Consider the following 72,089-nt stretch of genomic DNA (forward strand, 5'->3'; position numbering starts at 1 on the left):
ATGGTCGACCTGTTCAAGTGGTTTTCTCCATAATTATCCTCCTGTGCTTGCTTGGTGAGCCTCCTGATTAGTATTTTTCATTATAAATGCAGGTCATTCTACAAAATGTCTCACAGCGATCATTATGCATATACTTTAGTTAAGCCATGTATGGAGTCTGATAGTGATTGTTATGGTTTTACCATTTACTTGTTTTGAGTTGGATCATCAAACTTTCTTCTCTAGTCTATAATTGTTTTGCCAGGTTTCAGACAATTTTTCCTCCTCTTCTCTCTAGAAATTTTAGTGTAGTTTTTCCATGGCCGGACTTCTTAGTTCTTCGTCGAACAGTCAATCAAAACCTTTGAATCAGGTCCATGACTAACTGAAGAGTTTGAAACAGATTTGTTGATATTATTTTTTATATTCCTGTGGAACTAACCCAAGTTAGTACGATTCGAACCCATGAACTGGAATTTGGTTTGCTTCCTAAAAGCTGGTCTTGAAACCGTTTCTGGCTGTGGCTCGGTTCCTATTAGGGGTGTAAATGACCCGAATCGAGCCGAATATGCTGAAAACTTTAAGGCTCGAATAGCTGTATTCGAGCGCTCGATTAGAAACTCAAAAAATTTCAACTTGTTTTGTTCGAGTTCGGTCGATATAGGGCTAGTGTTTGAATTCGGCTCGAAATATTCGAACATGTTCGCGAACTATTCAAATTATTTCTCGAAAATAAATACTTGAAATATTCGAAATCTATTTGTTTAATATATATTTATATTATATTAATAAAATATCAAGGCTCACTAACTCTCGAATAATATAATTTGGGTTCGAGTTCGCTTCGAAAAAAAAGTTCTACTATGTTCGAGTTTGGTTCAGGTTCAAACACGAATCAAATATTTTTCGAGTCGGCACGCAAAGTTCGCGAATCGGCTCGGTTTGTTTACACCACTAGTTTGTATTGCACCTTTTATTTAAACCAGAGCTATTAATTCTTGAGCCTGACCTGTCAGTTTTAGAAATGAAAGTGTCGGATTAAGAACGATGGTCAGGCATATGCGGAACTATCGTAAATAATAAATATGTTTACACATATGTGCTGCACTGAGTAATAGTAGTGCAAAACTTTTACTCTACTAATACATATACACTGCACGGAGTAACACTAATGCAAAAGCTTTTACTCTACTATTGTAATTGGTGGTTCTCTCATTGCTTCTTTTTACCATAAAAACAACTTATCCAAATGTTTTATGTAATATGCCATATTGCTTTGTTGTTTTATTCACGTGCTTTATATTCTGTTACATTGGGAAAATATTGGGTGCTGTTTTTTCATTGTGAAGATGGAAGTGGAAAAAAAACTAGCATGATTTACAAGCAGTGTTTTCTTGCTTTTGAATTTAGTGAACGTGCTTAGAGAGTAAACGTGTAATTTAGATCTGATCTGAGCTGTGGGTTTGCCGTTTGCATATTGCAGCCAGCAATTTTTGCCTCTCAAGTTGTTTCGAGAAGAAAGTGAACAGAATTCTTTGGACTAGCTTCAATCAGGAAATGTATAAATCATTACAATTAGTTGTTTGAAATGCTAAGTATTTATTTTATTCCAATTCGGTGCCTGCTTAATTCCATTATAAGAAACCGGCTAAACATCTATCAATATACCAATTGGCAGTTGGCTACAAGGATGTCGTGGCAATTGTCATGTACTGGATAAGGACCAAAATCTAAAATCCATTATGTGAAGAAATGAAGTTATTGTATTTAATTATTTGCTTTGGCGTGAAATTTAGCAGAGATGTGCCCTTTCATATGATATTATGCCATGCTGTTGTTGCTTCTTTGTTTCCGATACATCCATTCATTGGGATTTAACTTCAAAACTTGGCCTTTGGCGCTTATTATGTCTTTTCTCCTGCAGTTTTATTGGCTTTGCGTGCACTCTGAGGAGCTAATTCCTCTGTTAACTCTGATTCTGGAATTCTCCTGAGGTGAAATTATTATAGAGGTGGCAAATTTTCTTGAGTGTCACTTGACCTAGATAGTTATTATGTCAACTTCTAGCTTGATTTCACTCGCAACTATAATTAAGCACTCAGGATTATGTAGTACAACCAGCAATCCCCTCCCTGTCCTGTATATAATTCGCTGTGGTTATTGTATTGTATGATGCTATAGTAGGTTTTACGATTCAGTTTGGAGCACATCTTGTATGAATTTTATAATCTTGAGTCAGTATTTTGAATCTTAGGATAAGATACATCTCCTTTGATGGCTCATTTACATAGCGTGCAAACTTTTCGACTTAAAACCAAGGTAAATTGGATATGGATACATATACGTTTGCTTTATCCATTGTTATATGCAATACGTTGATGGTTAGCTCTTTAAGTATGATGTTTCGGAGATATGGTTCCTATTAGAAGAGTTAAAATTCTAAACTAAAGTTTGCTTTATTGCAATAAAAGAAATTGGTGTGGTATAATCTGATGTTGCTTGTGCAGAGTGGTCTTATATCCAGCCTCCACCAAAGAAAGGTGGAATATCACATTTTTATGTTTTTGCTACTTTTATTGGACCTCTTACCAAATTTTCTTCTTCTTATTCTTTTTTTCGGTTACAGAAATGGCTGGTTAGTTGTAATATTACTTAGGTTGCGATTTGATTGGAGGATTTGATTTGAGGAGTAAAATGAGTCTATATTGGTATGATTGAAATCCACCGGAATAACTCAAGAAATAACTAGTTGAGATTCGAAATGCATTGTCAAGTAGACTTACCTAAACAAACAATGGATTTATTATTATGGATTTGAAATCCTTAACTTCAAATCTGTAAATTCAAATGCAACCTTATAGATTTAATTGGTCATGCCATTTTGGACTGGGTTGGTTTATAGAAAGAAATAGATGCTGATTTAGATTGAAAATGTTAGATTTTAACCAAATTGGTGTGTGTTGGTGTCAATCTTTTGGTTGAATGGCTATTTATGTAACATTTGAATTTTATGAATTTTTTGGACTTTGTAAAAGTAAATTTTAATAAAAAAATTTGATGTAACATAATTTATCTATTAAAAAAATAGGATAAGCCTGCTTAAAACCGTTGATAATATATTCATATCTTAAAAATCTTAATAATTAAAATTCTTTTCAACTCTGTTGTAGTGTTAGGATTCTAGAATCCATCTGGCCTGGGTGCACACGAACTGTAATTAGCAGTCATGGCACATTCAACGTCAGAGAACTTCAATGTGTTGAATCCTTCTCCTTATCTCTTTTTCTTCTGTTGTGTTTTTTTTTTTCTCCGACTAATTTTGAGAGAGAAACGACCTTCAAATGTAGGCAAAAACTTGTGTGAGATGGTCTCATAGGTCGTATTTTGTGAGATAGATATCTTATTTGGGTCATTCATGAAAAAATATTATTTTTTATGCTAAGAGTATTACTTTTTTATTGTAATATCGGTAGTGTTGACCAATCTCACAAATAAAGATTCGTAAGATCCGTATCACAATAGACTTGCTCTCAAATGTAAATCAATTGCCAGGCTCTTGTTTTACACATCATATTTTTACATAATACATTGTATTTATGAAATATTAGAAAAATTTGCATGTCTTCTATGTATGAATTATTTTTAATATCATCAATGTTAAAAGTAAATTAGTGAATTAATATTGTTTAACTATTAAATCAAGTATACACGAATAAATAAAACTGATTGATATCGTAAAGATTTTTAATTTAATTTTTTTGAAGGGATAAAAGTTTTAAATTTTATTAGATGAATAAATAGATTATTGAATTTTCAGTTGGCTGTATTTGTTTATATTATTTCTGTTTTTACAATCATGATAATATTCTACCATAAGATAAGACTCACCAAATGCGATTTTAATCTACAATTCCACCCATAGACGATAGACAATTCATACAAGAATCAAGAGGCATTTTAATTTTTTTTTTTCCTTTTTGAGTATTGAGAAACATTTTCTTAGGGATATTTAGGAAAATAAATCTGTTCAATCATATCTTTTTTAAAAAAGTATATTTGAAATATATCGCATAAATTCATTTTTAAAAAAATAATGATCGATCAGTATTAAATAACAAAATATCCTCGTTTTCTTACTAGATGAGATCATAATTATAACGGCCCGAAAATTCGTACTTCAAAATTTGCGGGAAATTTTAAAATTTTCTTTTAAAATTAATGGAGTGCCTCATTCATACCAAAAACTGATAAAATGTTTAACGTTCAAAATAGCAGCGGAAGAAATTATTACTTGCCAAAATAACAAGTTAAAGTATTCAACAACTGATAAAATATTTGAGCATAAAAAAAATGGCAAGTGCTGAAACTGAGGTCCTCGGGTGCCACTAATGCCGACCCAAGCTAGCTCACTGGTCCCCGCCCTCGATCCCGACATCATCAGTACCTACAACAATCAAGTCTAGTGAGTCTAAAGACTCAACATGCATATATCGTAAATAGCAAGTAAATAAATAAATAATAAGCTTGCATGCAAGTGAAAATATCATGTCATGAGGCATATCGTAAAAATGTCGTATCATGATTAATTATAATACGTGCATAACTGAACTGAAAATTATAGTGAAAATGTTTGCTCCTTGGAGCCCTGTACTGAAATAGCATGTAATAATTTTCTGGTGAGATTATGGTCTACGCATGTGGTCCCTGAACTGAACTGAACTGACCGGTAACTGGCGACTGGGCCTGTAACTGGCGACATGACTTAGTAATGTATGTCTGATCAGACCACTGCCACAGTACTGGGTGAAACAACTGAACTGACCGGTAACTGATGACCGGGTTTAATCATGATAGTAAAGTGACCACAAGCCATATCGCATAAATCTCAAAATTTGTATTTTTGCACGTAATATAATTAAATAACTGAATTAAATATCATGTAATCATTTTTACTGAATGGATTGGATCGCTCCCAGGGTCGCTGCAACCTAAATATGACATGAAAAATATGCAATAGTTTTTACTTGACCAAACCATGCAATTAAAAACCAAAAACTGAGACAAATGCTACTAATGACTTCGTATTTAATCATGACTCCGAACCAACCCGAACCAACACTGAAACATCATATAGTCATGATTAAAATACGCTTAAAATGATTAATTAATGCTCCTCAAATGATGCATGTCGAATCTTAGGTGAATGGAGGCCAAAACATGAAACGCTCTTTCGAGAGTCAATTTGGCACATCGCACCGTAAATTCTCGTACGACCTCAAAAGTGATTCGAATGACAAACGGTCAAAAACATGACCTTCCTAACTCGATGAGGCACTGTCCAGTCCAAGGCCATAGGATAAAAGCCAACCGAGAACTCGAACGAGCCACTGAACCGTCACAGCAAGTTGCTGTCCAAAATACAGCAACTGTGCTTCGGTTTCTTTGCGTCGTTTTCGAGACTACCGGCCATTGGGGCTTGAAACACCGACCAGAGACTCTTATCAACATCCCAAGGAATGATTTGAACCATGGCTAAGGGCCCTAGACCAGTCACAATTCGCATCACACCAACAACAATCGAAAAGTTCCTACCCGAGAACACATTCTGCACGTCAGGCTCTTGTTCTTGTTTTGCTATAATGGATCGTTCCAGTGGTCATTTGATTGACCATGACACGATCTAGACATCTAGTGGCATGGTATGAACCGTGGCTAAGGGCCATAGGCCAAACAAGATCCACACCATTCCACCAATTCGAAACACACATGCTGGAAAAAGGGGAGGGCCGAAAGGATGCTGTGCTGTTCTTGAGTTTTAATTTAAAAACCGATTCACCATGGACCAAGCCACCAAAAGAGCGGCTTAGTCACGTCTTAGACATGCTAAGGAAGTGATATAACCATGGCTATAGGCCTTGGGGCAGCCATGATCAGTTTCATTTCCCTTTTTGACAGCAACTGAATTTCCGAAACACATTTCTGCACCTATGGGGAGGTTGCTGTCATTTCGACTTCCAGCAAGCGTTGGGCTGAACTAATGGATCAACATGGTCCTAAACCCTTCTAGTACATGTATAGGATTCGCCTTGGGAGCCTGGAGTCGAACCATAACCTGTAGCAACTGAAACAGCAGCAAACGTGAGAGCACAAGGGAAAAATCCGAAAATCTGCATCATGGTTTCAAAATGTTTTGTCATGTATTTCGGTTTTCCCTTTCAAATCTATGTACATGTGATGTTTTGAAATGATACTATGACTTGATTGAAGAGCAATGAAATATATATACATGCCTTGGTTTCGTTTCGAAAGAAAATGAAAGAATGAAACGATTCGGCGCGGAGGAGTGGAGCGCTTTGCTACCTAGCTTGCTACTGAATTTTTTCTCTTGTGTCTAGCTATGCAACCCACGGTTTTCTACTCTAAAATGGCTCTGATTTTCGAGATTCGGGAGATGGGGAAATGGTTAGGGGAGTGAGGGAGATGAGTGCAAAATATAAGGGACAAATCAAGACCAAGTCTCCCTCATTTTGAAATTTGAATTTTTGTTGCTATCAAATATTGGTGGGAGGGATTAAGGATGAGGTGTGGCCGATTCTACCATGCACAACAAGGCTAGGATAAGGTTGATTGTTAATTAAATGGTGGTCTAAAAATCGAAGAATTATCCTACTAATTAAATACAATGAAAGGGTCAAAGGTGATGTGTTGGCAAGGAATGTTCTAGCAACTAAGGGTGGCCGAATTTTATCATTTAAATGGAGGAGAAAATGTTGCTTATTTACTAAATTTATAACCCTTAAAAGCCTCACATATCTTTTAATTAATTTAGTGAACTAACCCCTTAATTAAGGAACTTAAATAAATTTATTTTCTACTCACCTCAAGTAATTAAATTAAATCCTCAAACCTCTTTTTTAACTTAAATGAACTTACTTGCTAGCTAAAATAAATTCTGAAAATATTTTCTGAATCTTAAATTCTATCTCAAAACTCTAATTCTAGTCCGGCCTCACTGAATTAACTGAAATGATAAAAATCAAACTACTGCATAAAATAATCAACTTAAGGAAAAACATTTAAATATTCATGAAATAAAATCATTTTAATTTAAATACTAGAATTATACATGACTTATATGTAGTCTGATTTACGGGTTTTACAATAATATCTTAAAATTATATATCATATAGTAATAAAATAAGCTAGCGAATATGTTTTTTTCCCCAAAAAACGCTTTTGGTGACTCTTATATTATATGATTTCATAGCTTCAATGGGCCACTACAAACACTTATATGTATACTAGTGCATTGACGTATATGTTATATATTTGTATAAATTTTTTATAATTAATTTGATTTATATTCAAACAAATTTAATATCATAATTGCAAAAAATAACGAAAAATCATACAACAATTTGAATTGATTTTATTTAATTTTCTTCTCAAGTGGGCGAGGAAGAAGCACGCGGATCCTTCCAGGTGCGATAGCGATGATGGGTCTTGCGTAGAGGCCTCTGTTGAAAATTTATTTATTATTTTTTAAATAAAAAATTTGATATAATTGTCAGATTAATCATTAAAAAAATCGTAAATTTGGAAAAATATGGAATTTTTTTTAAAAAAAATCGAAAATCAAACGATTATATTTTATAAAATTCAAACATTTTTCTAGAAATAAACCTCCATTTTAATTTCATTTTCGTACAGTCTTCAAATTCTTTCATTTTCAGTATTTGCCATGAGAAGCACAAACTCTTCATCATTCTTTCATTTTCAGTATTTGTAATCACAAACTCTTCATCATCTGACGATGATAATGTATCATATTCTGTGATGAACCAAATGCTACTGAAGCGGCATGTAAGCACTCAGGACCGAGAATTGCATCACATGTTTCAAATAAACTTGATCAAACAGGACATTTATCTTATCTAATTAATATCATCATTATCTTGTGTTTTCTTAAGTTAGTGAACGTTGATATTGCTATTATTCATTGTTCTCTTCTATATAAACAATTCGGTGTTTAACATATTATATATACTAAATATGGCTCATATAAAATGTGTCGGGATGTGGTTGTACTCCGCGATGTCGCATGAATTTTCGAATCACTTGTCGCAAAAGTGAGAGCTATGCGATTCTCGAATATTTAGAGCATCATCTAGTTGTTCGAAGTTTTTTTTATAGTATCTCAAGCGACGTTGGGCTTGTACAAGATCCAATTAGTGTTATTAGTGTTATGACACACAATAATATTACTAATATAAAAGAGCCAATATTGATCATTGTAAATTTTCATTTATGTCCTTTGGTTTGTGTGTTTGTTATGAGTTAATGTGGATAATGTGTGGACAATGACTTAATATTATGGGTTTTTGGTCAAATCAAAATTTCATGATTAATTATTAATAATAATTATTATTAATAGCCAAAAGCGTGTGTGTATATACTGGTTTTTGGTCAAAGCGCGTGTGTTTGTCAAGTTAAAATTTCATGATTTAATTATTAATTATTATTATTACTATTAATAGCCAAAATTGTGTGTGTATATATTGGGTTTTGGTCAAAGCGTGTATATATATTTTGAGAATATGATTCATCATTAAATTTAACGCAGATAAAAAATTATGATATTCTCGTGTAAAATTAATATGCAATCCATCTCAAAATTTTAATTTAATTAATTCATGTTCATTTCTTATTCTTATGAACACAAACCAAGAGATATTCATCTTATCTAATTAATATCATCATTATTTTGTGTTTTCCCAAGTTAGTGACTGATGATATTGCTATCATTCATTGTTCTCTTCTATATAAACAATTCGGAGTTTGACATATTATCCATACTAAATATGGCCCATATAAAATGTGTCGGGATGTGGTTGTACTCTGCGATGTTGCATGCATTTCCGAATCACTCGTTGCAAAAGTGAGGGCTATGTGATTCTCGAATATTAAGAGCATCATGTAGTTGTCCGAAGTTTTTTTTTACAGTATGTGAGGCGACGTTGGGCTTGTCCAAGATCCAATTTGTGTTATTACTGTTACGACACACAATAATATTACCTATATAAGAGAGACAATATTGATAATTGTGAATTGTCATTTATTTCCTTTGTTTGTGTGTTTTGTATGAGTTAATGTGGATAATGTGTGGCTAAGACTTAAGATTAGGGGTTTTTGGTCAAATCAGAATTTCATAATTAATTATTAATTATTATTATTAATAGCCAAAAGCGTGTGTGTATATACTGGTTTTTGGTCAAAGCACGTGTGTTGGTCAAGTTAAAATTTCATGATTTAATTATTAATTATTATTATTATTAATAGCCAAAAGCGTGTGTGTATATATTGGGTTTTGGTCAAAGTGTGTATATATATTTTGAGAATGTGAATCATCATTAAATTTAACGCGGATAAAAAATTATGAGATTCTCGAGTATAATTCCTGCGCAATCCCTCTAAAAAATTTAATTTAATTAATTCATGTTGATTTCTTATTCTTATGAACACAAACCAAGGGAAATTTATCTTTTCTAATTAATATCATCATTATTTTATGTTTTCCCAAGTTAACGACCTTTGATATTTCTATTATTCATTTTTCTCTTCTATATAAACAGTTCGGAGTTTAACATATTATGTATACTAACTATGGCCCATATAAAATGTGGGATGTTGTTGTACTCCACGATGTCTTATGCATTTTCAAATCACTTGTCACAAAAGTGAGCTATGCGATTCTCAAATATTTTGAGCATCATCCAGTTGTCCGAAGTTTTTTTTTTTCAGTATCTCAGGCGACATTGGGCTTGTCCAAGATCCAATTTGTGTTATTATTATTACGACACACAATAATATTACCAATATAAAAGAGCCAATATTGATCATTGTGAATTGTCATTTATGTCTTTTGGTGTGTGTGTTTTTGTATGAGTTAATGTGGATAATGTGTGGACTATGACTTAATATTAGGGGTTTTTGGTCAAATCAAAATTTCACGATTAATTATTAATTATTAATTATTATTATTAATAGCCAAAAGCGTGTATGTATATACTAGTTTTGGTCAAAGCGTGTGTGTTGGTCAAGTTGAAATTTCATGATTTAATTCTTAATTATTAATATTATTAATAGCCAAAAGTGTGTATGTATATATTGGGTTTTGGTCAAAGCGTGTATATATATTTTGAGAATGTGAATCATCATTAAATTTAACGTGGATAAAAAATTATGAGATTCTCGAGTATAATTCAAATGCAATCCATCCCAAAAATTTAATTTAAGTAATTCATGTTCATTTCTTATTCTTATGCACAAAAACCAAGGGACATTTATCTTATCTAATTAATATCATCATTATTTTGTGTTTTCCTAAGTTAATGACTGTTGATATTGCTATTATTCATTGTTCTCTTCTATATAAACAATTTGGAGTTCAACATATTTTGTATACTAAATATGTCCCATATAAAATGTGTCAGGATGTGGTTGTACTCTGCGATGTCACATGAATTTCCGAATCACTTGTCGCAAAAGTGAGAGCTATGCGATTCTCAAATATTTAGTGCATCATGTAGTTGTCCGAAGTTTTTTTTTTTTTTTACAGTATCTGAGGCGATGTTGGGCTTGTCCAAGATCCAATTTGTGTTATTACTGTTACAAAAAACACAGTAATAATTAAATAATAGCATGTAGTATGATGTTTATGCAATATGATCAGTACGAGGAAATATGATTGCTTCTTATTGTGTTTGATCCCACATGTTCTCATATTTTTGGAAAGATACAATAACTCAGATTATTTAGATTTTGTCATCGAAATTCCAGAAAACTGCCGAGTTTTGTTTAATTGGCATCAAATGTCACCTATTTGGCATATGATAACTGTGATGTGGTATAAAATGGTTCCACATAACCAAAATTTGTGTTTTATTATTTTTTAAAAAAACAAACAAACAATGATAAACCTGAACAATTTATGAGGAAAAAGTTCTTTCACACCAATTCCATCTCCTTCCTTTGACCATATAACACACCCCATTCTTCATCTAATCATCTTCACTTATCCTCCAACTTTGTACTAAATCTACTCATCCTCCAACCTTTTCTCCATGAAAAACAAAGCTCAAACAAGATGTCATCAATCTCCGGATCTAGAATTTAAATTATGTAATTGCGGGAAAGATGCATCTATGAGGACTTCTTGGACAAGTGGTAGCCCAGGTAGAAGGATCTTGTTTGCTAATATTATTTGTTTTGGACTGTTTTCAGGTGACACAAAAATAGTAACAAGATGATTTCTTGCCGAGAGTACTATTGTTATAAATTTCAGATGAGAGAAAATATTTCGTCATTACTTTTATGTGGAGGCAGATTGCTACAACGGTATGATGTTGATATGTATATCAAACTCGAGACAACACATTTGAACTACTATAGAAGAAATCAATCTGAGATGAAATCAGAATTTTATCAAGCTACCATGGAGAGTGTTAACGGAGGAGAAACAAGAGGAAGTATAATTTGCATAAGAATCGTGCTTCTTGCAACATTTATAGGTGGGACAAGGGATATGCGCAGACGATAGTTAGATACTATCACATTAGTTAAGGCATTTGGAAAACCAGATTTTTTAATTACAATGATGTGCAATCCAGAGTGGAAAGAAATCAAAGATAATTTGATGAGTGGTCAACGACCCCAGGATCGTCCAGATCTAACCGCGAGAGTTTTTAGAGCAAAAGTCTTAGATTTGAAAAAAAGAAATTGTTCAACGTGCTGTTTTTGGGCAAGTCAGTGCTTATGCCTATGTTGTTGAATTTCAGAAAGAGGTCTGCCATATATCCATATGATGATAACATTAAAGCAGGAGTTTAAAATAAACAGCCCAAATTTTTTTGATCAATATATGTCAGCTGAACTACCAGACAAACAAGAGAATCCTAAACTATTTAGTTTTGTTGTAAAGCACATGATGCATGGACCATGCGGGATTTTAAATAGAGGAAACTCATGCATGGTTAGTTGTCAATGTAAAAATCACTATACCCGAAGTTTTTGCCAGAGAACAATTCAAGGAGAAAATGGTTACCCATTTACCGAGAAGAAAGGATGTGAAAATCAAATTAAACAACCAATGGTTTTACCGTATAACTTTTATCTTCTTCAGAGGTATAAATATCGTATAAATGTGGATGTGTGTTAGGGGTTGGCAGCAGTTAAATATTTGTACAAGTATATTTACAAATGATATGACAAAGTTGGAGTACAAGGTTGGTTCATCCAATGAAGATGGAGTTGATGAAATAAAAAAATTCCAAGATGCAAGGAGGGTTTCAACATAAGAAGCCATGTGGAGGATTTTTGAATTTGATTTGAATGAAAGTTATCGTGCTGTAATTAATTTTCCTCTTCACTTACCAAACAAACAGTGTATAAAGTTTTGGAACAATCAAAATCATCTAAATTTTCTGCAGCAACAGAATAGTTCGAAGACCATGCTGATCGAATTTTTCCATATGTGTTCACATAAACTCTAAAGCAAAAACATTGTTGTATTCTGAATTTCAAGAATTCTATGTTTGGGACAAGAAGACAAAATTTTGGTCTGACGGGAAAAAGAAAAGTGAGATGACGAATCAATGGTGCTAATCCTATCGATGGGGAAAGATATTACTTGAGAATTATTCTCAATCATGTTAGAGAGCCATGTTCTTATGATGATATATTAACTGTAAATGGCCACATACATTATTTATTCAAAGAAGCAGCACATAAAAAGAGATTACTTGAATCAGATCAAAGAAACTTTGAATGCTTGAATGAAGCTGTTAGCTATCAGATGTCTCACTCAATTAGAAGATTACTTGCAACAATTTTAGTAAATTGTGAACCAACCAATGTTAGATTACTTGGGGACGCCTATGTTGAGGCAATTTCGAACAATTTACAAAAAACAATATTCTACAAATAGGGAACTTGTTGTTTCCAAAACATTGCAGCTTATCGGAGATATTTTATGGAGTATGGGAAAAAACCTTGAAGAATTTGATCTACCACGAATTTCTCTGTGAATGAATGCTTGTATCGATAATATTCCAAGAGAAATGCAGGAAGAAATGTATCTGCCCATTTCCCTGGATGATTTAGAAGCAAAGAAGTATTTGAATGCTGAGAAAAAAAGCATTTTCAGCAATTATTGAATGCTTAAATCATGGTACATGTGGTGTATTTTTTGTAAATGGTCCAGGTGGAACTGAGAAGACTTTTTTGTATAGAACACGTCTTGGAAAGGTACAAAGCAAAAGGTTGATTTCACTTGCAACGACAACTTCCGGAATGGCAGCTTCAATTTTACCTGGAGGTCGAACTGCCATTCAAGGTTCAAGATTCCAATTAGTTTACATGAGGAGAGTTACTGTACGATCTCAAACCATAGTGGTATTGCAGATTTATTAAGGCATGCAACATTAATTCTATGAGATAAAGCACCAATGTAAAAAAGAACCACAATTGAAGCCGTTGACAGAACGCTTCAAGACTTGACAACAATCCAAAAGCCGTTTGGTGGCAAAAATAGTTGAGCTTGGAGGGGATTTTATGCAAGTATTACCAATGATCCCGAGAGCAACAGTGCAAGAAACAATAAATGGAAGTTTGGTGAAATCGTATTTGTATCCTCACATGCAGCAACTATCATTGACTGAAAACATGAGGGTGAACCACGTAAATTCTTGTGTTCTTACTGTTTATTTTATTCCATATTTTATCATCATGATCGTTATCGCTTCGGTGTAATTACCCAACAAATGGTATCAGAGCCTTGTTGTAATAATTCTTAGAATTCTGAGTATGGTCTGTGGTTGCAGCTTTGTCTGATCTTCCACATCAGAAAAGATTTTTTTATATTTTTTGCTAAAGCTAGAGAAGCAATGACCGGAGATGATGGATTGGGACTGAGAATCAACATGTTCGATGGAACGTATTTTTTCATTGTGGCGGTTACATATTAGAGATTATCTGTACAATAAGAATCTGCATCCACCTCTACCGGGAAAGAAACCGGAAAAGATAGAGGATGATAACTGAGAACTTCTTGACCGACAACTGTTAGGTGTTATACGATTGATCCTAACGAAGAATGTGGCACATAACGTGGCAGAGGCACAAACCACAGAAGAGATGATGTCCATTTTATCGGATATGTAAGAGAAGCCATCAACAAACAATAAAGTACATCTCATGAAAAATTTATTCAACTTGAAAATGGGAGAAGATGCTTCGGTGGCTGAACACATCAATGAGTTCAACACGATTGTTTCTCAATTAACATCGGTTGAAATTAATTTGATGATGAAATTCATTCACTTATTCTTTTGGCATCTTTACCAAATTTTTGAGAACCAATGCGGGCAGCGGTTAGCAACTCTGTTGGGAAAAAAACTACAATTCAATGATGTCAGAGATCAAATTCTTGCTGAAGAAGTTCACAAGATGGATTCTGGTGAAAGGACATCATCAAGATCTGCTCTAAATCTTGAGAACAGAGGAAAGGGAAGGAGTGGCGAAAAAAGTTCCAACCGATGGCGTGGTAGGTCCAAGTCAAGAAATGGAAAAGACAAAAACAACTTTGAAAAGAATTTGAAGTGTTGGAGTTGTGGTGATATTGGTCACTTGAAAAAGAACTGCAAATCAACAAAGAATAATGCAAATGTTGTTACTAAGGAGGTATTGAAAGGGGATCGGTTACGGTGACCGGAAGCGCAACGGAAGTTAAAATTTTTAAATTTTTCATACAAATTTCGGCCACCTCAAGATTTTGTGCAACAAATACAATAAACACCAAAATGACATTCATAGTGTGTTTTAGAAATTGTTACCTATCAACCTCTTGAGGTTGATGATGGCTCCAACTAAGGTGTAAACACCTTAGCTCTTGAATGACATGAAGAAATCTACAAGCTCTCCTCCAAGTTCTTGAATCTTTCCTTCAAATTAGGCCCACCACCAACTAGGTAGATCCCCTCATATTTTGCACTAGAAAAATATGAGGATTTTTCAAAGAGAATTGAAGTGTTCCTCAACAAATTGAAGAACAAAATTTTGGAGAAAAATGGGAGAGAAATCCTTGCTTGTTTCGGCCAAGGGGGAGGGAGAATGGAGTGGGAAGACTAGCCTTGGTTGTTGAAAAAGTAGAATCACCTTTTTGCATGCCATGCTTTGAGAACACAAAAAGTAGTCTCCCAACCCTTCACCTCCCATGCATGCATATTATATTATATAGTTTTTAATCAAATTAAAAACCTTGGACTAAATTTAATTATCTCAAACATATTTGAGACTAATTAAACATTACTTGAATTTACCCAAGTCCCACTAGTTAAATAATTAATTTAAATTGAGCTCTACAAGACTCAATATAATTTAATTAATTCAACACTTGAATTAATTTAATTATTTGGACTCTACTAGGTCCACTAGTGTTTAATTAATTCAACACTTGAATTAATTTAATTTAGTCCATAATAATGTTTATGAAAATCACAATTTTCAAATACATTATTCACTTGGCCAATTTTTAATTTAGGAACACTTCCATAAATTAAAATTTACATTTCTCTCATAGAAGTCATACTTCTATTTTTCTTTACACTTATAAACTCATTTATAAGTCGTTCAACACATTGAACTATTTTCTCCTTTATAGAAGTCATACTTCTAATTTTCTTTACGCTTATAAACCTCTTTACAAGCCGTTCAACACATTGAACTATTTTTACTTCTCAACGGGATCTAGAAAGCTAGTACTTGTGTGGCCCTCAATGGTTCATTGATACAACTAGCCGTGGGTTCACATCTCCATGTGATTCGGACTAAACATGTCCTTATATGAGCATACCCCAATTGCTTCATTCTTATTTATCAACACCTTGATAATAAGAACGTCAGAACTCAAGTCTGACAGTACCCAACCAATCATGTTAAACGCCTAGCAGCATCGCTTACATGATTCCCTAGGTATCAAATGATAGTGCCTGCAAGAACCATTCAATTATGGTTAGCGTACAGTACGGTCCCTTCAACTCATATATCCCGATCGATTCGACAACCATTGGTTTATCGAGAGTTGTCCATGAATCGATACTATGTGTCATGTTGTAGTTGCATCGATGGTGTAATCTATGAAACCCCTTTCATAATTACAACCATACTCTGGCCAGAGATTTCAACCTACTAACACATGAAAACACATAGGATATCCATACCCGAAGGTAAGCGGTGAATCCCCGACTACAATGCATCGACTCCTATGTGTTTCGACAGAACACCCAACCTTGCCATCTGATGACCCCATGAGAGTCGGTAAACAAGTCAAAGTGTAATTCTAGCACATAGAGTCTCAATGTTGTCCCGGGTCATAAGGACTAATGGTGTACAACCATAAACCAGGACTTTTCCACTCGATAAGTGAGAACCACTTGGAAAGTCCTTTTATGGAGGGTTGTTCAGTGCACTCTACAAGGAGCACCTATCTGCATGTTCGGACATCACAATGTCCCCTACCAATGAAACATAGTACTCACATCGCAGATACTAGTCTCTAACTCGAGCGGCCTATATCCTTCTTAGTGGTGGCTGAATCGACTAGGAACCGTTTAGAATATACAGTATTACAAATATGAGTTTCATGATACTCATCATATGAGCATCTCATATTCTTTCTACTATTTGTATATTCAAGGGCTTTATCTATGCAACTAGCATGGGTATACAGATAAAGATGTGCCAAAATAATAATATCAAATATTACTAAAATAAAGATTGCTTATACATAGAGTTTCATTGTGAACACTCGGCCAACACTTGGCTCGACGGGCACCTACTCTAACAATCTCCCACTTGCACTAGAGCCAACTACCCATATGCTTTAAACCCTTTGATTCGCGATGCTTGTCGAATAATGGTCCAGGTAAAGGCTTAGCTAGTGGATCAACAACATTGTCTGCGGAGCCGACTATGTCAATAGACACTTCTTCCTCTTTCCACAATCTCTCCGAGGATGTGGTACTTACTCAATACATGTTTGGACTTCTGATGAGACCTTGGCTCCTTTGCTTGAGCTAAAGCTCCCGTGTTGTCACACAACACCGGGACAGGAGCAACTCCATTAGGTGTGACGTCCAACTCTTAGACGAAATTCTTTATCCAAACAGCCTCCCTTGCTGCATCTGATGCAGCAATGTATTCGGCCTCTATGCTGGAATCCGCAGTATTGTCTTGCTTGGAACTCTTCCAAGAGACAGCAGCACCATTGAGCATAAATACAAACCTAGAGGTTGACTTCGAGTCATCGATATCGCTTTGGAAGCTAGAGTCGGTATAGCCTTCCAATTTTAGTTCTCCACCCCATAGACCAAGAACAATTTATTGGTCCTTCTCAACTCCTTGAGGATGTCTTTCACAGCTTTCAAATGTGGAAGACCGGGGTTCGATTGATATCTACTCACTACACTTAGTGCGAAAGCCACGTCAGGACGTGTAGATATCATCCCATACATGATGCTACCAATTGCCGAAGCATACTGAATGTGTGTCATCGCCACTATCTCTGCATCAGTCTTGGGAGACAGACTTGGATAGGGACACGCCATGACACATTGGTAGATGTCCTCTCATGGACTCACCCATCGAGAACCGCTTCACGATGGTATCAATGTATGTGGACTGGGTGAGATCAAGCAATCTTTTCGATCTATCTCTATAGATCTGTATCCCAATACAAAAGATGCTTCACCCAAGTCCTGCATCGAGAACTTACTCGCTAACCATATCTTAGTTGATTGCAACATTCCTACATCATTCCCAATGAGTAGAATGTCATCAACATAAAGCACCAGGAATGTCACAACATTCCCACTGACCTTCTTATACACAGGGTTTCTCAGGATTCTTAGTAAATCAACTCTTTGATTGTACTATCGAATCTAAGGTTCCAACTCCTAGATGCCTGCTTTAGACCATAAATAGATCTCTGAAGTTTGCATACCATATGCTCACTTCCGACAGATGTAAACCCTTCAGGTTTGAGACATGTAAATCTCTTCCTTAATATCCCCATTAAGAAAGGCTGTCTTGACATCCATCTGCCATATCTCATAGTCATACCATGCAGCTATGGCTAGCAAAATCCTTATGGACTTGAACATTGCAACTGGTGAAAAGGTTTTCCTCAAAGTCAACTCCTTGTCTTTGAGTATATACTTTTGCCACCAATCGCGCCTTGAAGGTCAATACCTTCCCATCCGTCCCAAGTCCCTATGGGAACCGTTCCCTCAGGTGGATCTATAAGATCCTACACTTGGTTCGAATGCATGTAATTCAACTCAGATTCCATTGCTTCAAGCCACTTGGATGAATCAGCATCAGATAACGCTTCCTTGAAGGTCCATGGATCACATCCATGGTTAGGCTCATCATGGCCCTCTTCAAGAAGCTGACCATACCTCATAGGTGGTCTCGAGACTTTCTCGGATCTTTTAGGAGCTTGTATCTCCTCTCTTGACTCTTCGGGTGTGGGTTCTACAATTGTGGGTGTCTCTCGAACCTCTTCGAGTTCTATCATCTCCCATTTTCTATCCAATAGAAATTTCTTTTCCAAAAAGGTTGCATTCCTAGAAACAAACACCTTTGTTTCTTGGGGATGATAGAAGTGATATCCAACTGAATTCCTTGGATATCCCACAAAGTAACATAAAATGGATCGACTATCCAATTTATCTCCCACTACCTGCTTCATAAGCAGGGCACCCCCATATTCTAAGATAAGAATACTTAGGAGGTTTACCCATCCATATCTCATATGGTGTATGCCTTTGAATGGACATTTAGTGGAATATCTTTTAATTTTAAGTTATAGAGATCGTTTTCAAGTTCTCAAGTACCAATTAAATATTCATTCTTGTAAATTTTGCAAACACCTTTGTTAAATAGACAAGAATATCCATCTTTATCACAATAGAAATGGAAATAATGTTTTTCACCAAAAAGGTACAAACAAAACATCTCTTAAAAATTAACTTAAAATCATTGTTCAACATTAAGTAAACATTTCTTAAGGTCTTGGCAGCAACTCTTGCTCCATAGCCATTATCAAGAAGGTCTCACCTTCCCTTAAGCTTCCTATTTCTTCCCATCACCTGTAACCCATTACAGAGATGTGGGTCATAACCGGTATCTAATACCCAAGAAGTAGAGTTAATTGAAATGTTTACTTCAATTTAGAACATACCGTTTCCAGAACTCTTCTGGGCCAGATATTCTTTGCAATTTCGCCTCCAATGTCCAGGCTTCTTGCAGTGATGACATTCATCAGCAGTCTTGTCAGCCTTAACTGGTGTGGCTGCCACAACGGGATTCGGAGATTGCCTCATCAAGGGCACGTTCTTCTTGGGATGTTGGAAAGAACTCTTCTTTCCCTTCCCATGTGGATCAATCTTCGTACCAGATGAAGAACCCACATAAAGAACCAACTTCTCTTTCTTGATGGTGGATTCAAACGTAACAAGCATATTCACCAACTCCTCAAGGGTCGGTTCAATCTTGTTCATGTTGAAGTTCACCACAAAAGGATCAACTGAGCTAGGCAGGGATAAGAGCAACACGTCGGTGGTCAACTCCGAAGGCAAGATCATATCCATGCCAACGAGCTTGTCCACGAGCCCAATCAACTTTAGGCCATGCTCATGGACCGAGGCCCCATCTCGCATGCGCAAAGTGATCAGCTCCTTGACGGTATCATGCCTAAGAGGCCGTGTTTGCTCACCGAAGAGCTCCTTGAGATGAAAATGAATGTCAGCAGCACTCTTTGCATCCTCAAAACACCTCTGCAGCTCATCATTCATAGAAGTCAGCATATAACACCTGGCTATCAAGTCACGGTCACACCATTCCTTGTAAGCCTGCAATTCCTCAGGATTGTAGTCAGTCAGAGCCTCAACAGGAGGCGACTCAGTCAGTGTATATGCTACCCTTTCCGAATTCAAGACAATTTTCAGGTTTCTTAGCCAAGTGAGGTAATTAGGTCCAGTTAATATGTGTTTGTCGAGTATTATGGATATCGGATTGCGAATCGAAGACATTGTCAATTTGTACTGAAAAGTGAAACAAATAAATGTTGATGACTATTTTAAAATATTTAGTAAGATATGAAGCTTGGACTTTTACTTCATAAATATTTGCTCCCACTGTTTTGACATCTTTCACTACCCTCTAGTGAAAACGGGAAACATCTTTTCTCAGTAGGTACGTAAGGTCCAATCAGCGAATTATGATCCCGAATAATATCAGCCAATCACAATTCCTAAAAGGTAGTTTCCAATTGCATCACAATGCAACCCTCTACGTAAACTTTTGTCTCACGTTTGATTAGGACCCAATAATATGACGTCGTTCATCTTCTCGTGTCAAGCCTTACCCATCGATGTTGAACCTTAATGGACGGTCGCCATGAGTTCCCCCAATAATATGAGCCGAAATCATGGGAGTTCCACGTAGTTCACATCACCATGTCAATGGATGTCACAGCTTTCTGGCACCCAAAGCTCCCCCAATAATATGAGCCGAGCCCCGAGTACGGGTAGCGTTCATCATGCACCCATTGTCGATGGAAGACAAGGAAATTATAAACAAATTTATAATTCCCCTTTTCGGGCTTGATATTAATTTTGAATCTTATTCAAAATGAGGGTTTTTAATTTTGAAAGGTCTCATCATTAATTTTATTTTAAAAGCTCGCCATGTTTGATCGTATGTTTGCCGGATTCATGCAACTTTGTTATTATCATAATAATAACGCACATACTCATTATTTATAACATATCATGCATATATTATAAACAGTAAACAAACAAGGATGATCAATCGCCCCAATACTAACGGACCGTGTGAGCTAAACACGGGCCTAGGTCCAATCCTAGGGAAATGCACGGGATGCAAATGCAACTATTACATAAGCTTCCAATATTTACATGTCTTCGATCTTCATAATCATCATGGCCACCATCTTCCAATCTTGATCATCCACTATACTAATATTTACAAATAAATATCCATGGCAAATAGAAATACATCTCATGGGGTGGGAACGGGCCATAAACCAAGCCCACTTTAAATTTGATAATTATTACAATCATTCAACACAAAATATCCTAGCATACACCTAGCAAATTGGGCTTGGGCTTTTGATCATCCTTCATGCATAATATCACATATCATACACCATCAATTAATTATCACAATAATTAATTGATCCAATATTATATATCTTGATCCAATCACTAACCGCCACGATTATAAACTAAATTAACAAAGTATACAAACACCTTTGTCTACTTTCAAATTAATTTATTTATAACCGAATTTCTTGTAAATCACCATTTACTATAAATAATTAAAGTCCAACTTAAATTATTTATTTCATGAGAAAAATTTGCAACTTTTGTAATTTTAAACTTAAGGGCCCAAAAACTTATTTTTCACCAAAAACATTTTTGGCTCATTTAAAATTCACAAACATGTTAGCCATCCAATGGCCCAACAACTCAAGGCCCATGACACTTTGATATTCCAAAACACTTTTGGAAACCCTAGCCGTCATCGCCGTCGCCGGAGCTCCGTCGCCGGATTCCGGCAACCAAAATTTTTTTTTTTTATTTGACCTAGCATTTTCGGGCAGCCCCTTGGGCTGCCCTTGCTGCCCGTTTCGGGCAGCCCCTCGGGCCCGTTTCGGGCAGCCCATCGGGCAGCTTGGGCTGCCCGAAATGGGCAGCAACAAGCTGCCGAAAATGCCTCCAAAGATGGCCTATACTTTGTTGCAACAAACACACTCATGCGGTTAGAATCGATCTCAATATAATATCTTGTAAATGCTACACAAAAACGTAACCATAGCTCGGATACCACTTGAAAGGGGATCGGTTACGGTGACCGGAAGCGCAACGGAAGTTAAAATTTTTAAATTTTTCATACAAATTTCGGCCACCTCAAGATTTTGTGCAACAAATACAATAAACACCAAAATGACATTCATAGTGTGTTTTAGAAATTGTTACCTATCAACCTCTTGAGGTTGATGATGGCTCCAACTAAGGTGTAAACACCTTAGCTCTTGAATGACATGAAGAAATCTACAAGCTCTCCTCCAAGTTCTTGAATCTTTCCTTCAAATTAGGCCCACCACCAACTAGGTAGATCCCCTCATATTTTGCACTAGAAAAATATGAGGATTTTTCAAAGAGAATTGAAGTGTTCCTCAACAAATTGAAGAACAAAATTTTGGAGAAAAATGGGAGAGAAATCCTTGCTTGTTTCGGCCAAGGGGGAGGGAGAATGGAGTGGGAAGACTAGCCTTGGTTGTTGAAAAAGTAGAATCACCTTTTTGCATGCCATGCTTTGAGAACACAAAAAGTAGTCTCCCAACCCTTCACCTCCCATGCATGCATATTATATTATATAGTTTTTAATCAAATTAAAAACCTTGGACTAAATTTAATTATCTCAAACATATTTGAGACTAATTAAACATTACTTGAATTTACCCAAGTCCCACTAGTTAAATAATTAATTTAAATTGAGCTCTACAAGACTCAATATAATTTAATTAATTCAACACTTGAATTAATTTAATTATTTGGACTCTACTAGGTCCACTAGTGTTTAATTAATTCAACACTTGAATTAATTTAATTTAGTCCATAATAATGTTTATGAAAATCACAATTTTCAAATACATTATTCACTTGGCCAATTTTTAATTTAGGAACACTTCCATAAATTAAAATTTACATTTCTCTCATAGAAGTCATACTTCTATTTTTCTTTACACTTATAAACTCATTTATAAGTCGTTCAACACATTGAACTATTTTCTCCTTTATAGAAGTCATACTTCTAATTTTCTTTACGCTTATAAACCTCTTTACAAGCCGTTCAACACATTGAACTATTTTTACTTCTCAACGGGATCTAGAAAGCTAGTACTTGTGTGGCCCTCAATGGTTCATTGATACAACTAGCCGTGGGTTCACATCTCCATGTGATTCGGACTAAACATGTCCTTATATGAGCATACCCCAATTGCTCCATTCTTATTTATCAACACCTTGATAATAAGAACGTCAGAACTCAAGTCTGATAGTACCCAACCAATCATGTTAAACGCCTAGCAGCATCGCTTACATGATTCCCTAGGTATCAAATGATAGTGCCTGCAAGAACCATTCAATTATGGTTAGCGTACAGTACGGTCCCTTCAACTCATATATCCCGATCGATTCGACAACCATTGGTTTATCGAGAGTTGTCCATGAATCGATACTATGTGTCATGTTGTAGTTGCATCGATGGTGTAATCTATGAAACCCCTTTCATAATTACAACCATACTCTGGCCAGAGATTTCAACCTACTAACACATGAAAACACATAGGATATCCATACCCGAAGGTAAGCGGTGAATCCCCGACTACAATGCATCGACTCCTATGTGTTTCGACAGAACACCCAACCTTGCCATCTGATGACCCCATGAGAGTCGGTAAACAAGTCAAAGTGTAATTCTAGCACATAGAGTCTTAATGTTGTCCCGGGTCATAAGGACTAATGGTGTACAACCATAAACCAGGACTTTTCCACTCGATAAGTGAGAACCACTTGGAAAGTCTTTTTATGGAGGGTTGTTCAGTGCACTCTACAAGGAGCACCTATCTGCATGTTCGGACATCACAATGTCCCCTACCAATGAAACATAGTACTCACATCGCAGATACTAGTCTCTAACTCGAGCGGCCTATATCCTTCTTAGTGGCGGCTGAATCGACTAGGAACCGTTTAGAATATACAGTATTACAAATATGAGTTTCATGATACTCATCATATGAGCATCTCATATTCTTTCTACTATTTGTATATTCAAGGGCTTTATCTATGCAACTAGCATGGGTATACAGATAAAGATGTGCCAAAATAATAATATCAAATATTACTAAAATAAAGATTGCTTATACATAGAGTTTCATTGTGAACACTCGGCCAACACTTGGCTCGACGGGCACCTACTCTAACAGGTACATGATGCTCTACTACTATCCATGGAAAGCCCATTTGATTCTTGGGTTATGGACTCAGGAGCTTTGTTTCATACCATTGGTAATCGTGAAGTATTTGTTAATTACATCGCTGGCGATTACGGAAAAGTTTTCTTGGCTGATGGAAAACCTTTGGAAATAGTTGGTATGGGTGATGTCCAGATGAAGATTTCAAATGGATTTGTCTCGAAAATCAACAGAGTCAGACACGTACCAAAATTGACACGCAATTTGATCTCAGTGGTATAGCTCGATGACGAAGACCATAATGTGACCTTCGGTGATGGTTCCTGGAAAGTAAAAAAATGAGCCATGATTGTTGCTTGAGGAAAGAAAATTGGAACACTTTATATGACTTCTAGTTGCAGAGATACATTAGCAGCCGTGAATACTGGAGCAAATTCAAGTATATGGCATTGTAGGCTTGGGCATATGAATGAGAAGAGAATGAAGATGCTTTTATCAAACGAGAAGCTACCATAATTAAAGATCGTTGAACACAAGCTATGTGAAAACTCTATCTTTGGAAAGCAGAAAAATGTGAGTTTTTCAAAAGGCTGTAGAGAACCGAAAGCAGCAAATTTGGATCTGGTTCATAATGATGTATGGGGACCATCGCCTGAGAAATCATTTGGACGCTCAAGATATTATGTCACATTTATCGACGATTCGAGCCGAAAAGTTTGGTTTTATTTTCTGAAAAATAAATCTGATTTTTATGAGACCTTTAAAATATGGAAAGCCGTGGTTGAGAATGAGACCAACTTGAAGTTGAAGTGATTATGGTCTGATAATGGTGGTGAATATGAAGATGATGTGTTCAAGAAATATTGTGCACAGAACGTGATCAAGATGGAGAAAACCATTACTGGTACACCTCAACAGAATGGTGTAGCCGAAAGGATGAACTAGACCCTGAATGAACGTGCTAGGAGCATGAGACTGCATTCTGGATTACCAAAATCATTATGGCCTGATGTTGTTAACAATGCAACATATCTAATCAACAGAGGACCTTAGATACCGCTTGCCTGCAGAATACCCGAAGAGGTATGGAACGGCAAATAAGTAAACCTTTCTTTCTTGAAAGTGTTTGGATGTGTATCCTATGTTCATATTGACTCCGCTAACAGAACAAAGCTTGATCCGAAATAAAATAAGTGTTTCTTTATTGGTTATGCTGATAATAAGTTTGGTTTTTGTTTCTGAGATGACCAAAACTGGAAAATCATTCGGAGCAGATATGTAATCTTCAATGAACAAGTTCTTTACAAGGACAAGTCAGACATTGGAACTGAAGATGAAAGTTCTGAAGTCAAGAATAAAGATGAAGTGTCATTGACAGATATTCCTGTGAATGAATTAAAAAGCAATAACCAGGAAGATGAAGAATCAACTGCACAAGATGATGAGCCACAAACTCTGGTGATTGAACTTAGGAGATCTTCGAGAACAATTAGACTACCTGAGAGATACTCCCCTGCACTTCACTATATTTTACTGACAGACAAAGGTGAACCGGAGACCTATGAAGAGGCTATGAAAAAGATAGTTGCACTTTCGACTACTGAACCTGAGTACATAGCAGTTACAGAAGCTAGCAAGGAGATGATATGGTTGAGATCATTTCTGGAAGAACTGGATCAGAAGCTTGAGGGTAGCACGTTACACTGTGACAGTTAGAGTGCTATTCATTTAGCAAAAAATCTTGTTTATCATGCTAGGACGAAGCATATACAGGTTCGATACCATTTTATCAGATCAATCTTGGAGGATGGAATCTTGATGCTTGAAAAGATTCCTAGAAGTAAAAATCTAGCCGATATGCTCACAAAGACCGTAACAATTGACAAACTGAAGTTGTGTTCAATTTCAGTTGAATTGTAAGTATAAATGGAGAGATATGAGCTGCTGCAATGATGATGTGAAGACGTGATTGAAACCAAGTCTTCAACTTAGAGAAATGTTAGGTGAGTGGGCCACTGTATTTAATGGTAGCAATGCATTTTGGAAAAAATGCATTTTGTCAAAACCGTGTCAAATTGGTTGATAGCTGCAGAAAAAATTATTGCATCCTTTGTTCACACGAGAGAATTCATCCATAAATACGTGCATAATTTTCATTGTAAGAATGATCCCAACAAGCTTTTCAGCATTGGGCAAAGAGAAACATGAGTGTTTTTTCTTGAGTGTGAGGCTTTCTTCTGAGTTAGAGAAAATATTTTCTGGGTTATACTCATGTTTGAGATTTTGAGAGAAAAAATGTTGTATACACTTATAATATTTTATCCTTATAATAAAGATTTACAATAGCTCAGTGGACGTAGCCTATCTTGGGTGAACCACGTAAATCTTGTGTTCTTACTGATTATTTTATTCTGCATTTTTATCGTCACGATCGTTATCGCTTCGATGTAATTACACAACACTTCTAGGAGAATACGGGTTTTCTTATTCGGTTTATTTCTTCTTGGGGACTTCTCGGGGTATTGGTAGTGAAAACAGTACATAGAGAATTTAGGCAGAAGGGAGGTCGTGAATTGGAGTGGTTGTAATTCTGTAGCTGGAATAGTACTGTCAGCGAGATTGAATGAAATTCATACTCTTCTTCCTGTGGACGTAGATTAATTTGATCGAACCATGTAACCTTGTGTGTGGATATATTTTTATGTTCATGATGCATGTTCTTGCTCGTGATTTCATATTGAGTTTTGCGTAATCTTGGACCGTCTATCTCAAAAGTTCAATGGTTTACTTTTCAATATAATCTCAGATAAAATTTCTCATTTGTTATTAACTCAACACCTTTCTCTAAATCTTCATGACTCACAATAATCCTATCTAATACATAATAATTCGGCTAAAATGTGTGTATAGATGTGAATGATATGTGCACTAACCGTATAATCCGAACATTCGATCAACGCCTTGAACAATCTTCAATGTACGTAAAAAAAAAACATACACTAGCACTACAAGAATAAATGCTTATGTTTTATCCAGACACAAAACAAATTATTTTTATTAAATAAGTGCTGGTGCGTTCTATTATTTTGGAAGCTAATCAAATCAAGCAAAATAGTTTTTTTATGCTCTCACTTCGTATTCTTAATATAATTTAATAGTGAATCTATAGGAAGATTCAAGATTTACTCGTAGATTAAATGTATACACATCAAGTAACATCTCAAAAATTAAACTGTTCTTGATTATGGAATAATCAACTACATTGATCCTAGCTAGAGATGATCAGTTTGTTTCTTCCTTTAGCCTTTTCAATCTTCTTCCTTTCACGGCCATCTTTTCCAGGAAATGGCTGATCTTCTAAAATCGTTGACAGGCCTTAAAATCAACACAAGGTTGACAGAATCAATTTCAACTTTCAGATCACATGATCATATAGCATATATAAACAATAAACTTACCTGATATGGAGCTCTTGTTTCGCAGATGGACACACATTTTTCCCTTGTTTTCTTGATCTTTAACTCGAGGACAAGTACTCAGTGCCTTGAGCCGAGCAGCTCTAAATATCCACGTCAAATCCATCTGCTTGCTGATCATTCGGACTGCGTAATATGGAATTTTTAAGTGATTTTCTGCGTTCAACTTGATGCAAAGATTGATGAAAGTGATGCAATCTAACAAGCTCTCTTTGGCCATCCCTTTCATGTCATAGGCTTGTGATCTATACCAAAGGCTTTTGGCATGAGTATTTGGAGGGCTACAAAGGCAAAGAGCTCGAGTTGCATCACTTATGGCGGAATCTGGATTTCTTAGCAGCAAACTGCATTGCGCCCTATTGCTATGCAATGCAACTCTATCATTTCTTTGCATTAATCGGCAAAATTCTAGAGCCTCGGTGTATTTCAACTTGGCTTCCTCGATCTGTCCTAAGAAAAACATGCGGTTTCCTTCTTGTTTTAATACGTTTACCTTTACCCTTTTTTCTTCAAGGTTCTCACTAGACATGTTTTGCTCTTGTTTTCTCTTATCTGCCTTCAAAATCCATAACTCTTTTATGGCTTTTTGGACACTAGGATTCTTGATTTCAGAGTTTTGATGGTGCTTAAAGTTACTGAGAAGTGCCCTTGTGATCGTCGCACCAACATTTGACCTGTTTCCAAGATTCCTAAGCTCAATCAAATCGATGAGGTACGATGCAGCAATGTCAAAAACTTTATGCCTTGTCTTTGGATCTTTAAGGAGTAATAAAAGACAATCAATTCCCATGTACTGCCAATCATCGGAAGATCTCGAAAGATGACATAAATTCTCGATAACATGTCTCCATTCCGATATGCTTTCTCTTCCAAGCTCACTGTAACATAGAATTCTTATAAGTCCAACTCCGGCAGGTGATGATTGATTTACTAATCCACCCCACATTTCATACAAATCCTTCAAGAACTCTTGCTTGCAAATGAGATTCAAAGATCTTCCCTTTATTGCAAAACAGTTCAAAAGATGTATACTCCAACACTGAAGTTGGCTGGCCCACTCCTCCGCTTTTTGGTTCTCCATTTCGACCCCTCCAACACCTCGTGTAAGTAAGTTAACGTGATACCTCGCTCTCCTTTTCCTAGGCTTCACTCCCACAAACCTGTTATAGACCATTTCCAGGCAGGATGAAGCTAAACACATGGCTAATTTAACCATTTCATCTTCATATGCCTTAATGGCTTCAAACGTCATTTCGTAGCTAGCAAGATGACCGAGAGCTCGAACAGCAACTCTTTGCTCTACCCAACTCATTTTTCCTCTCAAGAGCTCTAACAATGGTGGAATGACTCCTGAGTCGACAGCTCTTACCGCGGATTCGACTTTGTTCATGGTAAATGAGCCGATAATATGAGTTGCATAATATGGGATGTATATATTCTGATGTGTAAGTAGCCACGTTCTATCATGGAGAGCTTTTCTTATCAAACCAGCCATGCATTCAAAGACACCAAGAGATGGAAGTTCTTGATCATTTGGCTGAGTCATAGCGATGTTCCATAGTGAGCTTACAACAAGAATAAGTACTTCAGAATCAAGAAAAGGTAATCCTTTTAGGTATTCTTTTATTGCAGCTTTTCTGATTGTTGAATCTTGCTCTTTCAAGATGCAAAACAAGCAACAAGATTTGGTGCAAGATTGTTCAGTAGTCATATTTCGAAATATACCATTGCTGCAAGTTGGCATTTTTTACTTTTCTTCAGAATTTGGTTTTAAAGAGTTTGGAAAGTAGACGTTTAATTAGCATGTTGATTAGGCCAAGTGGTGACAACAAGCGGCGCATGTGAAGACTTTTGTGCAAATTTAGCAATATCAAATACATTTTACGTGATAGAATGTATCACTGACTGATTAATTAACAATTATTAAACATAATCAAAGAAAAAGTTGTACTAAATATAACATTAAATTATGTCAGTGCTTCACACATCGGACTGTTAAGAGTTGGAACTTGCCTAAGTTTTGCTGTTACCTTAACTTTACACTTTCTTTTCTTGGATAAACAAAGGTTTAACCACGACTCAATCTATGAATATTCCTCACTTGTCTGTCCCTCAAATAGAAAGTTTTTGTCTCATGTGAAAAGGGATGACATTAATTTATCAAGAACAAGAATGCCCACTTAGACAAAAGGCTTAATATCTGAAAATTGCCTGTTGAAATTACAAGTGGTATAGTGGTCCCTTGTAACTTTTTAATTCTGAATCTCAATTTTCTAATAATCCAGGAACTTTTTTAAGCAAATGGGATCATTTTTTATGCAGTATCAAGTACAGATGGGGATGGTCTCAAGAAAATTCGCCTGCAATATATACCGGCATTAAGTTAGTGAAACGCCTAAAAAGAAGTTTTACCAACTTCGATTATCACTTTTCTGCAGTGTTCAGCCCAGATTGGGAAGGTCTCAAGAAAATACGGCTCCCAGATACACGACTAAACGATTAGTGAAAGGCCTAAAAAGAAGTTTTACCATTAATCTTGATCCTCTTGAACCAGGTGTTCTAGGTATAATTAGCTGATGGTTGCCTGCATTTGTCTAGGCATGCTGAAAATCCAGTCTTAAAGGGCATTTGTTTAGTCGCGACGCTTAATATCTATACAATTTTTTATCCTTGATTATGATGAGGTGATCATGATGAGGCACACAGGATCATTATTCATTCAAGAAGAACCTAATAGGTTGAGTGCAACATGCAGAAGGGCATTGTTATTGTAATAGAAACTAACGATTTTGCCACTGAAGTTGTACATGTACCCTTTCCAATTCCTAGATTCTACAGTCATTGATCATCTTCAATGATCAGCAAAGAACATGGTGATGGTCTCAAGAATACAAGGCCACGATGAATATGTGAAAATTGCATCAAAAGATCTGTTTATATCGATGATTCAAATGTGCAATATATTCATGTGATCCTCACATATATGAAATCCATTGGAATGGCACTGAGAAGGGTGTCTTGGGTTGTTGTAAGCGGTTTGCGGTAGCTTTCTTTTATTGAGTAAAAACATTTGAAAAGTGATAATACGATAGGGCAGATGACACCCTCAAAAGGAAGAGGTTTATGTTACTTCACTTAAATGGTATAAATTAAGATTTTGTATTGCATATTGAAATCCTAAGAAACAAAAGATACTTACATATTTTCTTCCAAAATATTGCCTGTGTTCATTGTTTGCCCATTTGCTGACTTTAGCATCGGAGTGGCTACGTCGGACACCCCTCCGACGCCCATTCACGAGTTCCTTTTAGTGTCTACAGGTGCTCTCTAAGCCATTATCTTCGTTTCCCTCTCCATTTACTTATCGTTATTTCTTCTCTGTGCAGATAATTCCGAGATGCAGGCAGCTTTTGCTAAGAGAAGGGCAGCTGAGAAAATCGCCCGGGAGAAAGATCTTGCAGCTCGTCGTGCTACTATTGAAGCGGAAAAGAAGCGAGCTGCCGAGGATGCGTCTCAGAGAAACGAAGTTACCCGGGAAGATCCTCACCGGGATGACACCCTCCGGGGGATGGCTGAGACTTCAGAGGAAACTGAGGATCTGGTCCCTCTAAGTCAGAGGAAAAGAAGAGCTGTGGCAGAACGAAAGAATAAGTAAGGTTACTATTTATAAGGGAAGGCGCTAATCTCCACCCTCGATCTGAATTTAATCGGACGATCGCAAAAAGCCTATGAAATCGTGCGTACAGGTGAAAAGACGTATACGTATATCGAGGGGACAGACTCATTATTACCTTGAAAATGAGCGATCTTCGGCGAATTCAATGCTCCGGTGCATGCATCATAATAATATCTTTTGAAATTCCCAAGAGTACTCATAACGGATGCTTAAGGCAGGGAGATATTAAATCTCGGCGTGTACAGTTCACTTTACAGGCTTTGGGATTATGATGTGTGATTGGATTGGGACAGCGAGTCAAGCTCTAACCCGACTATTTTAGGGATGGGTGGTGATACCCTTATAAGGATATGGGTCGGCGTTCACCTGATACCCGTATCTACAACCCGGGGTACCGGGTCGTTTTATGAGCGCCCGGGTAAATCTTCCCTTCCCGGGCATTGGGGTTTCATTCGTAGTTCTCACATGTCCGGGTTAAGTTCTCGGTTACGTTACCACTTGGACAACCTCGAGAATTGCACCACCTCGGGGTATGAACCCCACTCGAGTATAGCCGATGCAGGCAGTCCGATCTGTCAGAACCACTTGGGTTTGAAGTATCCGAGAAGTCATCAGAAGCTAGTATGATAAACCGACTTAGTAGACGGTATGATAATCGAGGTAACTACCCACTCTTCCACTATAAATAGCAGGTATTAATCTCATTTAATGATCCTGAAATCCTAAGAAACAAAAGATACTTACATATTTTCTTCCAAAATATTGCCTGTGTTCATTGTTTGCCCATTTGCTGACTTTAACATCGGAGTGGCTACGTCGGACACCCCTCCGACGCCCATTCACGAGTTCCTTTTAGTGTCTACAGGTGCTCTCTAAGCAATTATCTTCGTTCAGAAATCCCAAAACATTATAAATTGTTGATACGATCCGTTGGAGCTCATTACCCGGCTCATTCATTTCTTCGAGATCGCATCACATATTATATGTTATTAGACCAAAAATCGTATTGATTCTTACTAGAGCACTGATGAGAATATGAAGAAATAAGAATTTAAAAAAAAAACGGAATGATCTGATACTCTCTCTACCTACCATTTAGCTTTACCAGCTAAGAACAAACAAAATAGGGGGAGATTTATTTGGTAAAAAAATACAAAATATATGTGCCTAGATATTGTTGTAAAAATAAGATAAACCCCCACTTGTTTGGTTGAAATGTATGAAAGAGCTATCATTTCTTATTTGTCAAAAAATATTATATATAAAGTTCTATTTTATAAATACATGATACATACATAATCACCCATGTTTTGAATAACGTGTAGAATATTTGTTATAGCCGGGCTTGAGAATTAGAAATTAATTGAAACTGAGGTGCAAGCAACAATGCCTCACCCCTTTCCGCCAAAGCTAGCTGTCAATTACCATAATCATAACCGAACACCACGCTTAGAAGCCATGAGCGTCGATCTTGAATCATTTCAAGTTTCTATTAAACAATTCAAACCATCAGAAAAAATGTGGTGATCTTTGCAAGATTATTGAATTGAAATTTTACATGATTCTTGAAATTATACATTCAGAAGTTGACTATGGATGACTCCCACCAGATCCTCTGCTATATTGGATCTTCTACTAATTTAGCTGCAAAAAACTAGTCTACTATCGAACTCGGAACTAGAGAGCTAGACTTCTTGAGACATATATACAGATTCCGATAAACAAATTTACCTGAGTTCCGAGCTTACTATACTTCACCTCGGTTTGTCAGTCTATTTGTACCATGGAACTGAACTAGAGCGTCTGAATATTTTGAACTTCTGCCTCTTTTCTTACATGAACTTCTATCTTTTTTCTTACATGTTCATTCTTGCCACAGCATTATTGGCATCTATTGATTTCCCCAATACAGAAACTTTTGATCGGTATGCTGCAGCCACAGCAGTCTTGACTTTACCTTCACGAGGAAGCTTGCTGACCGAACCTAATCTTAGTTCAGCAGGAGGAATGAAGCAGTCTAGGGATAACCCCGGCACGTTGAATGCCACTTCTTCAATAGTCCATGCTTCTTCCATTCTAGTCTTTGTGTGGCTCATTGCCGTTTCTCCGAACCTGAAAAGCGTGACTACTGATCGACCTGAGTGAGAGATCATGATTCCCTCGACAGGCCTATAGTCATCAAGAAAAGAATTTATAGTAGTCTCCCAATAAATTGGGTCGCTTCCATTGGTTTGGATACGGGTCAAATGGGAATCTTCTAGATGCACAAGGAGACCCGTCTTCTGGCTGAAGTAGCCGAACAAAACATGCCTAATAATCTCTGCAGGTCCTTCACTCCTTGCTTTCAATGTATGGGGATCAGCAGAAAGTTTGAGAATGAAGCAATCTTCGCCCATGATTTTCTTCTCTCCAGTGCATCTTGCACTGGCAAACATGTTTGCTGTCGTCCTTGGGTCGAGACCCTACACATCAAATTCAACTCAACCCAAATTCTTGCTGACACTGAGTAACACTAGCGTCAAGAAACAGAATAAAAAATGCATCTTCGTTCACTATTGGCCTTTTTTCATCTCAACCCCTAAAATGACTAAATCAAGATTCTCAGGTGAAAGGAAAGACTACCTGAAGGGCTCGACGCAGAGGTCTAACTGGCCCTTTAGCCGCATGCGCACCAAGCCATGGAGTGTGTCGCCACACGAGCTTCCCATTACAACCTGCATGAACCTTGCTGCCACCAAGAGCAAGCTCCACATACCACATGTCCGGATTCATCTGCCAAAGCACAAATCCCCCTGACTCAGCTGCCTTTGCAGAGTTCCTGCTCTTGATGACCTTTGTAGCAGTCTCTATATCAGATGCTAACATTTTGACCTTTCCCATTGCATAGGCATTCTGAACTGAGTTTTGAACCTTCTGCCCTCCAGATGCTGCTAAATATTGCTGCAATATATATTGGGCAGAAGAAGTTTCCTGTAATAATATTTTCACCAACATGAGCAACACAAGCTATTTATTTTGCTTTCCCAACCTAACATGTATAAAGAATTAATGAACGTATTAAAAAGATATGGTCCACAGCACCACCTCCACCACAACCACATCCTCATCCTCAAATCATTTTATCAATTCAATATTCAAATTGTTTTTCACTTCTTCCTTCCTCCCTAAAACATCCATCTTTAATTAAATTAGAATAAATAACAATTTATTAGAGATTAGGCAGTGTAAGCAAACTTATAATAGACATTAATAATATCCACAGACCACAAATTTCTCCAGCTATTACATGAATAGTTTTTTCCTTATCAGTTCATCACTGGAAAAGACACTTCTTCTTCAAGATCAATTATTGTATAATTACAAGACAAACGTAAAACGTTGAAAACTTGGATTAAATAATTGTAGCTATAATTATATTGTAAGAAGGGAAAAAAGATTTCCCACTACTGTTTATTTCTTTTTAGAACAGCAGAAAAAGGAATCCCACAAATATAAAGAACCGAAAAATTAGAGACGATTAAATGGAAATTAAATGGGCAGAGCAAGCGATGTGACTAACAATGGGGGTGTCTTTAATACAGAGGTGAGGCAAAGGGTCGTTATTGCTAACGTGCACTGGAGCAAGCGGCGCACCCAGCACGCCGAGTAGCAACCTCAGATCGGACCTCGAGAAACCCAGCCCAGACGCCGAAACGGAAGGAGTCCGACAAAGCCAATGTGCCCATCTGTCACTTCTCTGTTCACCAGAATCCGACCCGTTCATATCCGGACCCTCCCTTAGAGGCGAAAGCGTGTCAACCCCAGGCCTCGAACTCCCCAATCTCGATATCAACAGTTCCGGCGGACCCGCATTGCTGCTGCCTCTCCTCCTCCTGCGCAGACCCGAACCCGAAGGAGACGGACTCCGAACCTCCCTCGACCGACCCGGTGACAGACCCCGAACCACTTCTCCCCTCAAAGCCGAGAAAAATCCCGGCTTTCGCTCCATTTTGGCAGCAAGCTCACAATTCCCAAGTGAAAAAATGCAGGGTACAATTAATGTAGTAGAGAAATAGCAGAGTGATTGATAAAATAAGCAAGAACAGGAAGCAGCGCGCAGTCTGTCTTCTTCGGTTTGATACACACAGCAAATTCAGAGAGGGAAAGAGAGAGGGCATCTGACGTTACAACAAGAAGCAATCCTTTTTTATTTTCTTTTTTCAAACACAAGCAATCCATTTTATTTTATTTCACATTTGTATAATTTTCTAATAATTAATTTGATTTAAATTCAAATGGAGATAATATCATAAAATTAATCAATTGTTATGTCACAATTAGAAATTATTAATTTTAAAAAATTCATATCATAATTGTAAAAATAATGAATAACCAAATTGTAATCTGAAATAAAAATAGAATGAGACTAAATTCAAATTAAAAAAAAAAGATTAAATAACATATCATGACCCTATTTTTACTATATTACGCGGACAAGTAATAATTAACAATGATACATGTTGTTTAAACAAATAATAATACAATTTTGTGTCAGATATATTTGAATTTATATTTTATAATGATTTAATTTGATTTATTTCCAGAATAATGAATTAAAACAAAATTTTGTGTGAGACGATTTCACGGGTCGTATTTTGTGAAAAGGATATTTTATTTGGGTTATCTATGAAAAAATATTACTTTTTATGCTAAAAATATTATTTTTTATTGTGAATGTCGGTTATTTGGGTCATCCATGAAAAAATATTACTTTTTTTTTTCTAAAAGTATTATTACTTTTTATACTAAGAGTATTACTTTTTATTGTGAATATTAGTATGATTGACCCGTCTCACAGATAAAGATTCGTGAGACCGTCTCACAAGATAACTACTCTTGAATCAATACACAGATTACAACTTGTAATGATAAATAGTTTTATAAAGTTTGTTATTCTTGTGTTTTGAATTTTGATCAATTTTTTTTAAAGATGTAAATGATCCTAACCAAGCCGAACAGTATCAGGCTTGAACTTGGCTCGTTTAAGATTAATTCAAGCTCGAATCAAGTTCGGCTCGAGCTCGAGCTCGAGCTTGATTCGAGCTTTTATCATCTGGCTTGAGTTTGGCTCGTTTAAGATTGATAGAGCTCGAGCTTTATTCGAGCTTTTATCATCAGACTAGAATTCGACTTGTCTTGAAAATACTAAGTTTGTGAAAAGCTCGAGTTCGACTCGTTAAAAGCTCGTTTATCATGTTAATCAAGCCGCGCTCAAGCTTGGTTTATTAATAGCTCGTTTATCATATTTAACAAGTCTGAGTCGAGCTCGGCTCGTTTTCGAGCTCGTAAAACATACAATTGAGCTCGAATTTGAGCTTGATTCGAGCTTGAATTAATCTTAACTTTTATTAGTACGAATATTTTTATTTGTCAACTCAACAAATGAGTCAAGCTCGAACTGACGAGCCACCTAAACGAGCCGAGTTCGAGCTCGCGAGCCTATTAGCGAACATGTTTGCGAGCTTACGAGCCGAATATACTTAGGCTTGAGCTTGGTTTGATTAAGTTGTCGAGCTCAAAATCAAGCTTGAGCTTGGTTTGATATGATTAACAAACGAACTCAAACAAGCTTTTTATCGAGCCGAGCTCCGAATAGCTCGCGAACGGTTTGGTTTGTTTACGTCCCTAATTTTCTTGTAGTGGTCAGTTTACTTATTTTGTGTTTATAGTCTTATAACTAACTGTAAGTATTAAAATTTGGGTATCGTCTCGTCAGTACTTCGGAAAAAAAAACAAAAAAAATAAGAACATAACTTAATTTAGAAGATAAAAACTCAAATTTAAATACAAACACGACCAAATTTTTTTTAAAAAAAAATTAGAAAATCATTTTAGTTATTTCCCATTAAAAGTGTCCAATCAAGGGTACTTAGCAAATTACATTAATTCATAAAATAAGGTATGAAATCGTTGTTAGAGAAAAAGACGGTGGTCGGTGCTCCCTATAATCGTGGAGGCAATAGACTTCACGTTTTTGCTTTGTCTTCTGCATAGGCGTGATTCACTCTAATTGTTGTAGACTGCTAAATCAAGACAAAAATCATTATGTCCAGTGTGGTTGAATTTCAATCACGGCCCTGATAGGAGGACATCGAAAATTCATTTTTGTGAATTAGATATATTTTACAACCTAGTTATTTTATTTTAAAAATATGTCGTGTTTGTTTCGTTTGTAAAAGGTTTTATGTTTGATTTTTAAAAAAACGAGATCCAAATTTTGTGTGTCGTTTGAGTTTCAACCGGGGTGTTAAATGTTTTTGCGGTATACTATATGAATACTATAAACTATGTAGATATCACGTAGCAAAACAAAAATTTTCATGGTTTTTTTCGATCGTATCAATATGGGTAATGCAAGTTGACATATGTCATATGTTCGATGGTTTTGGGACATTATTCATATGGGTAGGTAGGGTCGAACAAACAAATTTTTATAGACTCTACTATGGTTATGTAATTCATTGCTCTATGTTATTTGTGTTGTTTAAAATAAGATTTGAATTAATTAATTTTTTGAAAAATATATGCAATATCGGAATAAATTGATTTGCATAAACCAACGGGCAAAACAATATTCCAAATGATCGATTCACTTTTCTTCTTTTCAACTTGTTCGCATTCCTATTTTCACGAACGAGAGAAATGTGTCCAACAATAATGGGTGGGTTTGGTTTTTGGTAGGTTCAAAAAGAAGGGAGAAAAAGGACAGGGAGGAAAGAAATGTTTGTCTGCGTTTGACTTCGCGAATTTGATTTTTGTAAGCATCATTTGAAATTTGTTCAATCAATCAAAATCAAATTCGCAAACACACGAAGGCTAGTGGCATATTTAGATTATTTAAAATCTATGATGAATTTAAATTCACATAGATTCTGTTATTATTCTGGATGTCTAGTACCGGAACAAGTTGCAGCATCACTGAGCAGAAAAGTCGAAACAATGGAGAATCATTTCTTTGTAAGACGAAATTATTCGTATAACAGTGATCTATAATGACAGCAGCCGTCTTTAAAATACAACAACTTCGAATCGAGATAGTGAACACAACAAACTCTTAGTGACAGCGGACGTAAATATGCAGATAAATTTAAGCACGAAAAAATGAATGAGGAGAAAATGGAGCAAAATGTAAAGTCCTGACTAATGCAGATAAAGAGATTATTTGTAACTTGTTCATCGGACACATAGAAGGGACACGACCTTCTGGACATGAACGCAACCTTCTGTGATTAGCCAATGGACACGTTGTTTCATTCGAAACCTTGGTTGGTCCGGACGCCAATACTTGGTGATAGGCCAAGGGACTCAAAGTTTCCTTATGGGGCCCCGGGTTCGATATCTAATACTAACAATTATAATTGTAACAAACCAAATGATTGAGTAAAATACATAATCCGTGGTTCACAAATCCACAAAAACATCGTCAAAATAATTTAAATGTTTCAAATGTTTGAAATATAAGTTTTAACATGCCAAAATAAACTAGTGAATCAAAATAATCCAAACATCATCATATAGCTCCTAAGACCCGGGAATCCCACTTTAACTATTATCTCCTCGCCTGGAGCTGGACTCTGGCATCGCAAGTCTCGCCTCACCTACCGTCAAGCACATTAAAACAAGAGGTAGCCGACGTGCCGGTGAGTATAAACCTAGTATGATACAATCAATAACATATGAGAATTAAAAAGACAAATAGTTCATATAAATTTATAAAGATGCAATATAATGCAATGCATGATCAGAAGCTGTGGGCTATCAATAAATCTCAAGATCAAGTGAATCATCTGGTCATAGGGTACCCAAGGAAAGAGAATCCCCCAGCAACATCCACCGACTCATCCGCTCGGGGTGGGGTACTGTGTTCTACAATCTCAGGACTATGGTGCACCTATAAAGAGTGTTCAGGCCATAGCAGCGACCTCCGCATACACTATGCCAACTCTACTATAGCCTCATACGTACAAAAAGTCAATAAATCAAGGCGACCTCCGCCGTATCAAATCTGAATCGACAAGTGGCTCAATATGCAATGTAATGATGCAAATCTATATCATCATCTCAATATCACAATAATTTATCGAGCCATAGAATTTTCAATTTAAAATAAAAATGATACTTTTATCTCGTATATTACCGACCATAACATACCTTTCGAATATTACAAACAAGAGATTAAAATATATGGTTGAGAAGTCTTGAACCCTCGCTATCTACTCGATTCTCTATCAACCAACTTAAAGTAAATAATCTTGAGCCAACACAAGTCAATACTTCCACCGAATCTTCAATACATAAATCAAGAACTCAGATTACTTATCAACACAGAGCAATTTTCGTACAAAATTCATAATTAATTCGGCACAGCTTCAAATCAAGATCTGTGAACTGGATATGCAAGAAAACTCAATGCCCAACAATTCTTCTTCACAAACTTTTGTCAAATAAAGTCATTTACTCAGTCGTTCATAATCTGAAACATACAACATAATTTTTGGAATTCTGCATCAGTACAAATCTGGCACCGTTTAGTATTTGGAGCATAACTCCCTCAATACTCAATGGAATCAAGCCAATTTTATATTATTTCGAAGACAAGAAAATGTTCTATAACTTTCATTGAACATCAAATCCAGAATCCCAACAAATAAATCCCAGAATTCGAATAAACAGAAGTCATGTAAACAAACTCGGGTTTCTAGACCAGGTTTAGTAAATATAGCATATCTATTTCATTGCTTCATGGAACTAAGTGATTCTTGAACCAAATCGAAGCTAACGTGATGCTCTACAAGTTTGAGGAAGACCATAACATCAAAATCCAACTAGAATTGTCTTATATACCCTAAATACAGTATGCATAAAAACTGATCTTGCACAGAAACAAGAAATCATGCTTGTATCTATTTTAAATTCAAACCAACTCAAATACAACATCTTAATATCTCAAATATCAATTCCAAACTTCAACTCATTTCCAAACTTGAATAAAAATGGGAAATACTTACATTATCTTGGAGATCTTGAAAAGATGATCACAAATCTATCCTTATTTAAAAATTTCCTTGAGCAAATCTCCCTAAAATTGAAGAATAAATTCGAAAATGGAGAGGAGAGAAAAGTTTCGATGGAGGAGGAGAAATAATTGGAGGATAAATGGTGGAAGTCAAAATGAGCTTAAAAAATCAATTTTCGCATCTATTAGCACCACATCGCCACTTTTCAGTGCCTCAGCGCCAAATTTGCGCATCTCTAGCACCTAGGCGCTATAATTCTAGCGCCGCAGCGCTTGAATAGTAACCTCGTGAACAGTAATTTTTTTTTTTACTTACAATTCGCGCATTACATTTCTTTTTTGAATGAATGCAATCTTTAACTTAATTTTCAAAAATAATAAATAATAATAAAATGAATTTTGACCAAAAAGATTAATATGGTCAAGAGACCTCACCACACCGCACCCCACCACGTCGGGCCGAGACAGCCGCGCAAGGGAGTGTGTGTTTCACCTAGACTTAGCTTATTAGTGTTTTTCCCTTTCAAAAACTTTCATTACTCCTAAGGGCTCAATCTCATAGTTCAAACTTAGAATGAATAAAAAAAATAAGACTTGGTTTATCTTCCAATGTGAGACAAGTTCATGTTCCATTTCATTCAAGATTACAACGGATTCTTCGATGTCAAGTTGGTCGGAATCCATTAGAATTTTTCGGTAAAATTCAAATGGATGGACTTCAGATAATTTAGTTTCAGTTTGAACCAAAGGAAGGTGTTTAAACAATTATTTGAGTAATTTTAAATCTAATTTTCAAAGAAAAAACTTCAAACCAGATAAGTTAATCCATTCGGAATATTGTATTTAGAATCCATAAAATAAACACAAAAATTTTGTGAGATGATTTTACGAGTCGATTTTGTGAGATAAATCTTCTAATTGGGTCACTCATCAAAAATAATTATTTTTTATGGGAAAAATTACTTATTATTATAAATATGAACATTGTTGAATCGTCTCATAGATAAAGATGAATAAGACCATGAATAAGACCGTATATAAGAGACCTACTATTAAAAAAAATACATCAATGCGAATTCGTAGCACGGTAATTCTTGGTTTTTTTATTGATTAAAAATGAATTCGTGGTATTTTGTTAGATAAAAATTATAAGAGTATGTCTCTTGTGAAACGGTCTCACGAATCTTTATCTGTGAGACGAGTCAACCCTACCGATTTTCACAATAAAAAGTAATATTATTAGCATAAAAAAGTAATACTTTTCATGGATGATCCAAATAAAAGATCCGTCTCTCAAAATTCGACCCGTTAGACCTTCTAACATAAATTTTAGCCAAATTATAATTGTGAAGATTTTATATTTGTTTTTAGATATGATTTAAAGCTGATAGATTATTGTGCCTCTTGAAAAATTACATGGTAGTGTGCCCAACCAATTACCTGATACGATTTAGTTTGTTCTATTTAGGAAAAATTACATAAAAAAATTTATGAGACGGTCTCACGAAATATTTTTATGAGGTAAATCTTCTATTTGTATTACCAATGTCACCAAAAAATATTACTTTTTATGTTAAAAATATTGCATATTATTGTAAATATGTGCGGAATTGACTCGTCTCACGGATAAAGTTTTATAAAATTATCTTACAAGATTTACTAATAGATTTATGAGTATGATAGGAAGTTTTTGAGTATTGATAAAAATATATGTTTGAATAGTACACTTACACTCCAAAAACAGTTCCCTTTCAATATACCAAAGAGAGAAATAAAAAACTATTATTGTGTATTTATTCAAAATCTTATTTGAGTGTGACATGAATTTCAAAATTGGATTTGAATTTTAAAATTGGATTTTCAACGTGATTAATTCATGTTTGATAATTTTTTTTTAAAAAAATACATGTTTAATAACTGTTTTTTTTTTAAAAAAATACATGTTTGATAAGTTACATTAGGCCAAATTCGAATATTCTCCCCTCACGTATAATGTTTCACTCACATATTTGAAATGTAAGCACCTGTTTAATTATTTTTAATTTTATTTTAAAAAAAGTTCTATTCAACAAATTTAATATTGTATTAAATATCATTTTAAAGAAATAACATTCTCCACGCAAAACCTGTAATCCAAATACTTTAGGGCTGGAGTGAAAAAAAAATTGTTGGATTAAATGTGTACGAGTGATAATAGTACTAAGATGTATGATCTCTTGAGAAGTTCTCGTGCTCAAACAGCGGATATTACGCCGCTTGATCTGGTTGACTAAGTGAACCCTTGAAAAAAAGTGACACAAGATCTTAACGGGTAATATTGTCTCATTTGAGATATGACCGATGGGGAGAAAGTTATAAGACTGATATATAAAGAATATGATACATCACCAACAGATAAAAATGCACCTCTCCGAACTCATGGGTCAAACAACCTAACCCATTAGTACCACATGCATTTTACGTTGTCACGAGTATGAAAAATAAAATTTTGTCTTAACTAAAAATTATAATTTTTGATCTAGTGGTAAATGTTTGATATAAAAAAAAAACTTCAAAAGCTTAAAATAATTAATATTTCCAATGTTCAATTTTTTGGCAAGTACTTTATTTTTATTTTTGATATTCATGTTCTCATTATATGAAGTAAATCGACAACCGTGTAAATCTTCCATCTATGAGTAAAATGGTTAGAATCCAGTGCCTAGTAGTAGTACGGATATGAATGTAGGGATTATAACTTTTCCACGGGTTTGGGGTCCAGCAGAAAAAACCCGAAACAGGAACAAAGATACACGATTTTTTAAGGTTCAGGTTTGGGGATTTTTTAAAATCCACTAAGTAGTTCAGGACGGATATAGAACTACAACCTCATCTCCGAACCCACCCGAAATAATATCGATAATAAAATAATAATATTATTATTATTAATAATATAATAATGATATTATTTTTTAAAATATTAATATTATCACTAATAATAATAGATAATAATAAGTTTTGGTTTGGAAAATTCTCGCCCCATTAATATTTTTGAAACGAGGATGAAGGCGGGGATGTAAAGTTGATCCACATGGTTTCAAACTCCGAACTTGAAATCAGAACGAGTATAAAAGTTGAGATGGAATTCGAGAACAAAAACGAGGATGACGCCGCACCCCACCTCGCCCCATTACCATCTCTAGACCTGACAATTTACTTGTTCCCAAGTATTGGTATGTGCATTAAATGTAAATTAATGTCAACAAATTTAAATTTATTTTTTTGCGATATCCCAATCACTATTATTATTGTTTTATTAATTAATTAAAATATCACATCTTTATGGGGAAAATAAGATATCATAAAAAAAATTGTGATAAAGTATCATATTTAAATTTTATGAGACAAATATTTTATTTGAGTCACACATGAAAAAATATTAAAAGTAGTCATTTTTATTGTAAATATAAACAATATATATAGACCCGTATAACAAATAAAAATCCGTGATACAGTCTCACAATAGAATTATTCATATTTGACCAAGTGAATAGACTTATTCATATTTGACCAAGTGAAATGTATATCAATGCTTTATTATTGATTGTTTACCAATATAAACACATTTTTATCTTAATTTTCATTATGAATATAGTTTTGAGGTTTGTAATAGAGATCGATTTAAATTATTGTAAGACACAAAATTATAAAAAGTTGATATATTATCGTAATACTAACAATGTAATATAAAAATTATTTTAAATAAAATATAATATTTCTTATAATTTCAAACAAAATATATTATTTAAGTTTTATATTTACAAAATCGGTTTAAATTTTTATCTAAATTTTAAGTCAAAATTTTCTCAGTCTGATTAATTTTAAAACAGATTGAAACCAACTGTTTTTTTTTTTTTAAAAAAAATTGAGCCCTATATTTATCAGTTAAATGATTTATTAAAATATATATTATTATTAAAATTGAAGTAATATTATAATTTTAAAGAAAACATTAAAAAATGGGAGTCCAACTCAGCGTCGCAAAGATGGGGATTGCCCATGGAATCAGCTGACACACACAACGCCAAACGGCCTACATCAGGTTGCGAAGAAAGAAATGTTTTCATTAATAAGGTAAAGTACAAAGAGTGGCTAGTAGTCGAGGAGTTAGACAAAAAAAAAAAACATATCTACATTATCCGTGCTCTCGGACCCTGCAGCTTTGGTGTCTTGCTCCCCTGTTGGTGTCTTTTTCCCAGGATACCCTGGCCTAGCCCCCTTCTCTTAGGCTCTTTGGGCCTCGACAACTTTCTTCATCTCGGTATCCCAAACCTTAGTAGATCTCTTGGCATGTGTGTTCTTTCTCAAGAGTTGTCTTACGGGCATCCCGCTTTTTAGCTTTAGAACATATATGGTTGAGTACTCAAGCCATCAAATTCATCAATTATCATGTCCACAAGGTCTTCAGCCCGGGTACCCAACCCGTACACCACAAGATTCTCATCCGTAATCAGAAGGGAAGAGGAGAACTTTTGCACTTCTACGAGCTCCTGGCTCCGAGTATAAGGCTCTTCATGCTTATACGCCCAGAGGAGTTCGGGCTAAATAAGAAGGCTGGATAGAAAACCGGATGGACATTTGGTGATGGGGGTGGGGGTTGGGAGGGGAGACTAATAAAGAAAAACCGGTCATTCCAACCCTTCAAGGAAGAAGAAATATCATCAAGGAAACTTTTGTTTACCCAGGAGGTAAGAGAAAAGGCACTCTAATTAAACTGACATACAAAATAGTAATGAAAGATGAGTGAGTTGATTAAAAGATTGTTCATTTTAAAAATAACATAGGTTGAGACCATTATGGGAAAGGGGTTGGGGTGAAATTGGTTTAGAGGGATCTCGAGAAAGTGAGCCACCTCGATGTACAAAGGAGAGACGGAGAATCAAAGACCACTATGGACCTGGTCCCGGAAAAAAGTATAAAACCCTTTGTATGTTGTCGGGTCAATCCTACAGACTAGGAATGATAATAGAATGGGATGAAAGGATGGACCCTAGGACTCGGAGGTCCTCGTAAGTCCTGGGATGAAGGTTGCTAATTGTGGTAGAAAACCATGGGACACCCGGATCCACGATCCTGGTTTTGGTGGGGATCTGAATCTTACCCTTACCCTTCTCTCGAGCATTGGAGGGCCCGAAATCTTGTGATAAAGCTTAGGTTGTTTGGATTTTGGGGGTTCTAAACTCTGGCTTGAGAAGAGATGTCAAGAAAGGATTTTTTGGAAATAGCAGTAGATTTTTTAACAGGAGAAGAGTTTGAGTGAAATGCCTCGGACTCGTACCGACGTACTGCAGACGTTGGTTCGTGTTTCAAAAAAAAGACTGAAAACTTAAAGGAGTATGGGAGAGAAAAAAAGGCGACTGGAATGGCAGTGAGCAAAATGCAGTAAGTTCATCATAATCACGAAGAGACAAGAATATAAGTAAAAGTCGAGTCATGAATATTAAATGACGTCTATTAGATTTTTGTCTTTTCACCTGTTAGGGCTTACATGATTCTTACATCATCCCTAGCCCTAAATTTCGAAATATAACCGTTGTCCAGCCCAAGTCCAATCTAACCACTATGGAGAGTGAGTAAGACTCTAGCCCGACTATTTTATAAGGAAATGGTGATAACTCGAAAAGGACGCGGGTCATCCTTGGACTTGGAATGGAGAAAGAGAGACCGAGAGCTCAGAGTTAGTCCCGAGAAGCCAAGAAAAGACCGGGTAAGCCAGATTCAAGAAAAGAAAAAACACCTTACTTTGACCACCCCACGAACATGAATCAACTCATGAATCTATTAGCTTATAATATATTTAAACCACAGCTCCCAGCCTTGCCCGAGTAGCGTAAAAGATCAAGATAATGGACCAAGGACCCTATACACGGATAATCAAGGGAACGGAATAAACTTCGTGTCCTCACATCATGACCACTGCCTGAACATCTCAAGACAAATACCGATTCTAGGCCCACATATATGAGTCATCATGCCTCCAAATCATTAGTATGTTAATCAAGCGCACGTAAGGGAGATGTGATAAGACTAGAGACAATATGGGTTGTTGGTCGTAACATTGTCAGGAGGCAAGACATGAGAATTTATCTGATCATGAAAAAGTGACCGAGACAAGGTCATCGTTACATTTTTCCTTATAAATACTCGGGTTTGCTCAATCATTAGATATATTCACTTGAAATTTTCACAAAAACTACTATGTACTCGATATATGACACTTTTTTTTTCTTCTTCTGTGTTCATACCTTGACTAACTTAAGCGTCAAAGTGGTTACATTGAAATCCCTTCCGGCACTCCACAAATGTTCTCTACTTTTTCAAGTGTATAGATCATTGAACTCGAGCTCCCTCAGCCCGATTACCAACATTCACATGAAAGGAATACCATCCAACATTGGTAAATTGTTCACCCAATTTACTTGAGCTATGTCAAAGTAAATGGCAAGATAATAACAATACTTTATTATACCATAAAGCTTCATATTTTGGATCCAATGGTTTTGGAAATATAAGAGTTTGAGTATGCAAATACATAATATTTTAAAAAATTGAATATAAGTTGATTAAGGGATGTGAGAGATTTTATATAAAAAAAAAATTGACAATTTTTCATATAGCATCCATTCTTCATTTGTTTTAAGGTATATATCAATAAGATTGGATAAAAAAAAATTAAGTTTGAATTAGAAAATTAAAAGTTGTTCAGGGTCATGTTGCTGAGATTTGCTACTACAGATTTTGTTCCTACTCCAAATTCTTCCGGACCTCCTCGTCCAACCTTTCAAGGGTCTGGTGGATCATCTCAAACTTATCCCTCAACTGCCTTTACTACCACTAAATCTGAATCATCACCTGAAGAATTGTGGTTCCCGGATTCTTGTGCATCCCATCAAGTTACTCATGATCTCTCCAACCTCTCCGCTAAGGGCGAGTACACTGGGGGTGGTAAGATACACATGGGAAATGGTGCAGGTTTGTCCATCTCCCACATTGACAAGTCTCAATTATACTCCCTTTCTTCCTCTCGAGCATTTCTTTTGAATAATCTTCTTACTTCTTAGAGTTCCTATGATAACTAAAAATCTCCTTAGTCTGAGCAAATTTGATCAAGATAATCATGTTTTATTTGAATTTCATCCTTATTTCTTTCTTGTGAAGGATCCAGCAACACAAGCAATCATTCTCCATGGGACTTTGCATGAAGGTCTCTACTAGTTTGATCTTGGAAAGCCTGTTCCCTCCTCACGGTCACTTTTCTTCAACTCTATCCTTCCATCAGTAAATAATTTGGATCAAGAGTCTTTCCATCTACTCATTGCTCGACTATCTTCTCCAATGTTAGCGCAATGTCATCTTAGGCTAGGACATCTCACTTCCTTTGTAGTTAAGAAAGTATTGCTTAGTTGTGGTTAACTTTTCCTGAAATGAAGTTGTTAATTTTTTCAATGCTTGTCAATTATTCTTTTCTTCTTCAAATATTACTGTTTCTATGCCTCTTGAATTAATATGTTGTGATGTATGGGGAGCTGCTCATACCATCTCTAAAAATGTTTCTCGATATTACCTGAGTTTTGTTGATGCTCATACCCGTTACACCTGGATATATTTCCTTAAAATTAAATATGAAGTTACAAAAATATTCACGCGCTTAAAGAAACACGTTGAACTTCAGTTTGATAGAAAAATCAAGTGTATTCAATCTGATTCTGATGGGGAGTTTAAATGTTTAACTCATTTTCTTCAAAATTGTGGTAGCTTTCACTGATTTTCTTGCCCTTACACCTCTAAAAAATGGCCTTGTTGAACGAAAACATCGTCACATTGTTGAAAAAGGACTTTCACTCCTAGCTCATGCATCAATGCCACTCTCTTATTGGAAGATGTTTTTTTCACTGTTGTATACCTTATAAACAGGCTTCCTACTTCAGGTATTCATGGAGCAAACCCACTCCAAAAACTTTACAACAAAGCCCCTAATCATATTCTTCTTCGTACATTTGGATCCCTTTGTTTCCCTGCTTCCTTCCATACAATGCTCATAAACTTGAGTTTAGATCGGCTCTGTGCACTTTCCTTGGGTATAATGACATTCATAAAGGCTATAAGTGCATCAATAGTTCAAGAAGAATATATATTTCAAGACATAGGAAGTTTGATTAACTCACTTTTCCTTTTTTCTTCTCATTCAAAATTTAAATACTCTACTTCTGCTAATACAAATTCTGATTCATCTTGTTTATATTCACCACATATTCAATCACCATCATCTTTTCCCATCCCTCCCGAGTCTACCGCCTCATCTCTCTCTCCTTCACTTTCTCAACAACCTATAAAATTTTCTGGTGTTTCTTTTGTTCCCTCTTCTCCAGTGGCAGCCTCTTCTCCCTTCGATGTGAATCACCATCCCATGATTACTCGTGCTAAAGATGGAATATTTAAGCCCAAGGTCTTGGTAATTACCAAATCAGTAGATTTTGAACTCTTAAACTTCAAAGATGCTCAATCCCATCCCAAATGGTGCACTGCTATGCAATCCGAATATGATGCATTCATGCATAATCACACATGGTCTCTAGTCGAGGTTCCTTTGAATACATCTCTCATCGGCTGTAAATGGGTATTCAAAAAAAAAAACCAATCCCGATGGCTCCGTTGCTCGGCACAAGGTTCGTCTAGTTTCTAAGTGTTATTCTCAAACTCAAGTGCTCGATTTCTCTGAAAATTTTAGTCCAGTGGTTAAGCCAACCACCATTAGAATTGTATTAACTATTGCAATTTCAAAATAGTGGAATGTAAAGTAAGTTGATGTCAATAATGCATTCTAAATGGTACATTATATGAAATAATGTACATGAAACAACCTCCAGGATTCAAAATCATCGATCCCAACAACCACCTGGTGCATAAACTGCACAAAGACCTTTTTGGTCTCAAACAAGCTCCGTGAGCTTGGTTTGATCGACTCTGTCACTCTCCTTTATCCATGGGGTTTGTTGCATCTAAAGCTGATGCATCTTTGTTTATTAAATTTACTGCTACTTCAATATTATATGTTCTTGTCTATGTCAATGAAATCTTACTCACAGGTAATAACAAGACGCAACTTGATGCTATCATCCATCAATTGAACTGTCAATTTTTTCTCTCAAAGATCTTGGTGATTTGTATTATTTTTTGGGCATTGAAGTTGTCAAGTTTTCATCCGGTTTTCTTTTTCTATCACAATCTAAATATACTCGAGACTTGCTGCTTCATACAAAGATTCATGATGCTAAACCTTTTCCTACTCCAATAGCTACTGGAGTTAAATTATCATCTGCTGATGATGATTATTTTTCTGATGTTACTCTTTATCGGAGTACGGTTGGGGCTCTTCAATACTTGATGATTACTTCCAGACATGGCTTAGAGTGTAAACAAAGTCTGCCAGTTCATGCAATCACCATCAGGGAAACATATTCTTCGATATTTGAATGGCACACTTCATTTTGGTATTTCTCTGACCGCCTTCTCTGATCTTTCTCTGCATGGTTATTGCGATGCTGATTGGGGCAGTGACCTCGATGACCGTCGTTCCATGTCCTGATTTTGTTGGTTTCTTGGCACATCCCCGATCACATGGAGCTCTAAAAAGCAATCTGTTGTTTCACGATCAAGCACATAAGCTGAATACCGCAACCTTGCAAATTCAACATCTGAGTTACTTTGGATTAAATCTTTCTTATATGAACTTCATGTATATTTAAAGCGTACACCAGTGTTATGGTGTGACAATATCAGCAGATTGCAATTAGTTCCAATCCTGTACTACATGCTCGAACTTAACATCTGGAGCTCGATATTCACTTTGTCCGAGAAAAGGCGTTGATCAAAGATCTTTCTGTTCAATATGTCCCGTCATCTGATCAGATTGTGGATGTATTTACTAAGCAATTGTCTGCCCTCACATTTCACCGTTTTAGATTCAAAATTAAAGTGGAAGATCATCCCCTGCTGAGCTTGCGGGGAAAAGTTAAAAGAAAAGAACAACAAGCCCACAACCCAGAACAAGCCCACAAAATACATGAGCCCAATCATTGAAATAACAAGAAGAAAGCCTGAAGTGTTAAAGCCCATGACAAAGGTAAGAGGAAAAATAATAATTGTTTTGTTTGTGACAACAAACATGCTAGGTGTCAAAATATTATTTGTTATGTTAAGCATAAATGTACACGAGACTCTGATAATGAGACATACAATGAAATCCAATTCTTAAATTTTCTCTTGTATCTTTAACTAGGACAATAAAGAGTGCGGACGAGGATTTTGATTTTGGGATTGATGTGGTTGGGAGTGTGATGATCCATAGATGTGCGGAGCTTATTTTTCTGATACATATGGATATCTGCACAATATGGCTTTGTGTGTAACTTTGGTTCATTTCATGATTTTACTTTCTGAGGTTAATTGAACATGGTTTCTAGTGAAGCTTACGAGTTAAAAGCATCTGAATTTTGAGGTTTAGTTTGAGTTGAAAGCATACGATGCCTAAGTTTGGGATTGTTGGGTGTAATAATTGTCTTTGCTTGGTAGAGCGATCGAACCATGGTGCTTGTGCTGTTGTGCGGTTTAAAAGATTTGAGTTGCACCATTACCACTAGCTATAGCTTTTGGTAAAGCGGTAAGCACTCTGTCCTACAATTGGTATCAGAGCCAAGGTCATGGGTTCGATTCCCATTGATTGCAAGGAGTGCAATTATTGGGAGGGAGATTGTTGGGTGCAATAATTGTCCTTGCTTGGTAGAGCGATCGAACCATGGTGCTTGTGCTGCTGTGCGGTTTAAAAGATTTGAGTTGCACCATTACCACTAGCTATAGCTTTTGGTAAAGCGGTAAGCACTCGATCCTACAGGGATGCTCGAAAATTAGTCTCAAATTATCTTCTTGGATTAGTTGTGTTTCAGATTTTGCAATTAAATGAAAAAGTTGCCAGGATTTAAGTAAAAATTTGTCTTAGTCTTAATCGTACCGGTACCCATTGTTTGATAGCTAAATGGATGATAAATCTGGAGAAATTCATATTTAGTAAGATTTTTTGTGAACGTGGTACAATTTTTGTACGAGTTTGGTTTATGGGCGAAAAGTTCGAATTCTGATGCCACGGTACTTCCGATTGGTGATGATTGATTTTTTAAAATACTTGTGTTTATTCTTGATATATTGTGTAAAACCTTCGAATTCTAAACTCGGGATATTATTAAAAGTGCGAAAGTAATGTATATCTTGTCTAAAAGTGACTAGAGGTGATCACGGTGCAGTTTTGCGGTTCTTTTTAAAAAATTCAAATCGAATTGTCATATGCGGTCGGTTGAAAATTTTTAAAAAAATAATCGTAATTTTACATTTAGAATTAGTCTGACGATTTTAAGTGGTTTCAAGCTTGTGGTCGGTTTACGGTTTTTTTAATCAAAAATATTAGAACATATATTCTAATTTATTTCAAAAAAAACAACAATATAGCGTCTTTAAATATAAAATATAGTTCAAATAATACAAAGATAAAATTAGATAAAACAATAATCAAAATTCAAAACTAAGTTAATAATTTAATAACACAACACACTCACAACAAAAATGATATTTACACTATTTTATCATTTTTTTTATTTTTAAACCTCAAACAAAATATTGTAGTAAAAGAAATAAATACTCTAATAAAAGACTAATATGAAGAATAATTAGGAAGAAGATAAGTTTTATTTGTATGTGTAATAATTTTGAAAAGAGTTGAGATATAATAAATACCGACTTCTTTAACAGAATATATTGTTTACAAATTATTATAATCTTGTGCCAAATATTATGGCAAGTGGTTTAGATGGTACGGTTTGGTGTGGTTCTTCGCAAAACAAATAACCGAACCGTGTATGCAGTGCGGTGTATGCTTATTATTTTAATCACGATTTTTATAAAATATTAGAAAAAATAGTGCGGTGCAATTCGGTTCTGACAGTTAATTAAAAAATGTGATCACCCTTATGTAAAACCCACGAATTCTGATGACCGAGCATTTATCCAGTAGCCAGAGGCAACAGAATAAACAGGATGCTTGGATGTAAGTTGTAAAACCATACAACTATTCGAATTTCATATTTCAACTATCATATCGCACATGCGATGGAGGACAATTTGAGTAGATTGTTGCTCCTGATAAAATGGAAATCAAATTAGCCTAGTGCATGTTTTTTTATTAAATTTATTTTAAATAACCTATAACCTTTTTTACACACAAACTATGTTGTTAGGTCTTTATAAGTTATACATTATTATTCCAGAAATAATGCTATACGTCACACGTTGTTATGATTAAGTAATCAGGAGTTGTGTATATGAACTTGGACAATCTTCTCAACTTAGCTAGCTTTTGGAGTTGAATTAGTTCCAAGTCTCATGCTTAACATGTTACTGGATACCAGATACACCGTTATGTGTTGGATCGTATATATGTACTTGTACAATCATATGCTCTTGAGCTTTTAGGATTGTCACATTTGTAGATGAGATCCTATCTATGTGGGCACTACCCTCATTTCATTTCAACGGGTAACATCTTGGCACAATAGAATTTCAAAAAAAAAAGTGGGTCCTATATATGCAGGGGAAAATCTTGGTCATCCATTCTATCATGTGAACAATGCCCACATGAATAGGATGAAATATTGTTTTAAAATATGTTAATATATTTGGTATTAAGAGATTTATTTTATCATAAATACAAGAAATGGCATGATGTTATTAAAAATTTAGAGATAAATATTTTGAATCTTTCACTAAATTTCAATTTTCAAGGACATATTTAGTATGAGTAGGTCTCTTGTGAGACGGTCTCATTAATCTTTATCTGTGAAACGAGTCAACTCTACCGGAGCAGGTCTCTTGTGAGACGGTCTCACGAATTTTTATCTGTGAGACAGGTCAACCTTACCGATATTCACTATAAAAAGTTAGTATAAAAAGTAATACTTTTTAATAGGATGACCTAAATAAGATATATGTCTCATAAAATACGACCCGTGAGACCGTCTCACACAATTTTTGTCACCCTACCGATATTCACAATAAAAAATAACTCTTAGCATAAAAAGTAATATTTTTTCATGGATGACCCAAATAAGATATCTGTCTCACAAAATACGATCCGTGAGAATGTTTCACGCAAGTTTTTGTCATTTGAGATACTAGAATTATTAGATATTTGATCTTTTAAAATTTTACAATAATATCTTGAAAAATGAGTTAGAGTGACGATAGCTTTCAGAACTTATATGATTTTTTTTTTGTCAAAGAATTTTCAAAGCAGATACACTTTCAAATAGATTATAAATTATTTTAAAAAGTTTCTTATGAATTCAACCAAACGCCTTCAAGAACATAAATACATATCATATCCCAACAAATTATATTGTGTTGGGTGAAAAAATAAAAAATGAGCGATGGAAAATTGTCCAACTCACGAGTGATTTGGCGTCTAGTTTTAGTGGAAAACAATGGTGACAGAAGAGATTCATATCAATATACACTAATAATATTATATATATATATATATATATATATATATATATATATATATATATAAATTCTATTATCCTTGATTAGAGGAAAAAAACTGATTATTATTTATTAATTTTGTTTTTGAAATACTCTAACATATCCCATGATTAAAAATTGAAAGGACGGATTAAGAGTCCTTTTGATTCAGTAACATGACAAAATTTATATGAGACGGTCTTACGGGTCGAATTTGTGAGACAGATCTCTTATTTGGATCATCCATGAAAAAGTATTACTTTTTATGCTAAGAGTATTACTTTTATTATGAATATTAGTAGGGTTGATCCGTCTCACATATTAAGATCCGTGAAACTTTTGTGAGACATATATCCTATTTGAGTCATCCATGAACAAATATTACTTTTTATATGTTGTTTGTACCTGGTGGTGTCCTTCTCGAAATTCTGGAATAAAGTAACAGCAACAATTCTTTCAGTCGAGGCAAGGATAAATCCTTTATCCGCAAGACGATATTGCCCGTATAAAAGTGCTTTACGTTAACGACAATCGTCCCTAAGATACAACGACTTCAATCAAGAGTAGTAGCATAACAAACTCAAGATTGCAACGAACAAAATTGTAATAACCTTCAAGTGAGTAGAACGAAATTTTGCAGCAATATGTGGGAAGGAATTTGATGCAAAAGTATGTAAATGAATGCATGTAAGGGATATATATAGAGCATCAAGGATTATCTCGAATAGGCACAACTTTTCGCACAAAGGTGTAATCTTTGGGTGAAGAGACATGTGGTTTCGGTGAAGGAACGCCTTGTTCTTCTTCCGCACAGCAAGGCACGCGCACCCGCGCGAGAACTGGCGCGGACGCGCGCCCGGTTCTGTCTGCGCACACTGAAAAACAATGTGGCACGCGCGACTGCGCGCTGCTTTCTGTTTGCGTGCATCCGCGCATGAACACGCGCAAGGGCGTTTCAGCTTCTGTTCGGACACCAACAAAATTATTCCTTCAAATAATTTTGGTCCAAAAAGATTAATGTTGGTCAAAGACCACACCACAACTCACTGCGTCGGGCCGGCGCGCGCGTTTAATTCACCGAGACATACCCTAGTAGCGTCTCCCCCCTTCTAAAAGCTTTGGTACCCCTTGGGATCCAAACCCTTAGTCCATACTAGAACTAATAAGGAGGAAACCTTTCTCTAAGCTTCCAATGTGGGACAACCACATTTCCATTCACATTTCCATTTTATTCACATTTTCTCTAACAATACTAAAAGTATTACTTATTATTGTAACTATAATATGATTGAGCCATATCACCGTAAAATAAAGATCTGTAAAACCGTATCACACGAAACCTACTAACTTAAACAAATTTAGCGATAATTTGACATATCATGTCGGCCATTTTTTATCCACTACTTTTGAAAAGTTAGGGAAGCTTAATTGCTAATATCTATCATATGTACGTATATGTGTGTGTTGATCAGTTGCTATCGGTACCACATGCCAGAGTGGAAGTAGAGCACTTCGATTTTATGCCCTGCAAATTATGCATTTCAACTCGACTTGGTTGTTGGGGTTAGTGGTGCAAGACAGCTATTGGTCATAGGCTTCTCTTTTATGAATTTTATTTTAGTTACTTTTTCCACATTTTTGTTTGGGATGATTATATATTTGATCTCGTATATTTTTGCATCAATTTACGAGATTTGTCCACTAATTTACATTTTTTTTAGTCATTTTCATTCGAGTGTTGACATATCATATCAAAATGAAGACATATTATCGGAAATTGACGAAGGTTGTGACAAGCTCTATTATTCATCTATATATAATTATCAACATTACCCATTATATATGTACACATATATATAAATAGTCAATTATTCATCAAAGTTGTCATATTTTTATTTTTTATGCATTCAAGGCTGCGTTTTAATATTGTAACTTTTGTTTTTTTTCGTTTTTTGGTTTTTAGTCATATCTAGCTGGAGTACTATCTGACTTTTAACACAATCAATTTTGGACGTCACATATGTATAATTTCCATTGTCATATCAATAATCCAACAAAATATGACTAAAAGCCAACAAAGACACGATTTTGATAAGAGAAAATACTAAAAACAAAAACATGACTATTTTTTCAATTAATAGTGATGTCTTTTTTCCATAATTACAAGTCGGTGTAAGTATATAAACATGCAGATAAGAGATTGAATAATCAATCAACCTAACTTTGCAGCAACCAGAAACAGAGAACCAGAAAATTCAGAAATGGAAACAACTTTGTGTTGGATCATAGTTCTGATATTAACTTCCCTTTTAGTATCAAGACAATTTCTTCTCAAAAAACGAAGACAAAATGGACCTCCAAGCCCATTTTCACTTCCACTGATAGGCCATCTTCACCTCGTAAAAGAGCCAATGAATCGAACCCTGCAAGCTCTCTCCGCCAAGTATGGCGACATTTTGCAGCTTCAGCTTGGCGTGCGTAAAGTCCTGGTGCTCACCTCTCCCTCCGCCGTCGAAGAATGTTTCACCAAGAATGACATAATTTTCGCCAACCGCCCTTCGACCCTTTCCACTAAACATTTCAGTTACAACAACACGACGATCAGTATCGCCCCTTACGGAGAACATTGGCGCAATCTCCGACGTATCGCGGCACTTGAAATCTTCTCCCCCGCTAGAATCGCCATGTTTGCGAATACACGGAGAAGGGAACTTGATCTGCTACTGGGAGAGTTTCTGCGTGATTCACAGCTTGGCGGAGGGTCGACAACAGTGGATTTGAAGTCGAAGTTTATCGAGCTTTCTTTTAACGTGCTTTCCATGACCATAGCTGGGAAGAGATACTACGGGGAGAATGTGGCGGATGCTGAAGAGGCGAGGAGGGTGAGGTTTATAATGAGGGAGATGCTTGAGCACAGCGGGAACACGAATTTGGGCGATCTTCTGCCATTTTTGCAGTGGGTAGATTTCCAGGGTTTGGAGAAGAGGTTCTCGAATTTGATGGGGAAACTCGACAGGTTCTTGCAGGATCTAGTGAATGAACAGCGTGAAATCGTGTTGAAGGAAAAGGAGTCTGCTGGAAGCCATGAAAGGTTGGAGAAGACCATGATTGGTCACTTGTTGTCACTGCAAGAACATGAGCCGGAGTATTATACGGACGAGCTCATTAAAGGGATTATACTTGTAAGTATATTTCTACTCTTTAATCTCAATGTCAATCGACTCTAAATAACAAATATCCCGTATCCAATCGACGTACTTATTCAGTTTTAGTTCTCACATAAGTTGGATAGAGTTCCTGTGAGTAGAACATATGAACTTAGACTATCCTTCCCTTTGAACTAGTTTTTGGGGTTGAGTTAAGCACTAATTTTCAATCTTAACACGGTATCAGAGCTCAGGTTCCACCGTTATGTATTGGATTATCTATAGTTGGGTCACCCATTCAGCCCACAGTTGGGTTATTTGTAAACTTTACGATCCAGATGTTCATTCATAGGGTGTTAGGAGGTTAGTTGTCCTATATTGGTTGGATAAAATATATGGGAGTTGTATATATAGACTGAAACAATCATCTTCTCTTGTGCTAACTTTTGGAGTTGTTAGTTGTCCTATATCAGTTGGATAGAGTTCTTGTGAGTTGCACGTATAGACTTGGATAATCTTTCCCCTTGAGCTAGCTTTTGAGGTTGAATTAGGTCCAAATCCCCATTTTAACATGATATCAGATCTCATGTTACACTATTATGTGTTGAACTGCCTATAGTTTGACCACTCGTTCTGCCCATAATAGGGTTATTCGTAAACTTCATGCTTAAGATGCCCATTCATTGGGCGTGAAGTGTGTGTTAGTTATCTCACATCTTGCATATATAGGGTTGGACAATCCTCTCACTTGAGCTAACTTTTGGTATTGAGTTAAATTCAAGTCTCAATCTTAACGTTTAGTATTTTTTTTTATTTTTTTTGTATATTACTCAATATATATTGTGGATAGGTGTTATTGGTGGCGGGAACGGACACAATGTCCATAAGCATGGAATGGGCAATGGCACTCCTACTTAACCATCCCGAATCGATCAAGAAAATCAGATCTGAAATCGAAGCCAATGTCCCAAAGGATCGACTATTAGATGAGCAAGACCTACCGAAATTAACCTACCTACAAAATGTAATAACCGAGACGTTGCGCCTATATCCACCAGTGCCATTTCTAATACCTCACGAAGCCTCAGAAGATTGTATAGTTGGTGGCTATGACATATCAAGGGGCACAATGCTGCTAGTGAACTTATGGGCCATTCACAGGGATCCAAGATTGTGGAAGGATCCCACAAAGTTTAAGCCCGAAAGACACGAAACAAGGAAGGAAGACGGGTTCATGCTGCCGTTTGGAGCTGGACGTCGTAAATGCCCTGGTGGAGGTATTGCCACCAGGTTTCTCGGGTTGACGCTCGGCGCGATGATTCAGTCTTTCGAATGGGAGAGGGTCGATGAGGAATTGGTGGACATGACGGAAGGCACCGGATTTAGCATACCGAAAGTGAAGGCCTTGGAAGCTGTATGCAAACCAAGGGAGGCCACTATGGAGTATTGTTTAATTTAGTCCTTCGCAAATATATTACTAGTTACAGTTAATGGATGTGTATCTATCTCTGATCCACATTTCTTGCATCCAGAATATTCCGTCGGCATTAATACATAATTCATGGATCTTTCCATCCTTCGCTTACTCTTTAAGTTTGTTCAAATCAATTTATTTTAATTTATAACTATATTAATAATACCAAATAATATTATTATTAATTATACAAATTACACTTAATTATATTAATATTTATTATTATTGTTATTGTTATTGTTATTATTAATCAAAATATAAAACTTGTATGCAGAGCCGTACTTGTGTTGAATGAGACCTGAAACGAAAATTGAAAAATGAGCCCTCTTGTTGCATTAATAAATATGAAATTCAATTTACAATATATATATATATATATATATTAATAAATACATAAGTATATCAAAACCAATATATTACATTAATAACAACTCAAAAAATATTTAAAATAACTAACGACTACTCGTCTAGTTTTTTAGAGGCGAAAATATTTATCAAATCTGTGTAATCCATTTGTCAGACCATTTCTTTCTCAAGCAACAACATAGTTAGCTCAATTAGTCTATCTTACGACATTGTTAATCGAAGATAATTTTGTAGAAACTATACTTTTAGTCTCTATGATTGTAGAAACTACAAAATTAAAGAATTCTTTGAGCCGAATTAACAAACCACAAAATGAAAAGACAAAGAAATCTCAAAAACAATGAATTTCATCTTTCAACGGTCCACACATTCAAGCTATATTCACAACTTATTTTATTTCCTTAGACTATCAACTTATTAATTACACAAGTCGCGCATTAAATTTATATAAAAATCATAATGCAATTATAACTCATTAAAGAATTTAAATAATGCAATGTGTACTTTAGTTATATATTTAATTAATATGATCTCTAAGCACATCACAGTACCTATATCGCAAGTAAATTTTATTTTCAGTAAGTATCACTTGATAGATTAATCTACTAATATAAATATTAATGTGTATTTATAAAGAAGATTTGAAATGGAAATAAAGCATAATTCATGAAGAAAATTACTTACCTTCAAGCTTAATAGAAGTAAGGGGACCGTAAACTTTATTTGTTGAATGAGAAAAATCAGGGTTGAGATATGAAGTGAGTTAAAGAACAAATAATATATATCATATTTATATGTATATAAATTTGGGCCTCTTATTGGATCAGACCCTGAGACAACCGCTTGGTTAGTGCTTGTATGTGTTAAAAAATAATAAGTGTATCAATTTTAGATTATTGTTATATCATTTTGGTAATTTCCATAACAAAAAATTTAATAATATCAAACACATTAACAACCAAATACTTTGACAACTTATTTTTAAAATAAGACAATGTAACTTATAAATTCATAAAACATCTTATAAGACATAAGAACTTGTTGTTTCAAATAAATTTAATCAAACATCTTTTAGTCGATGATGTATTTTTTATTTTACAACAAATGATTATTCAATCAACTAAAATATTCTCAAATATCTTAAAGGAGTGACAAAAAAAGTCAATTATTCATTTAATTCAGAGTAGATTTCTTATGTGACGTTCTCATGAATTTTTATCTGTGACACAGGTCAATTCTATCGATTCTTAACATAAAAATTAATATTCTCAGCATAAAAAGTAATATTTTTTTATGGATGACCCAAATAAGAGATCCGTCTCACAAAATACGATCTGTAAGACCGTCTCACACAAGTTGTTGTCTTTAATTCATGCTGCTAATTATGTAAACGTGTTTCTTTTAAAAACAAAAAATATGTAGATGTTCATGCGTAAATTTGTCTTATTTTCAAAAGGTATTAGATCGTGTTGTTGGCAGAAGTGAGTTTTCTAGTAAATTAATATAATTTTGGAGAATTATCATAAATAGTCACACATCAATCATCATTCTATTATACGTTATAGAAAAGTTAATATTATATTATCTACACTATAATTTATGTCTTAAATTTATTGAAAAATGAAGTACAAATGAGAAGAAATATGTTTAAATATCAATTTTCATAATATTGAAAAATGAAGTACAAATGAGAAGAAATATGTTTAAATATCAATTTTCATAATATAATATGATATAATATAGTATAGGTTAATAAACTTTAGTTTTAAAATAAAATTATTTAATATTTTAATTGAAACTGAGATCAGGATTTTTAGCTTATTTGTGACATTTGCGTACATTAATCTCCAGCAACTCTGAGACCTAATCTTACCAAAACCGCCTGAAAGCCACCTCCGCCACCACCATGGCAGAAGCCGAACCTCAGCTTGACGCCACCAGTACTACCGCCGCCCCGAAACACACTAATGTTTCTTTCAGCATTTGGCCACCGACTGAACGAACTCGCGACGCCGTGAGAAACCGCCTTGTCGAAACCCTATCTTCCACCTCCATTCTGTCCAAGCGCTACGGCACCCTTTCACGCGAGGAGGCCGTTGATGTGGCGAAGCGTATCGAGGAGGAGGCCTTCGAATCGATCGGTGCCACGGCTGCTACCGATGATGACGGGATCGAGATTCTCCAGGTATATTCCAAGGAAATCAGCAAGAGAATGCTGGAGACTGTGAAGGCCAGATCTGGTGAATCGGGGGCTCCGGCAGCGCAGCCGGCGAATGAGCCGACGCTCAAGGATGAGGAGGAGGATGCGGGATCCACCGCTCCGCCTCATAGTGAGAAAATCGAGTCGGTTGCTGACGATGAATAAGTAAACTCTCCTCCATGAAAAAAATTAGCTTATCCTTTTCTTTTTAATTATGGTGGACTTCTTTTTGTAATCGGTTTGTGATGTTTTTCTATGCCGATGTCTATCTTCCTCTATTGTTATCTGGATCCTTTTTTGATAATATAATAGAAACACCATATTTCTTGAATTTGGCCTCAGGATGTGTATATTTTTTGTGCATATTTTTGTGGATTTCTGTCTCTTTTAGGACTGCTCCACAAGTAGTAGATTTTTCCCATTATTGATTTCAATCAAAGTGTTTTTTTGTTGTTGGGGAAGTAAGAGTCATGGGCGAGTGGTTCTTGCTGTAATTATGCTTTAATTTAGCTAATGGTGTTGGTAGATTCACGCCAGTCTAGCCTTTTCTTGATTTCCTTTCAAGAGTGTAGGATTGAGCTCACATTTGAGGTTAGTAGTCAGTTTCATAGTTATTGAATGCGCACAATCCAATAAAAACTAGGGCCAGGAATCTGGTTAAGATTCACACTTGAAGTTAGGTGCATAGTTAAGAATTGAGATCAATGAGATGTAGTCAGAGAATTGTGTCCACTAGCATCTAGTATATTACATATAAGCTGTTGAATAATGATGAAATAAATTTTTTTTAGTATACATAGATATGAATGACTATACATTGGATATCACGAAAAAATGCAATCTTCTCATTTGAGGCAAACTTAAAATGTGCCTTGAGCCTTTAACTGCGTCAAGACACATGTTTTACGCCCCAGAGGTGTGCCTCATTAAAGGATTGTCCCTGGGCATGTTTGTGGGCTTTTAATAACTAGGATAAGTTAGCGGCAAGCTTGATCTGCCTAAAGAACATGTCGATGAGGTGCATTTCAAATTAATATACCAAACTCACGGTAAGATCGTTATTTTTGTTGTTGTTATCATCATCATCGTTATTATTATTTAATTTATTTGTAATTTCAAGGTGAAGTAGTGGGTACACAAGCGTGCTTGGAAATAAGAAGCAAGCATGTTAAAGAAATGGTTTGTGCAACGTTATCAGAAGATTAGGGATTGAAGTTTAAGGTAGTGTCAGTGTTGATTGTTAGAGGTGCAAGTGAAAAACCAAGTGCAAATAAACCTAATTAGTCTAGTTAAGTTACTTTCCTAGTTAGTCTTGAATGATGTTTTAACAGTTTTATTGAAAACTTCGGACAGGCTTTCCAGGAAACAGAAGGGTGGATTGCTTATTGCTGTTATCTGTTTTAGAACCCAAGTAGAGACTAGAGAGGTTAGGTTAACGCATCCTTTGACCCCACATTCTTTTGATTAACCCGTACAGGAAGAAAAAGTCGTTACTAGAACACTTTAGTGAAAACAAGGATTAAGGAGCATCAGAAATCTGTAGTAGCAACATTTTTCCTTATTTATAACTAGGATAAAATGTTAAATTTTTAGAATATGTAAGCTTATTTAGAATATATATATATACACACACACACACACACACACACTGGCTAGTGTTACACACCGTGTGCGCTATTGTATTATGCAATATATAAATGTCATGTAATTTTATACGAGATAAGTACATAATTAATCTGAAGTGCCCAAGTTCAATAAATCTTTGTAATTTTTAATGATTACGTAGAGTGAAAATGCTGGGAATGGTAGGAAGTTAGGTCAAATGAGAGCAAGAGTGCAGATGAATCAATCTAGTCTAACATGAAATTTTTTTAAGGTTAAAGTTAAATATGTTTGAGCTGATAAAAATTGCGAGTTTGAATCAAAATGTTTGAATGTATTTGCAAGTATTTCGAGTTATTAATCGAAAATAAATATTTAATGTTTTGAAATTTATTTATTTAATATTTAATTTTATCATGTTAATAAAAATATTAAAATTTGTGAGCAGTTCATGATAATTTAAATAAAATAATTTGAGCTTGAATCTGAATCAATTAAAAAATTTTTGAACATGTTCGAGTCCGGTCTGAATTTCATAATTGAATATAAATCAAATATTTAGTGGGTAAACTCGAATTGATTCATTTTATACTTGATTGATTGAGGTGTACTCTGTCATTCTTCAATCTGAAAAGGTTATTTTTCTCGAAAGTTATTAGATTTTAATTAGTTTTCTTGATTTTAAAAGTACAAGTTGAGTCCAGGGAGGCTATGTATTTCTCTTGGTGGGGTAAACCAGTCAATTCGTACGATTCAGGCCCCATCACAAACCACCACAATTATCAGATCAGTGTCCTCTTTCACTTATCCCCCAACAAAACCCTCAAATCCCTAGACATTGGATCCGATCCGACAAATGAAACGTCCGCTCGCCGCCGGAGACACCGATTCCTCCGCCTCCGTGGATGAAGACACGAAGAAGAAAATCAGGCCAGAAGGGAAAGAGGAGGAAGAAGGAGGGATGCCGCTAGCAGCAGAAGCCGCGCTGCTAGATGACAACCTGTTGTACGAGGTGCTTAGGCACGTGGACGACGGGCGCAACTTAGCTAAGGCTTCTTGCGTCAACCGGCAATGGAAGAGGACGGCTCAGGACGAGCGGATCTGGGAGTTGATCTGCACCAGACACTACCATCGCAGCCCGATTCAGCTGCGAGCTGTCGTTTTAGCCCTCGGTGGATTCCGGCAACTATACTCTAGCCATCTCTGGCCTCTGCTGAAGCCATCTTCTTCAACGTCGCCGGTCACTTCTTCGTGGCCTTGCATTCCACTCGCTCCGGAACCACAGTCGCAGACTACAGCTACGCCTAAGGCTAGATGGGGAAAGGATGAGGTGAATCTTTCCCTTTCATTGCTCTCAATTAAGTACTTTGAGAAAATGAGCTTCAACAATCGAAACAAATGATCGATCATGTACTTTGGATTATAATTATGGGGTAATAGTTGCCCTTTGTAGTGTGTTTAAGTATCTATATTATATGGAATTGTGAATCTGTGGTTACTGATAATTAATCCATCGTCCCTTTTTCGCCATCTTGAATTTGAAAAGAGCAGCAATCTTGGATCTTGATGCACAAACAGAGCCCTTTTTCTTCATCTTGAATTTGAAAGAGCAGCAATCTTGGATCTTGTTTGCACAAGATAGCCGCTGCGAATTGCTTGCTGTATAGTAATTGCTGCTGTGGAGTTTCATCACATGCAGATATTATCAATAATTCATTCGCCTCTGTGTCTCTCTAGAAATGGAAAACAAAAAGATGATAATTGAGTTTATCAACAGGTCAAGCTAGAATCTATAAACACTTACAGTGTGTTTGGATTTTTTATATTTTGGATTTGGATTTAGAAGTAGATTTGGATTTGAAAATCCATATTTTTGGAATTCTATTTTGAAATTTAAAAATTATATTTAGAATTAATTTCTTGTTTGAAGAAAACAATATTTGAATTTGGAAATTTAAACTTTTACTAAAATAACTTTAATTATCTTTTACATAAATCAATATTTAAAATATATTATTCATATTATAAAAAAAATTCGAAAAATTAAAATTAATTTTATCATATATTTCTCTCAATTATATATTTGTGTTATATAAACTAAATAATTTATTATATAACTAATTAACTACTGTTAATGAACACAAAAATGAATTATTAAAATAAATAATCAAACTTAAGATCTAAATATTCAAATTTTATTATCTACGAAATAAATTATTTCAAATTAAACTATCAACCATATCTTAATTTTATAAATAGAAAAATAAATTATTGTTGATAAAGAATTGTTCAATATTCAGCTTATAACAATATATCTTAAGAATCAAATATGCAAAATAAAAATAAATAAATTTGTCATTTAATTTAAGCATGACAACATCTATCTACAGATGATAAAAAGATAATAATTAAAAAAATTTGTTGAGAAGATTTGTTTATAGACAATAAAATCCAGTCAAATATGTTAAAATCTCTTAAAATCCAATTCCATTTTTTAAGTTCTAACTAACCAAACGATTAAAACAAAGATTAAAACAAAGATTTTCAAATCCAAATCCATGTTTGAAAGTCGGTTGGTTGTGGTGGGGAAGCTCACGAGTGTACTTCTATAGCTGAATTTAGTAGTAATAATGTAAAAATTACTGACCAATGGTGATTGAAACCCTCATTATTCGGAGATTTTTTCCCCGACGAGAGTGAATATTGGTCAAGTTTTTTCATACAAGCTGGCAATGTTAAACTAACCTTATTTGTTTACTCAACCTTCGAGGGCTCGGACTAACTTGATCAGTGAGTATACCTTAACCAGATATCTCAGTCCTTATTTCAACACCAGTAATTTGGTACGTTTAGTACGTGTTTTTAGTTCATACAAACTTTTATTGTCACCTTATTAATTTAAGGAAATAATGGGTGATACTCACTAAAAATTTAGGGTCCGATTCCAATAAGTGACATTAGTCTAGATGTATTTGATTTGAATTATTAAAATTATCGAGGGATGCATTTCAAATGACATATTTTGGATGTATTTGAAATCTACTTGTTGAAATTGCATAACTTGATATGAAGTTTACTTCAATTTTGTCATTCATACAAGTCAAGAAACTTGCTTGGAGTTCCAAAAATAATTTCTATGAATGTCTTCCATCAGTGTGCATACTAGAGTGTTCATAAATCGAACCAAAATGTAAAACCAAACCAAATCGTACATTCTGGGATCTTTTTTGACTCAATCATTGTAGTGCCCAAATTTAATACACGTATAACCCATGCATTCATTTAATTATTAAATCATTTAAATTAATTTTAAATGAGTTTCGGCGATGCATGATTTATTTAAATGCATTATTTTAAATTAATTATGTTTATGCGATGCACGTTAAAACGTTTTTCGAGTTTCATGTTTCAGGCGATTATTCGAAGCGGGATTGAGGAAAAGACCCGGTGACGATTTTTGGCAATTTAAAATGTGGTATTTTATTTTAAGTTGAGGATGGAGAAATTTATTAAGTTATCAAGTTTTAATATTTTAAAACATTATTGTGTATTTAGATATTCAAGAGTTTGAAACTTTTAAAATTGGTGTGTAATTATTTTAATTGTAGAGTTTGATTAAATTAGTGTGTGTTAACTTTTATTAGTATTTTAAATAGTCTATTTAGCTAGAGTTTCTCCTAATTAAAACACACACACATGTTACACACACTCACACACACTTACACGTTTTTACACACACTAAACACACACACTCACCTTACGTTTCAGATTTTTTTATTTTTAAGAGAGAAAATTCTAGGGTTTTTCTCCCCATAGCAGCCGCCCCCTCCTCTGAACTTTTCCAGCAAGCTTTGTGAATTTTCTTCAAAGAATTTTAACGTCACAATCGTCCCGGATCAAGCCTCGCTCCATCTCCGCTTCGGTGTCGTCGTACGGTACTTTTAAATATCAAAAAGGCACGTATAATCTGTTCTTGCTGTGTCGATCAAGTCATATATTGTATTGCATTGTTTTTATGCGTAAAAGTTATGTATGATGATAGTAGTTTAAGCGGATCATGAATCGGATCAATTGCGAAGGAAAATTTTTAGATCTAAAACTCGTTTTTACTGTTCATGTCAAAACTGCGATTATTCCGTTCATATTTTGGGAAAACTTTCAACGGCAAAAACGTAGAAATTTTCGATACCTTCGATTTGATATATGATTCGAAATTTTTGGACGAAAAATGAGTGAGTTATGATATTTTCCGTGCAACTGCGCAAACTGAAATTTAAGAAAATTATGTTATTGATACGTTTCTTGAAGTTTTAAGTTGCAGGTTTCGTTGGAAATCGACGGGCGATTGTTGCTGCGTACGGGTATGTTAGTAATGATGTTAAGAGTGTTTTTGAGGTTACATTTCATGTCGATAGGCACTCGAGCTAATTGGAAGTCGTAGGAGACAGTTTGATGTCAATTGCCATATTTTGGGTCGTGGGTGTCGTAGAGCGAACACTGTTGTTTTGAAACGTTTGTACAATTTGGGTTTATGTTATGGTATGCTAGGATGAGTCTCGAGGTGTTGGTGCTTGGTCCGTATAATCGAGTCTAGAAGGATAAGCATTGGGTGTTCAGAATTTTCGTAAGTTCGCGATCACAGTGGGTACACGGACCCGTACACGGACCCTGACACGGGGTCCGTGCCTTTGTTTTCTCCTCGACGTCTTTTTCCAGTATCTACACGGACCCCTACACGGATGAGGGCACGGGGTCCGTGCCTTTGGGTTTCACTTATTGTCTTTTTCCAGTGCCTACACGGACCCTCACCCGGACCCTGACACGGGGTCCGTGCCTTTGCTTCCTTTCGGTGTCTACTTCCAGTACCTACACGGACCCCTACACGGATGTAGGTACGGGGTCCGTGTCCTTCTATTTTTTGGGAAAAATAATATAGTTTGTTTTGAGGTTGATGTCATGATTTAGGGCAAGGATTATCGAGGTCGTGTCATGGGAAATTTTAGAACGTCCTAAGTAATGATCGAACTCGAGAGTAAGTATGATTTCTACGTTAAGTTATGTGAGTTGAGCATACAAGTTTATGTTAGTATGTTGCAGCAACGGCCCCGATCGAAGCCCAACGAATCCCTCAACGCCAAGTAAGTATGTATGACGTGCAATAAAATATGTTAAGTTTTTGAGGTATGCTAAATGTCTTGTGACCAAGTTATGTTAGGATTGGAAATCGTTAAATTATGAACGGGGACCAATCCGCCCGTTAAATTATGAACGGGTTAGATCGTGGTTGTGAAGCGTTAAATTATGAACGTGGATCAACTGGCCTGTTAAATTATGAACAGGGATCTTATGTATGCGGCAGTGGATACGTCCATGTCAGCCCAGTACTGTGGTATAGTCTGATCAAGCTCTTTTACGTTATGGGTCACTTGCTTTGAAACATCCTCTACGCAAAAATGATGACGTTATTTATGTTTACGTATGCAGTATGTTTATGAAAGTTTGAGTTATGGCACGTCGAAGTATGTATGTACGTATGTTCAAGTTTTAATGCGCAAGTTCAAGTTTCAATTATGTATGTCCTATTTTAAAGTTGCATGCGATCTTATTATGTAGTACTCGTTATTCCAGTTTATACGTGTTGAGTCTTTAGACTCACTAGACTTGATCGATGCAGGTGACTATGTTGAGGAGACGGGAGGTGATGACCAAGGGGCAGGCTTGGGCTGAGTGGCAGGCTAAACCCGAGGACCGCAAGTTTATGTTTATGCAAATTTTTAAAATACTCTGATGTTTTGATTTGAACGTGAGACGTTTTGAGACAGTTTATTTTAGCAAAATTTTATTGGTAACGGATGATTGTGAGATTTATTTTTATGAATGTTGAGTGACGACCGTATGAATGTTTTATTTAAGAAAATTTTTAATTTTTCCGCAAATTTTAAGTAGTGTAAAATACGGTTCGTTACAGTTGGTATCAGAGCCAGGTTCTTGTAAAGGGTTACGCCTACTGCCAGTCGCAAGAAGCTCTCGAAGTCACACCTCAAGTCTGTAAGTTTTAAAGTTTTGAGTTACGCTATGTACTATGCATTAGATCATGATTTCAGCATGTTTATGTTTTAAAGTTCAAATTTTGTGCATCTTATGATATTGGTATTATATTCATGCATGTTGGGTTTACGTGTTGGGTAATTGTTGGAACAGTATGCCTCCTAGACGTATGGTTAACCAGGAAGATAGGACTGAGGACAGGGAGCACCGAGAGGAGGAAAGAGCCAATCCTCCACCTCCACCACCACATCCAGATATGCAGGCGCAGATGCTTGCAGGCATGACGCAGTTCTTCGCGCAGTTTGCGAGGAACCAGACTGCTGTAGGCCCCGAGGAGAGGCCTAGACCTGAGGCGGTATATGAGAGGTTCCGGAGGATGAGTCCGAAGGAGTTTGCGGGTACCACTGACCCGATGATAGCTGAAGGGTGGATCAAGTCCATCGAAGTGATTTTCGACTTTATGGAGCTGGCGGATGCTGATAGGGTACGTTGTGCCATTTTCTTATTAACTGGAGACGCCAGGCTATGGTGGGAGAGTGCGTCAGTGGCAGTCAATTTACAGGTGCTGCCTTGGAATGGTTTTAAGGAGGTGTTCTACTCCAAGTACTTCACTGAGGAAGTACGAACCCGACTCACCAACGAGTTCATGACGCTGCGGCAAGGAGATAGTAGCGTGGCAGAGTTTGTGAGAAAGTTTGAGCGGGGGTGTCACTTCGTGCCCCTCATTGCGAATGATGCCCAAGCAAAGTTGAGGCATTTTCTGAATGGTCTGCGGCCGATCCTACGCCGTGACGTCCGAGTAGCTGGTCCCACTTCTTATGCAGTCGCCGTGTCCCGAGCTTTGGCGGCAGAGCAGGACCAGCGAGATATTGAGTCTGACAGGCAGGGCAAGAGGCCCTATCAGGCTCCACCGCAGCCTCACCATCAGCAGCAGAATCAGCGACCCCACTTTAAGAAACCGTATCCGGGGCCGCCAGCGAAGAAGCGTTATCATGGACCACCAAAGGGCAAGGGTCCAGTTCAGCAGCAAGGGACGCCTCAGAAGCCCGTTGCCTTCCCCGTGTGTCCTAAATGCAATCGTCAGCACCCGGGACAGTGCTTGTATGGATCTGGCAGGTGCTTCAAGTGTGGAGCTACAGATCATATGCTGAAGGAGTGCCCGCAGTGGAAGCAGCCAACCCAGGGCAGGGTATTTGCCATGCATGCACAGGAGGCGGACCCAGACACCACTTTACTTACCGGTAAACTTTTCTACCTAAGTTCAGTACTATTTGATTTGCATGTGGAAGTTTACTTGGGATAAGTAGGATGCTAGTATTGTTTGAGTATATTTGGGTTACTATCTTGTTAGTGTCTTGGGGTATAAGTTGTGTTGTGCTAACGCTTCTCAGGGAATATTTTCATAAAGAGATTAGCTACGACTGCACTGATAGATTATGGAGCCACACACTCCTTCATATCAGAGACGTTTGCCAATCATTTAGACCTCAAGTCCATTGGCCTAGACGTGAATTTTCCGGTAGTGGTCCCATCAGGGGAAGAGCTGTTAGCTACCAGTGTGGTCAGAGATATCGACCTAGAACTGCATGGCCACCTAGTGTATGCAGATTTAATCATATTGCCGATGCCAGAATTCGACATTATCTTGGGCATGGACTGGTTGACTAAGAATAGAGTTCTGATAGATTTTCAGAAGAGGTCAGTTTTAGTTAGACCGCCGGGCATGGAGCAATTTCTTTTTGAGCCAGCCAGATGGAGAAGCTTTTCTCGCATGATTTCATGCATGCAGGCGAGAAGTTTGATCTCCAAGGGATGTCAGGCCTTTTTGGCTAGTATTATTTCAGCGCCTGACGTGCCCACTCCATCTCTGTCAGAGGTACCTGTAGTCGAAGAATTTCCAGACGTCTTTCCTGATGACGTCACCGGCCTTCCACCAGAGAGAGAGGTGGGATTTGCAATCGATTTCGTGCCAGGCACAGCGCCAATCTCTAAGGCGCCATACAGGTTAGCTCCAGCTGAGATGTTAGAGCTCAAGCAGCAGATTCAAGAGCTCCTCGACAAAGGCTTTATCCGCCCCAGTTTCTCACCGTGGGGCGCACCAGTGCTCTTTGTGAAGAAGAAGGATGAGAGCATGAGGTTGTGCATCGATTACCGTGAACTAAACAAGGTAACGATTAAGAACAAATACCCGTTGCCTAGAATCGAAGACTTGTTCGATCAGTTGCAGGGAGCTACCGTGTTCTCTAAGATAGATCTTCGATCAGGGTATCATCAGCTTAAAGTTAAGGATGCAGATGTTCATAAGACAGCTTTCAGGACCAGATACGGGCATTACGAGTTCTTAGTAATGCCGTTTGGATTGACCAACGCTCCAGCAATTTTCATGGATCTCATGAACCGAGTATTTCAGCCGTTCCTCGATCAATTCGTCATAGTATTCATTGACGACATTCTTATTTACTCGAAGAGCCATGAGGAGCACAACCAGCATTTGAGGACAGTTTTGCAGACCTTGCAGAGTCGCAAGTTATTTGCGAAGTTCAGTAAGTGTGAATTTTGGCTGCAGAAAGTTGTATTTTTGGGGCATATAGTATCCAGCAGTGGTATTGAGGTGGACCCATCGAAGGTGGCAGCTGTTAAAGAATGGGTTGAGCCAAAGAACGCATCTGAAATCCGCAGCTTTTTGGGTTTAGCAGGCTATTACCGTAAGTTTATTAAGGGATTTTCGTCCATAGCAGTGCCGCTCACCTCACTAACCAAGAAAAATGCAAAGTTTGTGTGGAGCAAGGAATGTCAGAAGAGCTTCGACACCTTGAAGCAAGCTCTTATTTCAGCGCCAGTGCTAACCATGCCGACAGGGCAAGGCGAGTTTGTGCTTTATACCGATGCATCTAAGCTCGGATTAGGCGCAGTGTTGATGCAGCAAGGTCGGGTCATAGCTTATGCTTCCAGACAGTTAAAGGTGCATGAGAAGAACTACCCGACTCACGATTTGGAATTAGCCGCCGTTGTCTTTGCATTGAAAATTTGGAGACACTACCTATACGGCGAGAAATGCCAGATTTTCACCGACCACAAGAGTCTCAAATATTTCTTCACGCAGAAAGAGTTGAATATGAGACAGAGACGGTGGTTAGAACTTGTGAAAGATTACGACTGCGAGATTAGCTACCATCCGGGAAAAGCTAATGTTGTCACAGACGCCTTGAGCAGAAAAGTGGCAGTGGTAGCTCAGTTGACAGCTCAGAGACCACTACAGTCGGAGATTCAGAAGTTTGGTCTAGAGATTTATCGTGATGGCAAGGCTCCTAGGCTGTCTAATCTGACAGTCAAATCTGATT

At 36.1% G+C, this 72,089-nt stretch overlaps 6 protein-coding genes across 6 annotated transcripts in view; 4 read left to right on the forward strand and 2 right to left on the reverse strand.

Annotated features, from left to right (window-relative positions):
* The window catches only part of LOC140827648 (uncharacterized), a 3,876-nt gene extending 1,588 nt beyond the window's left edge, over nucleotides 1–2,288 (forward strand). Inside the window, exons 4-5 of the mRNA XM_073190404.1 lie at nucleotides 1–54; nucleotides 1,904–2,288. The exon at nucleotides 1–54 is cut by the window's left edge and continues 130 nt beyond it. Of these exons, the coding sequence (XP_073046505.1) occupies nucleotides 1–54; nucleotides 1,904–1,929 (80 nt within the window). The 3' untranslated portion in view covers nucleotides 1,930–2,288. The remainder of the gene's footprint in view (nucleotides 55–1,903) is intronic.
* Nucleotides 2,289–27,279: 24,991 nt separating this feature from the next.
* On the reverse strand, nucleotides 27,280–29,346 carry LOC140828510 (uncharacterized). The gene is made up of 2 exons (XM_073191449.1): nucleotides 27,559–29,346; nucleotides 27,280–27,475 (listed from the first exon to the last, which is right to left on the reverse strand). The coding sequence occupies exons 1-2, from the start codon at nucleotides 29,318–29,320 to the stop codon at nucleotides 27,369–27,371; spliced, it is 1,869 nt and encodes a 622-aa protein (XP_073047550.1). The 5' UTR covers nucleotides 29,321–29,346; the 3' UTR covers nucleotides 27,280–27,368.
* Nucleotides 29,347–32,736: 3,390 nt separating this feature from the next.
* On the reverse strand, nucleotides 32,737–35,393 carry LOC140827649 (uncharacterized). Its single transcript, XM_073190405.1, has 3 exons — nucleotides 34,812–35,393; nucleotides 33,875–34,222; nucleotides 32,737–33,714 (listed from the first exon to the last, which is right to left on the reverse strand). The coding sequence occupies exons 1-3, from the start codon at nucleotides 35,238–35,240 to the stop codon at nucleotides 33,109–33,111; spliced, it is 1,383 nt and encodes a 460-aa protein (XP_073046506.1). The 5' UTR covers nucleotides 35,241–35,393; the 3' UTR covers nucleotides 32,737–33,108.
* A 20,712-nt stretch (nucleotides 35,394–56,105) lies between these two features.
* On the forward strand, nucleotides 56,106–58,613 carry LOC140827650 (cytochrome P450 81Q32-like). The gene is made up of 2 exons (XM_073190406.1): nucleotides 56,106–57,094; nucleotides 57,909–58,613. The coding sequence occupies exons 1-2, from the start codon at nucleotides 56,174–56,176 to the stop codon at nucleotides 58,515–58,517; spliced, it is 1,530 nt and encodes a 509-aa protein (XP_073046507.1). The 5' UTR covers nucleotides 56,106–56,173; the 3' UTR covers nucleotides 58,518–58,613.
* A 2,097-nt stretch (nucleotides 58,614–60,710) lies between these two features.
* LOC140827652 (MFP1 attachment factor 1-like) lies at nucleotides 60,711–61,429 on the forward strand. Its single transcript, XM_073190408.1, has one exon. The coding sequence runs from the start codon at nucleotides 60,805–60,807 to the stop codon at nucleotides 61,261–61,263; it is 459 nt and encodes a 152-aa protein (XP_073046509.1). The 5' UTR covers nucleotides 60,711–60,804; the 3' UTR covers nucleotides 61,264–61,429.
* A 1,983-nt stretch (nucleotides 61,430–63,412) lies between these two features.
* Nucleotides 63,413–64,237, forward strand: LOC140827651 (F-box protein GID2-like). The gene has a single exon (XM_073190407.1). It carries the CDS (start codon nucleotides 63,557–63,559, stop codon nucleotides 64,100–64,102), a length of 546 nt encoding a protein of 181 aa, XP_073046508.1. The 5' UTR covers nucleotides 63,413–63,556; the 3' UTR covers nucleotides 64,103–64,237.
* Nucleotides 64,238–72,089: the final 7,852 nt, after the last annotated feature.

Source organism: Primulina eburnea, chromosome 3 (genome assembly GCF_022965805.1).
Source record: "Primulina eburnea isolate SZY01 chromosome 3, ASM2296580v1, whole genome shotgun sequence".
NCBI classification, from domain to species: Eukaryota; Viridiplantae; Streptophyta; class Magnoliopsida; order Lamiales; family Gesneriaceae; genus Primulina; species Primulina eburnea.

What these genes read in the sequence shown, in the direction of transcription:
- LOC140828510 (XM_073191449.1), bottom strand. Translation starts at nt 29,320, where the DNA reads ATGCCAACTTGCAGCAATGGTATATTTCGAAATATGACTACTGAACAA. An exon ending in AAACAAGAGCTCCATATCAG is followed by an intron (nt 27,476 to 27,558) that starts GTAAGTTTATTG and finishes GTTGATTTTAAG; the next exon opens with GCCTGTCAACGATTTTAGAA.
- LOC140827652 (XM_073190408.1), top strand. Translation starts at nt 60,805, where the DNA reads ATGGCAGAAGCCGAACCTCAGCTTGACGCCACCAGTACTACCGCCGCC.
- LOC140827649 (XM_073190405.1), bottom strand. Translation starts at nt 35,240, where the DNA reads ATGGAGCGAAAGCCGGGATTTTTCTCGGCTTTGAGGGGAGAAGTGGTT. An exon ending in GTATTAAAGACACCCCCATT is followed by an intron (nt 34,223 to 34,811) that starts GTTAGTCACATC and finishes ATATTATTACAG; the next exon opens with GAAACTTCTTCTGCCCAATA. An exon ending in CTCTGCGTCGAGCCCTTCAG is followed by an intron (nt 33,715 to 33,874) that starts GTAGTCTTTCCT and finishes TTTGATGTGTAG; the next exon opens with GGTCTCGACCCAAGGACGAC.
- LOC140827651 (XM_073190407.1), top strand. Translation starts at nt 63,557, where the DNA reads ATGAAACGTCCGCTCGCCGCCGGAGACACCGATTCCTCCGCCTCCGTG.
- LOC140827650 (XM_073190406.1), top strand. Translation starts at nt 56,174, where the DNA reads ATGGAAACAACTTTGTGTTGGATCATAGTTCTGATATTAACTTCCCTT. An exon ending in TCATTAAAGGGATTATACTT is followed by an intron (nt 57,095 to 57,908) that starts GTAAGTATATTT and finishes TATTGTGGATAG; the next exon opens with GTGTTATTGGTGGCGGGAAC.